The 70469-nt window shown below is 46.3% G+C and overlaps 2 protein-coding genes across 3 annotated transcripts in view; both read left to right on the plus strand.

Moving 5' to 3' along the window:
• The first annotated feature begins 13495 nt into the window (after positions 1-13495).
• WLS (Wnt ligand secretion mediator) lies at positions 13496-57927 on the plus strand. Of its 2 annotated transcripts, XM_049808460.1 has the most exons (13): positions 13496-13679; positions 14885-15051; positions 36201-36473; positions 45747-45871; positions 47025-47186; positions 48145-48281; positions 48650-48818; positions 48992-49089; positions 49445-49508; positions 50360-50503; positions 52162-52245; positions 53755-53908; positions 54450-57927. In XM_049808460.1, the coding sequence occupies exons 3-13, from the start codon at positions 36284-36286 to the stop codon at positions 54557-54559; spliced, it is 1437 nt and encodes a 478-aa protein (XP_049664417.1). In that variant the 5' UTR covers positions 13496-13679; positions 14885-15051; positions 36201-36283; the 3' UTR covers positions 54560-57927. The 2 variants fall into 2 exon arrangements, with proteins under 2 accessions (XP_049664417.1, XP_049664416.1); XM_049808459.1 differs by lacking the exons at positions 13496-13679; positions 14885-15051 and adding an exon at positions 19989-20257.
• A 12518-nt stretch (positions 57928-70445) lies between these two features.
• DIRAS3 (DIRAS family GTPase 3) overlaps positions 70446-70469 on the plus strand; it is a 1206-nt gene continuing 1182 nt past the window's right edge. The window contains exon 1 of the mRNA XM_049808076.1: positions 70446-70469. This exon is cut by the window's right edge and continues 62 nt beyond it. The gene's annotated coding sequence lies outside the window, so the exon portion shown is untranslated.

Consider the following 70469-nt stretch of genomic DNA (forward strand, 5'->3'; position numbering starts at 1 on the left):
TACTCCCTTGCAATGTTATACTGTGGTCTGCTGCTTTGTTAGAATTTTAGTTATTGGTAACATGTTTAGCTTAGTTTGGTGCACTACAAATTATGTGTATGCTCCATAACATTGACTGTGAAACAGTGAACAACTAACAAAGCCAGAAAAAGAATGAAAAAGAAAAATCAGAGTCAAAACACCCTGTAAAGTCTTAAGGTACATTTTAAAAGATTGATGAGTTTTCCAGCCTCCTGTGGGTTACCTCTACTATACAGGCTAGTGAATTACTTGGATCATCTTCCCCCTGATATCCTTGACTTAATTGAGCTGTAGTGTGAGAAACATTTATTCAACAACTGCAGGCGCCAACGCTGCGGGGGAGCTCTTCAGCTGGGCTGGAGAGTGAGGACTGTAAGATTCTCAGAGATTGTTCAATACAGCCGTTAAAACACAGCAATGGATAAAGCCTTCTTGAAACCTCTAAGTCACTGGATAGATCTTTTGATTCGAAATCTTTTTGAACTAGGGTCACCTATGGTTCCTTTGCAGCTCTCAGCCTCGCTGTTGCATAAAAGAGGCCTTCAAATTTCGTCCATTTTGTCTGACAAGATCCTTTTTTCAGTATTCATCCTTCATGACCACAATTCAATCATTTAAGATGACAAAAACGACCTAACAGTGGGTTCTCAATTCTAATGGAGTCATTTTTAGCTGGTATTGTTAGTAATAGAGTAAAAAAGGAGCACAGGCTTTCGAATTGGAAGCAACCTGGTACTTTTAAGAAGCTATTCTGGATAACTGAATGAGCAGTGCTAAAGAAATGGAAGGAAATTTAAATTTTGTCCTTGCAAGATACTTTAATCCAATATTTATAAGCAAGACTGTAAAATCAGGACTGTCAGAGAATGAGCTCTCTAACTGGAAGCAGAAATTCACTGGTTCCAGACCTGGCCCTGCTTTGTGACAGTAAGCACATTGCTTAATTACGTTGTCTTGGTTTTCTCTGGTTTTGACGCTGGGATGAGAAGCAGCTTTGAGTAAGGCTGAACGTACCCGTGATACAGAGAAGAGAGGGAGCAACATGTTTTCTGCTGGCAGGTGGCACCGAGCGCTTCCTGCGGCAGATGAAGCTGGGGTACTGAGTATGTAGTCCTCTGTGCACCTCCAGTAAATCCAGTCCACACTGGTGACCCGAGAATCACTGTAAACGGGGAACTTTGAAATGTTCATAGAGAGGGTATTATAGAAAGCCAAGATACCATGGCTGGGATATGCAGTTAGCAGAGTGAATTTTTCCACAGAAACCTCAAAGACATTTCCAGTTTTAATGTTTTTAGCTTTGAAAATATAATCCAACTTTCTCATTTTTAGGTCTCTGACCATTATCCCCTGGTCTCAGCAGAACAGCAGCAGAGTATTTAACAGCTTCATTAATGCCAGAGTAATAATTACATACTGCAGGAGTGGCTATCACACCAGGAATTTTTGTACCAGAACTTCAACTGCTTTCTGATTCTTCAGAACTCAAGAGCAACGTTTGTAAAGGTATAAAATTAGTGAAAAAGATTATGTAATCTGAATCTAAAACAATACTAGTATCTTAAAAAAGAGAAAATGGGAGCCTGTGAGCTGGCTGCACTGCAGAACAGGTAGCTTACTCAGTGTGGGGTTAGTTACAGCTGCTCAGAATAACAGTTTCACCCTCCACCCCTTCATGGAAAAGACTAACGCAAAAGTGCAAGCTGTTGGCTGGGCTGAGTAATTAATCCACAGAGAATGGCTTACCCAATGAGTCTGCTTTGTCTATACACGTATTTGAATTATAACAGTATTTGAAATGATGCGTTTTCATTTCTTTCCTTGCTACAACATGACCACAAGTTATCTGCTGTGAAATTTTTCAGTGCAATATTCAGAACTGTTTCATATTTATAATTGGCCAAATAATCCAGATGCCAGCTTCTGTTTTCTTTGTGATTATTTATTAATTGTGTTCATTACATTTATATGTATAAATGTAATATCTAAATATTCTCAGAGTTACCATACTAGATTTCAAAACATGCACAAAACAATAACAAAACTAAAGTAAAAAAGAATTTACAAAATCTTGCGGTATTTGCTGATTTATAAATGACAGAGATTACTAGCTATGTGTGAATCACACAGGTGGGGAAAAACAGGTCATCTGTCACGTTTCCTTCCTCTGGATCTTGAAAATAGAAACTGGAGCTGGCTCAAGGGCTCACTTAAGAAAGTGCCTTTCTCTTTTAGAGAAACTTACTTGGGGAAACATGAGACATGTGAAGCTTTGTGCATACTTACAAAGTCTTTTCATCTTAATTACGAGCACCTGAGACCTTACAACTTTTTCAAGCATCAGGATGGTACAGTGATATTATTTTATAGCAAGGCCTGTATAACTATAGTTAGAACTCACATGCACATTTTTCACATTGTCCCCAGGTACCTGGTTAATCAGTCGGATCCCTTAGTGACTCTTGTAAGCTTTGGGTTAGTTTCTGAAGCGTGACACTTCTAGAGCCTTCCCACCATTCTGCCTATGTTAGGTCTCATTTTAAAAATGACACTTTAATTTGATATTTAACTATTGTCCAGCCTGGAAAGAAGGAGGAAACCAGGGCGGAGGCTTTGGGGCAGCTGCTGAGGTCTGCAGCTGGATGGTCCACAGGGCCTTGCACCCTGGCACTTACCTATCTTCAACTTCAGATTGCCTGTCAGGTTGCAACGAAGCTGTCTTTGTGCTCCCAAGAGCTTGGCTTAAACATTATTTATGCCTTTTCTTGTAATTTGACCAATCTGCATAGAACGTGGCTAGGGAAGTCGGGGTGTGCTTTATAAATCGCCTGTAAAGCTACAGCATACGGCAGCAGCATGAAGTTTTCCTCTGCACCCACTCCCTGTCGCATACGGAGAAAAGACCAGTAAAGTGGGTAGAGCAGAAGCGAGGGGCTTTCATGCCCTGGCCCATTACATCACTTCAGCACTGCCTGCTGGTTATTTGCTCTCTATATCACTTCTCCCCAGGGGGCTCAAAGAAATCAGCAAATCTCCCCCAGCAGAGCTACGAATCCCTAGCCCAATTCATTCAGGCGCAGCAGGAAAGCCGGGGATTAATCAGAGGGAGAATGCTGTGAATTCCTGCGCGCTTTTTCTTTCCTCAGCGCAGCTGGTGGTGGGGACACTGCCAGATGAAAGCGGGGCTGTCAGCATCCATCAGCCTGGCTCCGGCGTCTGCATTCCAGGGGATGGGTTGGCCTCAGCTGGTAGCTCCGGTGCCGCTTCCCTCTGCCAGGTTAGATGCGGGAGGAATCCACATTCAAGTACACCTTGCTCTTCCAGCTTTCGATCTGTTTTTGGGAGTTACCAAATTCTCGAAGACAAAATTAGAATGGAGATATTTTTGAAGGTTAGGCCACAGCATCACAGAAACCAGGGATGAGAGAATTTATTGACAGCCCATCTTCTCGCCACTTCGGAGTTGTTCTTTTTCTGAACTTAAATTTCTGAAATGAGGTTTCTGTGATGTAACAGGGAAGCTATTCTTAAGGAGCTTTTTACAGGAAATTCTGTTTTCTCTAGGATGTCATTGTTCAGTTACGACTTATTGTTGTAGTTCTCCATGGTGGTAAAATACCCACTGATAGAGCTGAATTTTTCCTTTTTTTGATTCACAGAATCCCACTATGTGTATTAATCATCTTCTGTTCTCCAGCCCCCACAGCACTGTCTGCATGTATTACTGTTAAGTAGCTGTGCTGTGATCATACATGGGAGTCACTGGGTGGGAGCCCATGTTTTTTATTGTAGCATACTTATCAGAAGAGTGCTCCACTGCATTGCAAACAGTAAACAAGTATCAGAAATACTGTGATAAATTAATGTTAGAACAGCACAGCATGAAGCAGTGGCCCAGCAGCCTCACTGCTAGGTCTTACCATAAAATTGGGCACTCATTAGGTCTGCAGTATTATTGGAAATGTGTCCCTCCAGGTTTCCTCCCATGAAGACAGTGATCCCCAGTAATCCCCTGCTGTGCTGACCGCCAGTGATCTGCCACATCACAGTCAGCAGCCTGCAGCTGGCCAGCAGAATCGTTTTCTATACGATAATGATGGTCTGTTAAAAATGTTAAGGAAGGAGAAAAAATTGGAAACTGTTGCTTTTAAGACAATTTTAAGTTCAAGGGCCAGCCTGTGCCAAGACTAATCAGAAATGTGGCAAAAACTAATATGCAATCTTCTATGAAGGTGAAAATCTATTTATTTTAATATAATTTGTAATATTATTAATGAAATTTGTGAGTACATATGATTTGAAGTAGTAATATACTCATGTTCAAAGTCTTTATTTTGAAATTTGGGATTTGGGGATTTGTTTACATTTTAACATACAGAATTCCAAAAATCGTAATTCTCTTTCATTGCTACTTGCCATCCTGCAACTACTTTTTTTTTCTTGCTTTGATCTGAAGGGCCCTATCAGGTGCACTTCAGCACCTATCTTTGCAGAATAGAGCATTTACCACTTGGCCGTGCAAACAGTTGTGCCGGGGTGACACAGGGCTGGGGATAAGCAGTTGGAGATGGTAAAGGGTTGTACCTTAAGCCAGTGGTGCTGTTAAAAATTCATTCGTGAAACACAACTGGGGGAGGAGGGGGAGAGAGAAATGAACATGGGGATGAAAATTAATGACATGGGGGAAGAAATTCTTAAATCAGCATTGCCACTGGGAAAATTGTATTTTTATGCATTTCTACTATATCCTTAGTGTCCTCAGGCTCCTGAACTTTGGATGCGAAGAGCTGAACGGGCCTATTTGCTATTCAGTACCTTTTCGTGCTTTTCTGTGATTCTCTGAATATATTTATCTTGTACATGCATATGTAAAAATCTGTTATTTTACTTACTGTTTTCCTTTCCGACCTAAAACTTCTATTCCAACTAGTAAAGACTTGCTAGAGACTAAGTGGGCATTGTTTAAACACTTCCCGTCTAGCTCCGCTGGTATACTTCAATCTGTTTTGCTAAAGAGAAAAAAAGATTAATCATTCTTGGGTTTTTTTTTTTTAGAATACTTGATTCTGACAGTGAAGGCAATTTGTGTGGCTTAACTGTGATGCAGACACTATCCTCCTGTTGTTTGAGTCATACTATCTTATTTTATCCAAGTTCTTAGAAATAACTCTCTGAAAGGTCAATCTTAGTTTAGTAATTGGGATTTTGGGGGTTTGGTAGGAACAATCTAGTTCCAAATAATTAACCTGGACAGCATGTCATTGAAGGAAGAAAAAAATAACTCCCCCATTTCTCTGCTATCCTCTTAGATCTCCACACAGGTTACCAAGACCTAGGGTCTCGGTGTGCAGTCATACAGTGCGTCTGCTCACCTGTTTACCCATCCCAAGAGGCGAGGAACGAGCAGAACGTGTCTGAATTACTTCTGCGCAGGATAGCTGAGCTGGGGGTAATAATTTACTGCAGATACAGACCGACAATAAATTAGTACGCCCCCAAGAGTCTGGAAGAAACAGAGGAGGAGCAGTGACTCATTTCTGAGTCATAGAGCCTCCCCGGATTTATCCTGGGATGATGTACTGTATGCACCACTCCTTGATCTGGTCTGTCTCGAAAGGACAACTGAGCCCTCAACAGCCCTGAATATAATTGTGGAAAAATAAATGTTAGCTAGCAGCAATCATTCCTTGGCAGCAGCAGACTTTATTATGTTTTGTAAGATCTTCCCTGTATCAGGTCAGAATTTTGATAAGAAATGGGGAAAAAATGCAGGGCAGATTGGTTTGGCTGCTCAGTCAGTCTGCAATCAGAAGTTGTCAGATCACCCCTCTGCAACCCTTGGCACGAGTTACAGGAGCTGCTTTGGGAGTGTATTAGGGATCAGTCAGAGATCCCTATATTGTTAAAGTGGTGGGCAGCCATGCAGCAGCAGAGACAACGCTTTTTGTGCTTTTTCTTTGTCCTCGGTTTCTTCTAAAGGTTCTTTCTGCTGGGAGCATTTTCACTGCCTAGCATTGTTTGATGCCTGAGGCTGCATCGATCTCCCACCCAGCCCCGCACCCCATGGCCGCCCACCGTGGCTGTGCTCGGGGACCTGCCCTTCTTCTCAGCACCGATTCCTAACGGCAGGGGAGGATGGAGGCTTCAGACCTCTGGCAGAAACAAGGCGCCCTGTAATCAAAACCATCTGGGTTTATATGGGTCCTTTTGAATTGGGTGGAAACCACCACTTGAGAATACCAATTGTACCAGAAGCTTTCTCAGGCAAATAAAACTCGTGTAAGGGATTGGTACCAGTCCTGCGCTCAGTCGTGGGGTGTACGAGACAACAGGAGGAGAGGTATCTGGAAAGCCCTGCAGTATTCTGTGGTTGGGGCTCCAGTGTAATTACAGCAACCTCAGACCCTTGTAGGGCACAGCATATAGGAATCATAAAGCTACTTTAAAGTCATGGTCCCCGTTCTTTGCCAGAGCATAAGAATAGAGAGGCTGAAAATCTGGAGTTTAGACTTTGACAAAATCTGTTCTGAGGCGGGAGCAGTTCTAATTCCTCATAACCTTGTCAGGATTGCTTACAGCACATTTCCATCCTACAGCTGTGGCTGCATTTTGTCTTACCAGGCACCAAAGTCAAGATTTGAACCCCTGTTTATAAAGTATTTTGGTTGAAGGCACTTTAATCTCTTTGCAGCGCTGACTACTCCTAGCTGGCAGAATAGCTGTGCTAGTTGGACTGTGGACTGTTGTTAATTTTCACAGATTTTTCTTTTTACAGATCACAAGCGTTGTGTGTGATTTGATGAGCAATCTAAAAGGAGGAGGTTGTATTCCCTCTTTTTTCTACCTTTGCTTTAGTCCAAGCCTCATGGTTCCACTTCCACTCTATTATTCAAAGTAATAGCATTCATTAGACCTTTTGGTGAGCTGATTTAACTCCCCGTCTGGCAAGAAACTATTAGCTTGGCAAGATAAAAAGTGTGCTTTCTGCTTGCTTAGCAGTTGGAGGGGTCCAACAAGCATCAGAGCCAGCACATGATAAGCTTCAGGAATGCATGGCTGTGAGGAGGAGGAATGGTTCCTCCCCCTTTAAGGATCAGGGAGCTATCAGATCAGATCGCTCCATCTCCTGTAACTTCACCCTGAACCTCCCACCATGTTCCAAATTTGAACAGTCAACAGGTTAGAAAAAAGTGAACAGGCTTTCAAACTTGGACACTGGTGCAATGAGGGGACCAACAAGCTAAAAAAACCCACAGAAACCCAACTGATGGTGCAAGTCAGCCAGGAGCATTCTTAATTTCTCCTTGCCTAACAGACCTTTTTTTGGCTTATTATATCTCTTTCCTTTTGAAAGTGTCATGGATAATGTATCTATCTTAAGTAAGTTAAATGTCAGATATTTTGGCAGGGGTCTGTTTTAATGATAGTTCTGTTTTAAAGATGATGAATGTCCACTGTAAAAAATTCATTATCCTTCTTCCTGTTGACTGAAGCAGGTATTGATAACAGTCTCAGAAGATGAAGCTGTCAGTCACTAAACAGTCATAAGCATTAAAAATGTATGTAAAGAAATAAATTTCCCTTATACCTATTTCTTTTACACACATCAAATATGGGATACAATGAGAGGTTTGGATTAAAGATTAGTGCTAAGTTTGAGCTGAGAAGATCTAATGAACTACCTGTAATAAACACCATGCTGACCTATTCACCAGTAGTGAATAGACCTGGACAGAAATGCAAAATTCATTAGAAACATCATTGTACAAGAAGGAATATTTATTCCTGTGACTTTTCCATCTTTCTATCAGACGAAGTCCTGTTTCACAAGCAATTCTTGCTTCCTTCTGCATGAGCAGCAGTCTCATTGCACATCCATAGGTAGTTCTAATCAACCTAACACTATTAGGCAGTAACAAGGTCTTGGAAACAATACAAGGATGTAACTTGACATTACGTGTATATATATTCAGATAATTTTGTTAAGCACAATTCAGGAAGCCTGGCTGCTATTTTATGAAATAAGTGAATCCAAACTAAGTTGCTACACCTATAAAAATAGCCATTACAGACAGACCTCCAGATCAGAATGTTATTCACAACATTAGACTTGTGATCAATATCTGTGAGAGAGTGTTGCTAGAAATAGTCATGCCATGGTAAACCTACATGCCATTTGCTTCCTGCTAGCTCAGAACAGTTCAGGCCCCAGTCTCTGCAAAGTTTCCACCATGTTTTATCTTCAAGAACATATAGAAAAAGCAAAGCCACTCGACTCAATAGAGAAGAAGAAAATCCTCTGCATTCTTAGATTGCATAGCAGTATCAGATACTCACTGAAAGGAAATGAGTGCTAACTCTGCCTTTGCCTTATGAGGTGACATTTTCATTCCCAGAAGACTTGCATTTATGCAACTATAGATTCGCAGATTAGAAACAGGAGGAAGGCTTTGCATGTGTACGTGTTCCACAGTACCTGGGGGGGTTTATTGTAAATCAAGAAACTGGTCCTCCAGAGGCAAATCTCTTTTTGAACTCATCTGGGAAGTTTGTATCTGGATCTGATGCTGCCACCTGGTGTCTAGGTGATGCTTTAGGCTGGCCCAAACCCCCAGGTGAGGGCCATCCCCGCACACAGGGCTGTTGCTATCCCGTATCGTATAAGGGCCTGGGGTAAGAGGACCAAGGATAAAACGGGTTAAGCCTAGCTGCACCTAAGGACCAGCTGGGTTATCTCCAAATCCACAAAAAGCTGATTCCACCTACCATGCTGTCTGCAGCAGCCAGTGAGGAGGAACCTGGGTTGTGAAAGTCCTTGGCACTGGCTCAGGTTGGGGGGAACTGGGATTCTTCTCTCTGGAGCAATCTGGCAAATTCTCATTTCATCTTCCCAGCAGCAGCAGGCAGAAGAGTGGCTGTGGAGGCAGGACGATCCCCACAGAGTGGTCCAGGACTTTAGGATGGGTAAGTGCCAGAGTCAAAGCACATCTTTTAGGAAGCAGAATCGGAGGACTTCACAGTAGCTTTCCATTTACAAAATCAGCTGCACAAAATGAGCTGGACAAGAGAGACCCAGGCTCTGCAGCGGGGGATGGTTTGGCCAAGCTGGCGTGTAGGTTGACTCTGCTGCCGTTGCACTTAGCTGCCTTGCAGGGCAGCTGCCTTGGAGGGGCATTGCCTTTGATAACAGGGATTGATTAGGCAGCCCTCTTGCTTTTTCTTGTGTCCTAATGTGATATTGGTAAAAATGTTTGTGTAACCATGCTGTGAATTAAGTTAGAAGCACTAAAATAACTAACACCCACCACCCCCTGTTTATTTTTAACATGAATGAATTCCTCATCCAGTTCACCCCGCGAAAGCACTTGTATGAGAATTTGCACAGCCTCTTGATGAACCGGATGGGAAATCAATCCAGCTGGAGAAACAAAAATCTACATCCCCGTTCCAACAAAAAAATTATGGCCCAGCCAGATCCGTTCCTCAGTCTGTGCTGTGCTGTGCTGAGACAAGACAAAGTGCTGGTCTGAGTTACACTTTAAGCAATCCAGCCTTTGAATGTGAGACAGTCTAAGGCTACACCTGGAAACAATTTGTTCTCCATCTCTTTTTCTTTCTCTGTTTCTTTCTCTGCAGTATGCCTTTTTGCTTGGTTTCACTATACAGTACCACAAACAGCTATATGAGCATGGAGCAGGGATAACTCACGTGCCTGGGGCTGGGGAGAAGAAAGGCTGCCTGAGCTGATGCTGCCACCAACAGAAATGTCTTTGGAACCAGGGCCAAGTAATCAGGTAAAATGCTCTCTGCCTATGCCAAGCAGTTTCTTTTGCTATTCTCCAAATTTTTATGTCTTTGCAGAATACATAAACGTTTCAACAGTGGTCTCTCTAGCACTTATTTCCAGCACTTAATGTGAAGTTGCTGTTTCCATGCTCCTAAACCTCCTTCAATATGACTAATTCACACTGGGTGAGCTCCTGACTTGTCTAACCAGAGGCACGTAGCCCCATAGTATGAGAAACAAACTCAGACAGAGAAGTAACGGGAAGTGGTGACGGGGACAGCCGCGCTGCTCTGTGTTTGCATATCTGCAACTGAAGTTCACGTCTCCTTACTTCTCTTTTTCCCTTGTTTTCCTCCTTCCTCCTTTTCTGCAGTGGTTAACAGAAGAATTTGAGGTTTAAAAGGTGCCTGTCTCTGAACTTTCCAACAGTAACAAAAATGCAGGAGAAGTTTGGATTTTAAATTAACGTTAAATCTAAATTCAGCTGGTATATTAGAGTTCAGTATTTCCTCTACTATTTATTAATAATTTAGACACTTAGTGTATCTTCTCATCTTAAAATTCTGAACTCCTCACTGATCTACACTAGCAAACACCCCAACACATTAAGAATTTTCCCAGTTAGGATGAGTAACTGAGGAGCTGAATTCATCAACATTGCGTGGTCTGTGACAGCTTGGAGATAAAATTCCTGAGCCCCTGTTACTTCATTGACTTTCTGCAAAAAGCCTTCCTTTTATATTTTTAGAGCTTAGAGGATGGCATGTGCATAGCAAGTTACATCTAAATAGCACACTCTCCAAAAAGTTTGCTATTTTCTTAATGTTCATGAATATTTCAGGAACTCGTGCTAAGAGGTTTCAGTGCATTCCAGGACAATGATTTCAGGTTTCTGTTTTGCCTTAAGAGGAAACGTGGCTTACTGTGACACATTCTACATGGTTTGCATTATTCTTTTAGACAGGGTTTATTGCTGTTACAGAATCAGATGTCCTGAAAATATACTACTTTTTTTTTTTTTTTTTGTAAGCAGGAGTATGTGTTCTTCCAACTTTCTCCCTGGTTTTCCATTCTTATCATTGGTCCTTGAAATGAGATGGGCATCATTTTTGGCTCTTGTGAGAGTAGAGTTCTCTCTAGAAATTCATTCATTCTCTTAAGTCATGAGCAAGACTGGAGTTAAGGAATAAGAGTTTAATTTTCTCACCCTTTCAGCTCATTGTTTTCCATTGCTTGAACTGGTGAATATACTTGGATGAAAATTTGCAGTGACAGCAATGCACAGGATAACCAAATTAGCCTTTTCCAGCTGAAATATCTGTGATTCTATTGTAAAATAACTACAGTGATTGGCATCAGCACATGTTATAGCATCTGGGAAACGTTAGCTTAATCTCAGTACAAGTTACATTTCAATATGTAAATGTACAATTTCATTAGTAATTTTTGCTTATATTGATGCATTTTTGATATACCATAAGACCTCTTAAAAATAATACTCTGTTTAACAAATGCATTTGCTGCCTACCAGGTGTACGTTCTCAGACAACTGAAGGAGCGCTTAAATAACATATAAAATCCATGTCAGAGTTCAAGATACGTGCTTATACCGATTGCTTTTACTTTAAAGAAATGCCTGATAGCATGCTAAGGAAATTATTGTAATTTAAAAAACCAGAATGTGAGAGAAGCCAATATTAAAAAGTATCTGGGTCATTCCTTCTCATGGTTAGAGCAGAGAACTCAAAGAATGCTGAGAGACAAGCTCTAGCTAATCTCTCTATCGTAATGTAACATGAACTTGCCTTACAGCTGGTTTAGGTGGGTTTGCACAAAAATACAGAGCTGTTAATTGGGGCAGCTGAGATGCAGTCATTTTGTCAACTTTGCATTTGGGAGCAGAAAGGCAGAGGGCTAACTAATAACCCAAATTGCTGTATACGAATGTGAATCGTTGCATTAAGATAAGAGACAACAGATTATTTTTCCCTTAAGTTAGCCATCTCTTGCATTAACTATTTTAGACTCTGAGTAAAATGAGGATGGCAAGATTCAGTAATACAAAGTCCTTTGACCACATTAAATGTTTCTGTTATTTAGCTCAGTTAAATGATGCTAGGACACAGAGACAGCAATTTACTACTCCAGCTACAGGGCACTTCCCTGCTCAGGGACATAGAGCTGTAACTCCTAATTACAGGTGGATTAATCGGTGACAACTGAGGCAACTGTTACTGCTGGCTGCCCTTTTCTGCCTAGGATCACCTCCTCACAGGTTTGGGATCTTTCTGTGCTTCTTGGCCAGCTCCACTTACAGCCCAATATAGTGATGTAATTTGAAATAAGTGACGGTTAACATAAATATGCTGGGTTGTGAACTGGGACAGCTGAGGAGTGGAAGGTTCCTTTACTATGATGTATATCTACAGGGATGGAAACCTCCAAGGACCACAGCTCACAGCAATAATTGCTTTAGCCACCCCACCTCCAATCATTTGCTCTTGGAATAAGAGCCTGCACTTGGGCTCAGATGGAAAATAAGATTAACAAGAAAACCACTTTTCTTTCTAAATTTTTCCCCTGTATGATACACACACTTTTATAAGAGGACAAAACCCCCTATCTTGCTAACTCTAATTCAGTCCCTAGTCTGTGGGGCAGCTTGCCTTGATTACATTGTACTAAATTACTCATCTTGGATATATGCTTCTCTTTATTTTCTCTGCCAAGAGCAAAAATATGATATTATTTGGCAAGAGGAATGTGTATCTAAAACGTCAAATTACAGCTCATAACTATTACGGGATAGTTTTGGCGATAGCCCTTTGTGATTGTTCCAAAACAGATGTCTCTTTCTAGGAGATCCTTAGAACTAATACATGCTTTATGTTTGGTTTGAGGTGGTATTTTGAGAATGTCGCACAAGGACACTAGCTGGGTGCATATATTGCTTTAGTTTAACTTTAAAATTCTACTTTCTCAAGACTTCCAAGTCTTCAAATTGCATTAACTCATTCTGCACGTACACACAGTGCAAACTTGGAGAATTGCAGATCCTTTTTTACAATGACCAATATAGCCAACCTACAAAACTGCATGTTATTTAACATAACTGAAGAATAAAATGATAAAGCTAGTTCATATTTACCAACTTTTTCATCTGATGTTACAAGACTGTTACCACTGGAACTCAATTAAATCTCTCATGCCTCTGTCATCTTAATTAACTAATATCAGCTCTTACTAAAATTGAATTAAAGCATGTTGCTTGGTGTTAGAGTTCTGCAGCAGGTACCACCATTACCAATGCACAGCCCATGTGCGTTTGTTCACTTCTCATGGGACTATGAAAAATGGCTTTGGTTTAAATTTATGTGCATCTGCTAATTTGGTCTCCAGTGCTAAACTTAGAATGGATGGGATTCATGGGAGTATAAAGGCTTAACAGAGAAATGGTAAGAGGCTGTCAAAAAAACCCTCTGGAATTCATTCTTTGTATTCTGAACACTGATAGGAGCAATTGAACCATGATGATTTTACTATAAACAATTGTATAATTCAGCTAGCAGAAGGAATTTACTTTTGCTAATCTTATTGTCCTAAGATAGCATACTGGACATAATTTTAAATATTAAAGTATCCATATCTATTAGTAATACAACTTTCTTTGCTTGCTTTTGAGGAGGTTACAAACCTGGCGAAAGGCAGTCTCCCAGGATTGATGTACACTTGAAGCTGTTCCAATGTTTCATGCTCCTGCATGTGCTGCCTACTCAGATATACAATTCCTTGGGGGCCCTTAATCCAACTGTGCCATGTTTGAGCTGCTATCTGTGATGCCCATCGCTGGAGTGGATGAAAACACAGACATGTAGGTAGAGAAATGCCGGACTGCAAAGGTCTTTGTGAAGGAAAACCATGATATTATGGTAGATGCCAGAAGTGGCAAGTTTTGGATAGGGTTTGATACGGAGGTTCAACACAAGGCAGGAAGCCCTATGAGAGGTGGAGTGACCGTGGTAAAAGCCATCGCAGAAGTTTGATGCAAGGTAGGAGATGCAGTGTGAGGGATGGTGGCTGAGGAAAGGCCCAGCTATAGAGAGAGTCCTAAGACAAAATAAAAGAGCAGAGCTCCAAGCTTGCATTTTCAAGAGGACTGAGAAGAGGCAAGAACTGGCAAAATGGTCCATGGGAAAGTTGTGAGAGGCTGCACACAACCTTGGCCAATGATGCATGGTCCACTACACACTGATCACACAAATTTGCGCTTGTCAAAAATATCAGGGATTCCATTTGAATTGGTACAACAAATTTAGACCAGGCCAGCATGGTATATTGTCATCCCTCAACTGTGGATTAGCAAAACCTTCCGAGTGACCTGAGTTATGTGGCTTTTGAGCTGTGGCTTTTCTAAATGGATTTTGTAGAGGTGGGAGGTAGTCATGTGGGGATGGGGGTTGTTAGGAGTGGTTTTGATGAGCAAAGTCTTTTGGGCCTCCAGGTGATTACTTAATCAATCAATTAGAAGTATTCAGGTAGAGCTGTACTTACTGCCAGATGATTGTGATGTTACAGAAGAGGTTTGAATGGAAGAACTTGGAAATTTAGTGATAGACTAATGATAAATCTTCTCTAGACTTGTTCAGATATCCCATTGCAGAAACTCTGCCTCTTGATGATTGGATTAATGGCTGAAAGAGACAGCTTGGCAGACTTGAATAAAAGTCTTTCCACAGATTTGCTTTGGAGGGCTTGAGCCTTGTAACCACACGGTAACTGTAAAGACTATAAATAAAATTTTAAAATCTAGTTCAGACAGTCTTTAATAAATTATTTTACTGCACTGTTATTGGCCCTTCCTTCAGGATATCACAAGTCTGCACTTTCAGTTCAGCAAGCTAAAATGTGCTCTCTGTCAAATTATCAGCTTGGTTTTGTCTCACATACTTAATGGAAGCCTTGATGCCCCTATTGAAGCTTCATCCTAATGTGAGGAAGGCTTTGTCATCTGACTGAAAGCATATCAGAGAAGAGCCATCAGAAAAGTTATCTGTGACTGTTCTCAATGTTTTTCAGATGCTGGTCCACACCCAATGAATTACGGCTTTTCTTGCCCATTTCCTTACGGAGACAGGCAGGACTTGGTGAGGAAGCAGAGGACAGAGGGACAGCTGAGTGGAGCCGGTTGCTCTGAAGGACCTAAGCTGGCCATTGCCACCCACCCAGTGCTGCTGAGGAGTCCAGTAAGTACAAACCAGCTGGGAGTGGGCGTTTTGGGGTGTACTCTGTAGGTCTTCTGTTCTCAGCTATTTGTGGTCATTGTGGGCTTTAAGATTAAAATCCAGGTGGCTGGGTAATTCCCTTGCTAAGTTCCTGTTCCTTTCTTTCTTGCCATATTGTCATCAAAGAAATGACACGAGGAGTCCATGACTCCTGGCAGAGATAGAGCTTTGGATTGCACATGTAAAGCCTGAAGAACAGCATGGGATCTTAGATCTAGCAGGCTGGGTGACACTTAACTAAGAGGTGTCATGCAGGAGAAAAAAAAAAGAAGCCTAGCTCTGAGTTCCCAGATGTATAAACAGTGGCAAAACTCAACTTTCCTGGTTCCTAATAAGTGGATGAGTGTTTAGCCTTGAACTACAATGGGGCTTGGAAATCACTTAAAATATTTACATTATAGAGTGGGGCTTGCTTAAGATGAAATATTGCATACCTGTCGATTTTCTTCCTAATCCTAACCGCAGTGGGTAGTTATGAGTTGTAGATCTCTGTCTACTGACCAATCTCAACCCCCACACATTTTTGTGTGTGTGTGTGCGCCACACAAGGCTTTTCTTACAAAGATAAAATGTTCCCCACCATCTGTGTGTGCACTAGAAATAACAGAAAACGCCCTTTTCCTGTTCTATGAGAAAATTTTCCATGTTATCAGTATTTGTAAAAGACCAAAACCAGAAAGTTACCTATGAAAGCAGTTAGGAGTACTGAGGAGTAAGCAGTGTTTCTGAACGCTTTTAATTGTCTTTCCCCCGTAGCAGCAAACTACACATTATTTACTATTAGGGGTAACTTTGTAATGTGTTAGGTGTATCCCAAACAAAACAAGAAACTGCAGTCATAGCATCAAGCAACGCCAATACCCACACTGGAAAATATAGCCTACAAACTGGAGACCAGAGCCAAAGCTTAATCCCCACAGGTCTGTTGTTGTTATGTTGCAGGCTATATTGTAAATAAAGTGGGCAAGTACAAACTAGAGTTCAAAAGATTATATCTGGTGGTAGATGACCATGATTTAATCAGCTTTTTGTCCACCACTGTACTTTGTATTTTACATATGGGATCCGAGTCCACTGTTGTGCTGGTGTAAACAACAATGCTGCTATTATTAACAAAAAAACCCCAGACTTGCCTCTGTAGAGCAAAAATGAAGCAGCTCAATACTGAACTTCTATGCAGCAACTTAAGTCCAAATAACTGTGGTGGGGGTTTTGATTTTGGGGTGGTTTGGGTTTGGGTTTGTTGGGGTTTTTTTAGCTTTCTAAAGCTAGAAATTATTGCTATGATCATGCCATTTGGCTTCCTAATCCAGATCATAGATGTTCCTCTGTCAAGCCTTTATGTTGTATTTGTAGTGTATGTCCCTCTCTTACAGTTGTGTTTGGAAAATACCTCTTATTTCTAGCATTTTTTTTTTCAAATTATTTCTCTTAAGCATCCAATTGACATGAGACAACAGAGGAGAAAAAATAGTGAAACTTTCAGAGGGTTTGACCTCTGTGCAAACTGAGCATCCAAAGGAAGTTTTCTCAGAACTTTTGCAGTAACTTGTAGCACCAAAAACTAGGAGCTTGTGGAAATCCCACTGAGCCCTTACCTATATCTTTTGGCAGCTAAACCACTTTGAAAATCTGGGCTCTAGGCCCAACCCTGCAAAGAGTTCTCTGTGGAACGACTCCTCCTCCTGCCTGGGGCGGACTGTAGGATAGCTATTTTAATAGCTGAGGCTTTCAAAACAGCCTAAAGCAGTCAGGAAAAAATAATGTAATAAGCGGCAAGTAGATGAATTCCCAGATGATTGATTCTGGAGACCTTACAGAGATAGAAATTGTGGTTTGTAAACAGCTGAAAGATGGCTAGAGATGTGTTTTCTAACACACTGTGGGCCAGTTTCTCTCTTGTGAGATTTTGTGCATGGTCACTTTCTGGCAAAAGAGAGGTCCCAGCTCACTATGGTATGTGCTCTATACGCCCTTTGGATGCATGTCAAAAGTCACACGTGATTAATATCTCTAAACATTGCAGTATTAAAGATGTAGGAATGTGGTAGAGATGGAAAGTGCCTTATAAATGTGAAGTATTGTTTCCTGTGTTTTTATTATTTTACTTTTTTCACTCAACATTTTTTGTCTTATGGTATTCTTTTTCTTTATTTTCTTATTCTTTTTTCTTAGCTCTACCTTTCAGGTTTTTTTTCCCAGAAATAAATTGCTTGGAACAAACGGGACATTTAACAGAAGATTGCACCATGTAACTTTTGTAGAGTCATTAAGGCAGATTGGATTTAGTGGCATTCGTGGCTCCAGAGGTGATCAGTCATATACATCCTTGTGTTTGGGTAGCTGTGGGACCTCAAAGGGCAGCCTGGACTTGCCAAGATTCTCTCCTAGTCAGTGGTGATTGCAGACTGTAAGGGAACGAACGAAATTCAAAAGCTTTTGCCATTTCCAACAGGGAAAATAGCAGAAGTCATCACTCAGAATCAACATTAAGTGTTAGATAGTCATCCGAAAAATTAGTATTAGGTATTTCAAAATAAGCCTTTTTAATAGCAATTGTTCTATGTGGGTTTGTTTTGGTTTTTTTTTAAATTTCAGTATGAAGTATTTGGTATTTTAAGTCTTTAATTGTCTTGGCAAAAAGTCACTAACAGGCTTTGATTTTTGGAAGCATGTCTGTGTGAATGATCCTAGTGGGTTCATAATGGGTACGAAGGACTTGTCCATTAAGAGCTATTTTTAACAATGAAGTCATAACTGTAATGTAAAAGGAAAGCTAAAGCTAAACTAAAGAAAAAAAAAAAAAGTTAAACTTGCAATATCCTAAAAGAATAAACTGTCCCACAGTCACAAAATATCTAAAGTTATCCCTGACACCTATATTCCAACTTACATTACTAGCCTGATGGTTGGAAGAAGAGAATTTGTTAGCTCTGCAAATCAAGAAAAGATGACAGAAGTAAAATGCAAAAGTAGCACATGAGGTTGGTTTCATTTATTTTTTCAAGACCAACTTTGGAAGCCAAAGACTTAGTGCTAGAAAACCAGCATAAGCATTTGGGGATCACTGCTGCAATCCTTTTCAGGTGGATTCTGTTGTATCCAGGATCTTGACTGTAGTATCACATCCTTACTACATCATCCAAAATACTTCACTATTATGGTTGGTTGGCCTCCAGCATTACATCTTTGCGTGTCTCTGCCACCCTGGGGGTCCTGCGCGTTAAATGCTCCTTTGAACATGCTGAACCTCGGAGGGCCAGGTTCTTAGACTCGGGAGAGGAATTTGCCCACTTTGCTGGGGAAGACTTGAGTTGCCAGCTGCAGTCCTTTTTGTGGTCATGGAAAGGGCGCAAAGGCAGCGAGTTAGTGGCGGTGACTGAGGCCTGATCCGGGGCAGGGGCGCGTACTCTCCCCCTTTCTGAAGGGGACCTCTTCCTAAACATCTATCAAAAAAACACCGAATGCACGGCAGTTGTTGCGCTCACCTCCTTGCATTGGCTATACGTTGTGTGGGCAAGGGCTGGTAAGGTCTTTCCTTAACGAGTCAAACCCTGTGCCCTCTGCTTCTCTACTGTTCCCTGAATTTCTAGATTCGTTTTTGATGCTGCTTACCTGTATCGTTGTAACGCGCAAAGCTCCCGTTAGGCCAGGCAAGGCAAATCGGTGTGCAGATGCTCTCTGTATCCCGAACAAACCGAACAAGTTGCTGGAATCCCGGTGGGTTCGGCTATAGGGCCACCACATGGCATTGCCAACACTTTGGCCATCTTACTGTGATTTCTGTCGGGTTTTTTGCATTGGCTTCTTCTAAACTTTTTTTCTTGTTCCTGTTTGCTTCAGATTGTTACTGGTTCGTGCCCCTAAATATTTGACCCGTCTTTCGTTTTGACAGTTCCTGCGGGCATTTTTGTCACCATTTGTTTCCTTTCACGGCTTACTTGTCCTCGAGGAGTGTTTTCACCGGCGCGCCGTCCAGTTTCGGTTGCACGCGGCGGTATTGCGCAGCGAAGGGGACGTGTCTAACGGGACAGCGTAGCACGGATCCTCGTGGTATCCCGTGCGGGTTGGGAAGGCACTAACGCTAAAACCCAGAGATGGTGGCAGGGGTTAGCGAGCTCGTTCTGGGTCACGTACGAGCAGACGGACCGCCTCGGAGCGGGAGTCCAGCGGCTTCCAGGGAGCGGGACTGGTCCCGCAGCATCCCGGCCCTGCCTCGTCTGGGACGTGGGGAGGGCAACTGGGAGAACCGCCGGGCGTGAAGCTACGGAGGGGAACGGGAGCAAGGGCTGAGGGAAGGACAAAGCATTGCCTGGGAGCCGCGGGGACGTCAGAAGATGGGAGAAAACGTCATAGCGCAGTTGAGCCGAGCTGGAAGCCCAGCCCGCCCGCCGATGCCGGGGGAGGCTGAGCCGCCCGCTCCGCGCGTCCTGCCGAAACGTTTCCTTGATACCAGGCAGGCGGTGCCTTCATCTTCCTCGGGGCCGGGGCGAAGCGGGGGGACGACAAGGCAGCCGCGCCGTTCACCTGCAGCGCCGGTAAAGGCAGGCGGCTGCATCCCCCCCCCCAAGGCCGCCTCCAGGCTGCTGCCTGCCTTGAGGGGTGGGTGGGAGAACGACACACACACACACGCGGGGCAGCCGGGCCGGTCGGCTGCGGCCCCTTCTGGAGAAAACACGGAGGAGGAGTGAGGGGGGGGACACGCACACGGCCACGACACACCCGACCGGGGCCGGGCCCGGCGGCGGGGCTGAAGGACCGGGGAGGGGCGGCGGAGGCGGCGTCATGTGACCCGCTGCCAGCTCCTTTAAAGCAGCCACATGCAACCGAGCAGCGGCCACAATCACGGCTGGCGGCGGCGGGAGCAGGGCGAGAGGGAGGGAAGGAGGGAGGGAGGGAGGGGGGGGGGACCGGTTCAAGAAAGCCGGTTCCCGGCCGGGCAATCAGTGCGGAACCTCGGGCGGTCCGTCAGCCCGTTCAACCGCCTAAGTCCGGGCTTACTGCTGCCCCCCCGCCCCAAATCGGGGAGCGGGGGGGGGTGGTTTTAAGCGTCGGGCGAAGATGGCTGGGGCCATCATCGAGAACATGAGCACCAAAAAGCTGTGCATCGTCGGGGGGATCTTGCTGGTTTTCCAAGTCATCGCCTTTCTGGTGGGAGGTCTGATCGGTGAGTGCCGAAGGTGCAAACTTTCTCTTCCTCCTCTCCTCGCCCGTGTTGTTTAGCTACTTGTTACAGTATCGCTGACTCGCTCCTATGATCTAATTAGCCCTGCTATTGTAGTTAAGAAAACACGGCTCCCTGGGCCTCTTTGTGCACATTTCACTCTAGTGCCTGCGAGAAAAGAAGGGGCAGAGAAAAGTTTTTTTGGCCTGGTTTCAGTCCGTACTTAAAGAAAGAGGAAGGGGGGGGGGGGGGGGGGAAATCGTCAGTATGGCGACTGATCGCGCCGGGAAGCCTTGCATCGCAAAGTTGGGGTTTTAAAAAATGTGGTTTATTTTGTAAAAAAAAAAAAAAAAAAAAAGAAAGAAAGAAAGAAAAATCTTCCTCCGCTCTTTTCGTACCTCTGCCCCTCCCCGTTTCTCGGCCTCCGAACCGACCGCAGGAGGAAACCTCACCGCTTGCCAGAATGATAACAACAAAAAAATAAAATAAAAAAAATAAAATAAAAGGAAAATTAATGGGCGCTGCCCCGGGAGAGGACAGGACCGCGTTTACCTTCTCTGGGGTGCGGTGGGGAGCCTTTGGGTGGCTGCCCCCCCCCACCCCCTCGCCGGCAGCCGCTCCCCCCGCGCCGCCGCACTCGTGCTTTTGTCCGGGGTCGTTTCTCCCGGGGGGGACGGGACACACGCACACACGCTCCCCCCACCCGCCCCGATCCGCTTCCAGGAGGCGCTTGAAACCGCGCGGGGTCGGCTTGGGTTGGTTTCGGCTCACGGAAAACCCCCGTGGGTTAAGCCCGAGCCCTCCCCCCCCCCCCCGAGCCCCTCCACGGGGGACGGACACGTCCCCCCACCCGCGTTGAAAGCTTTCCTGGTGGTATCCAGCCTCCCCCGAGCCGGCGGGTCAGCCCGAGTTTTTCGCACGCAAACCTCCTCGCCTAAAACTTTGAAGCCCAGGTTGTGTTTATTTCTGTATTAGCAGGCGGGGAGCGTTCCCAAATCCTGGGGGAAAAGGGCTGGCGTGGATGGAGCCTTCGGCAAGAAACTCGCGGTCGGGGTTCGCCAGCCCTCTGCCGCCGACGGCTTTGATTTTTGCCTGGGGAAGGAGCTGGGGGATGGAAGGAGAAAGATGGAGGAGAGCAGGGTTTGGGGGCAGTCCCGGGATTTTTTTTTAATTATTATTTATTTAATTTTTTTTTTTTTTTTTACTAGAAAGCAGCTGAGTTATGAACCGGCTCCTTGTAACGATCGTCGTGTATCTCTGGCTACTTTGGCCATTTCCAGCGTGGAGATGTTGGGGAAGGGCTGTGCTGCCCTGCGGAGGAATTCCTGACCCAAACCCTCCCTGCTCTCCCCTTCTGTAGCTTCTTGGGCTGCCTCGCCCAAGGGTTTCTTCCCCTTTCCTTGGGTGCAGGCGCCTATTTGGGGCCGTGGGGATTTTCAGTAACGACTGTGGATAAGTGAAGTCCCATTGCTCCCAAAGGGCATCGGGAAAATTTGTTGCACGTTTTCTTTGGGAGAAAAAAGTTGGACTGTTCTGGCCGTAGTCTTTATTTGTGAGGTATTGAAGAAACATCTACAGCCATTCCTCAGAAAGCAGATTCAGTGTTGCCGATACACATTAGTGCTTTGCATTTATAGCCTCTCTAATTATCTGTTCTTAAGAGCCATAAGAATTCTGCTAAACATAATTTTTGAAAACTTTAGTTTCCCTCATTCTCTTGCTTCAGTTCCTCGTCTTTGCTTAATCACAAAGTAGTCGGTGGCAAACATTGGATTAAACCCCATTTTTTCTAGTCTTGTGGGTCTGAACCAACACTGAATATTATTAGGATTGCCTTTTTTTCCTTCCTTCCTTCCTTCCTTTTTTTTTTTCTTTTTGAAGAGCTGGTTCAAGAGCAGGTTACTGAACCCAACGCTGATTCATTAGATAAAATGCCTTGGCCTGTGTTGTGCAGAGAAGCCAGATGCGGCGTTCATCTTAAAAGTGTTTTTCTAGTAGCTTCTCGCTTTTAAGTTTAAAAAAAGTAAGTTGCTTGTAGAAAAGGAAGGGTGTTGATCAGAAAGCCCCGTTTCCGTTGTCATCTGGGGACAGGCATGACGAACAGACATATTTCTGTTCAGCTTCATAGGGAATTATCAGGAATGTTTTTGTTCAGGTTTGTAGGGATTTGGAGATGAAAGAACTTAGATGCTGTTAATTCAGTCTTCCATCTTGCCTGTTGCCTGCTTCACCGGCTGCTGCTGCCCGGCACCCACAGCGGGGGCCCTGATCCTGGGTGGGGGGGCCCCATCCTGGGTGGGGGGCACAAGCTGATGCTGGGGCCGGAAAGCCACGGGGGGCAGGCCGCAGTGAGCAGCTCTTCTGCCAACAGAGACAGCGACTCGGGGCTACATCTTGCACAAACTCAGGGTAACTTTGTACTGCTGGAGTAAGCGTGTCTTCTAACCAGGGGCAAGTCCTAGGGGGTTATTGTGGGCAAACTTTCTTTAATTGCTGGAAAACCCCACTTCTGATCTTGGAGCAGATAAAACTGCACTAATGAATCATACCAGTATTTACCGCTTCTGATGCATCAGAGGCTCTTCCCTTAGTGGCTGTGGGGCAGCTGTGCTGATTGATGAGCTCCAACAGCTCCCAGCCAGCCCTCCTGGGAGCTGGAAGCCCAAATGTATATGATGCTTGTGAAACAACTCTCACGTGTAACCTTAGTGTGGTCCCCAACATCTGGCACAGTGACAGACACGCAGGGCACCGCAACCTGGGGCTCCGCGTGACACTCCTCCCAGGAATTAGCCCTGAACCGTGCCTCGCCGTTGGGGTCCCCGTGCACCTGGAAACTTGGAGCCAGTGGCTTGCAGTTGATCCCTTGGACCCCATTTGGCACCCGCGGCTTGGGGTCCTGGCCCCTTTAGTTAGTCCCTGGCATGTGGCACGCATCTGGTGAGAAACGGGTGCGTGGCTGGCGTTCTTCTGCAACGTGGCTGGGAGCGAAGTGGTGCTAGGAGTGCTCAAACTGCCGATAGCTCTGGCAGCAATGACACGGGACTGCTGTTCTTCAGAGAGGTGTGACACGAGGTGGGATGGGAGCTGAGGTGTCACTGAAATAGCGTTCCTGGTCTGGTTTGATCCAGCACACCAAACAGACACCAAGAATCTAGTTATTTTAGTTTATTCAGGTCTAGACAAACCAAAATATGTACACAAGTGGAACACGGCTACAAAGCTAAACCAGCCTTTCCTTTAGCAGTCAGTTAGGTCATATTTCAAAACAATGACTAAGTGCTCTATTTTAACAGATTACTTGTGCAAGTCCAAAATACACAAATGCAACGCATTGGTACCTGATACAACAATGACGACAAAGCTTCATTTTTCTGAAATTGGGGTTTTCTGCCAGTGGTGGTTCTCTCGCTAGTTTTCGAACGGTCAACTGCGTAATGTCTGAGTTTTAATATGGCTTGCACATTTCCAGCAGCTCTTCTGTTTAGAAGCAGGTGTCTTATCAGCTCTCACGTGGGTTTTGCTTAGAACTGTATGTTGGCAAAGCTTGAGATGTACATGTATGGGAGTCATTCCCTTACTGGGGTGAAGCTCCTGTGGCAGTCTAAGGGAGCTTTGCAAGGCTAGGGAGTGAGAAAACGCCTCAAAAGAGAATTTTACTGAGCCATTTCTTTGCTGTCATGCTACGGTAATGGACTGTTGGCTCCAGACAACTGGGTCTGTCACTGCTTCAAACCGTCCTGTTTTCAAACCCTGCAGAATTTCTGGTGTCTGCTCCATTCCATGGCAAACATCTTGTTTAAAGGTTACACTTCTGGACTTGTGTGTGTTATGCGTTCAGTTAGTAGGTATTGGTACTAGATAAAACATGATCCATAAAATTAGTCATAATAAAACCTTGTCTTCACTACCCCGCTATGAGTAATAGCATACATATATTAGAGGGGAATGGGATCAAACAGGAATGTTTCCTGTTGTCATTCAAGGCAGCATTAATGTTTGTGAGAAATTAGGCTAACGCTAATTTACAGTCAAGCCAGCATTCCCAGGAGCCCCTGCATACTATGCATATGTATGCTTTGCCTCTTCGAGATACATACTGTGTAGGTTTAGCCAGATACCTGGCCTCCTGGCTGTCTCCAGGGGTGCCCCCAGGCTCGTCCGGGCTTTGAGTTGTGCTAACCAGCACATGGAGCCAGGTTAGCTGGTGACGGCCTTGGACAAACCTTCCCACAGCTGGACCAGCTGCAGCATCCATCTGGCCATGCTAGTTACTGGGAATTTTGACCAGGGTGTTCCAACAGAGGTCACACCACAACTGCCAAAGGTGAGCTTTGTGTCCGCTCCTTCTGACTGCTGGCCAGGTGGTAGAAACTGTGTGTGTATGGAAGTCTGACTTGACTCTAGTGTGGTTTTAATGCCTCTTGGTTTTCTTTAAACCAAAGCTTTTGATTACAAATTACCTTCCTCTTTATGCCATGAGGGCAGCTATTGATGGTGTCCCTCTTTGTAATTTCCTTTGAATCCTGGAATGCTTTTAAATATACAGGATTTTAAAAAGGAAAAAAAAAGGAAAGAAAGAAAATGGACTTTACTGCTCAAATCTGTCCAGAGTTCACAGAGATAGCAGGAAATTTTGTGTTAATCAAGTCTCAAAAGTGTGGAGTGCTTTTTGTAATGCTCCATGGCTCTGCAGCTCCCATAGAGTACTGGAGAATGCCGAGCCTCCTGGGTGCTGCTGGCACCCGGGCAGTGTTTTGTGCATCTCGGTGGGCTTTGTGCCACTGCCTCATCACCGCTAAAGCTGGGTGGACGTACGAACCTGCAGCCTCTGACGCTGGCATGTTCGCTGGTTTGTTTTTAAGCTAGCTTGTGCTTTGCTGAATGGTCTGTTCTGTTCTAAGGGCCTGGGGTCAAGAAATTACCCCACCTTCCCTGCGGCTTTCTCTCGCTATTGCTTGCAAAGCAATGTGCATCTTGCCCCTGGTTTTCCAGTATCGCGGGAGGCTGTAGCAAAGAGCAAAGCTGCTGGGCAGGCTGAAATGGAGGGCACAGGAGGAAATGGGACAACAGAGCTCTGGGCAGCAATATCCCTGCTTCAAAACTGTGACTTTTGTTCCTATAGACAAGTTATTGAAAAGTTGTCTTTTCAATAACTTAATTTCTGTGAGTTACTTCTAGGACTACAAGGGTGCCTTGTCCCAAGTCACAGATTATCTTGGTTTCCGTTCAAATGAGCTGACTGAATGCAGCAGAACCTCCCTGGAGTGAAGACAAAGTCCAGGAGCAGGCATACATACAGTTAAGTACTGAAAGTCCGGTGCCCAACCGTACACTTTACAAATTTAACTGATTGGAAAAGTGGAGGTATTTATTTAGCACATGAGTCTTCTGGGATGAGGGGGATGCATTTAAGAAGGTGCAGGTTCACTGCTCCCTTGCCTCAGCTTAAGGTTGAAAAAACAGAATTGTTTTGACTGGAGCAAATAAAACTCTTACTTGTGTGTCTCGCCCAGAGAGATAATGAGTCATGTGTATAAATGGCTGAGCAGCTATCAACAATTCCAGTTCATTATCTAAATGTCTGATTTGGCTCCTGAGCAGTGAGTTTCCAGGATTTAATTTTCTTTCCTAGGATTTCATTACCTTCTTAGGGCTGAACTGATCTTTTGACAGCAAAGATGCTCTGATTTCTAAGGTATGTGGATGCAGCCTGCTAGGGAAGAGTGTCTGTGGGCTCCAGGACAAAGACCATTTTTATGTGCCTGACTTTCTTTCATCGCTGGCCTCTCCAGAAGATGGCCAGGCTGTGCTGAATAGGTTGGTGCGGTACCGTGGACATGAATGCCAATAGACTCCTCTGTATAGACACATTCCTTTAGTGCTGCAGCCTTGGCAGAAGCGCTGGGAGCCGATGAAAAAGCAGACATGAAAGGTCATGTCTATTTAGTTTAGGTCTGCTCAATTCTTCTTTTTAAGAGCTGTAACTGTAGCTGAATGGGCAAATGTGCCAGAAATTGAGAGTTCCCAGGCAGAAACGTCCGTGCTGGGGGCCCGAGGAGTGGGCAGCGAGGCTGTAAATCCTTTGAGGCACTAGTTTTTTTGCTCTTCTCACAGTTGCATCACTTCCAAACTACAGTTAACTTGGGAGAGATGCATCAGGGAAACTCTGTGTCTTGTAGTTTACGGAAAAAGGACGCTCCTCTTGCTGCTCCTCTTTTCTTTTGGGTTGATACTAACTAAACAGGCTTGGTTTTAAACATGACCTGACCACTAAACCAAGCGGTGGTCCTGCCACCTCTCTGCTCTTTGCAAGGGGTAACGATTAAACAGGAAGTCTTTTCGTTAGTAAATAACATTTACGGTCTTTGAAGTCAAGTTATAACTCTCTGATAGCCTCGGAAAGCCTTTGAAGGGCGCAAGGTGTCCATCTGCTCCAGGACTGCCTGCTGCTGGCCCCAGCCTGGGGAAGTGCCCCAGGATCTGATCCCTCCTATTCAAATGCAGATGAAATTCTTTACATATCTGAGTATTGGCAGTTTCAAGGTATCTCCTTATCTGTAGTGTGCGACTTGGGGAATTTCAGGCTGTCGCTCAGGAGAAAAGCTGCCAGATAACGTCAGGTCATACTGCTATTTTAGAGCTCTGTTTGCAGGGATTTAATACCTTGGCTGGGCGTAGCAGGAAATGCATTTCATCTGAGTCGAAAATTGACAAAGGACGACTTGGAAGAAGATCAAACTGTCTGTGGCAATTAGTAAATCAGTTCTACCTTCTTTCCCCCCCCCCCCCCCTTCTAAATAAAATATTTTTGAATATATATTTCTGCATTTATGGAACTCCTACTGCTAGTGCTCTCTTTGTTTGCATTTGTTGCTGTTGTTGCATATGTATATGAATCTTGGGGGTCATTCATTTAGTTCTCCCAGCAAATATACTTGTAGTCTATCTAGTGCCTCATAAGATTTCCTTGCTTTGTGACTTGCCTGGGGCTGAGGGAATAATCCCTTATCTCTGAGAGCAAGACTGTTCCCCAGCAGCCCTTTGGTTGCTGTTTGGTGGCAGCAGCCTCGCAGGGTGCTTGGACTCCTGTTCCCGCAGCGGGGATCCTGGCTGCACTTTCAGTTTTAAAGGCTCTTGGCACAGCTGCTCCTGTGGCTCTTTGAGAACTGGCTTATTGAAGAAAATCTCCAGTTTGTGCTGCTCTAAAGAGGCCGTGCTGCACAGACAACTTTTCTGCTAACATGGCCCAAAGCTGCGAAAGTAGCATTGAAGAACAAACCTTGAGCAAAAAAATCCAGCCACCCTTCCAACATGAATACACACACGTCTCTCTAGCTACTGCATGGTTACAGGAAGCTAAGAAAGCATAGAAATTCCACAAAACCACAGCAAGACTGTTGTGCTGGCTGTAGTGCTTGCGTAGGGACCTCCAAATCCTGGCCACTCACTTCCCACCCCAGTCTATTAAGACGGTAGGTTTGAGTTTGGCAGAGGTCTGGGCTGCTGTCTGTGGCACCAAATATCACCTTCCAGCCAGCCGTACTCCAAACTGGGATTTCCAGACAAGGCGGAAAAGCCAGTGCTGCCCAAGCCAGCGCTGTCACTAGAGGAGGTCGGTGCGCAGCTTACTCTCCACATCCAAAGCAAGAGATCTGGGTGCAGAACGCGAACTTGGGTCAGGAATCTGCCAAACTAGGCTTTGGTGGTTTGGACAGGGTCGTTTTTATGGTCTGAAACAAAAAAAAGACAGAGAAACCTGTAGTATTGAAAAATCTATTGGAGACGACAAACAAGGGTGTTCAGCTACAGCAGTATGTCTGGCAACTCCCACTGTAAATAAGGATGGAAATGGTGCCCTGGGGCTTTAAAGGACTATGGCCTTGTGAAAGCTTGAAGTCAAACGGTAAGAAAGAAATACCTTTCCTAAGGGAAGTGGGCTTCTAGTAGGTAGTGGGTTTTTTTTGTTTGGGTTTTTTTTTTTTGAAGATTAATTAGATGATTTAAATGTACAGCAATTCTGCATATAAAAGCTGCTGCAGTGTTCAGAAAAAGGCTTTCATGTAGCTTGCAAAATAGCAACTAGTAATAAAAAATAGTAATTTAAAGACTGCGTTAGTGGTCACTGTCATTACCATATTAAACTGGTAGCATCAAGGTCAGGGAAGAGGGTGGTAGAAAAGAAAACTTTCATGCTGCAATAAATACATATTTATAAATAATATGTATATATAATGTTATTCAGGTTCTCACTGTTCTAGTTGGAAAAGCTCAGTCTGTCCGATGATAAATTAGCTTGTTTATTCCTATCCTGCTGTTGGTTAGTGTAATGAAGCAGAAGTCCATTGTGTGTGCTCATTGGGTAGTGATGGCTCTGCACAGAAGGGGGTAATTGAGTAGAAAAGCAGAATGCTCCTGGTGCATGGGAGAAGTTAACACCACATGAGGTCAGTAGGATTCAAGCTTTAATCAATGTAGACACAATGCAATTGAGATTTTCTAAAGGGCTTGTTTATAGTGTGAGAGCAAGGGTCAGTAGTTAATTTGAAATGCTGTAGGTGTTCTAGATGAGAAGGTACAAAATATATATCATATTCATGGGGGAGCAGAGAGGGGATGTTATTCTTGTAACTGGGCTGAATGCCTTGTTTGCAAGAGTATGGAGGAGGGAAGAAGGAAGGAATTATTTGAGGGTTTATTGCAGGAGTTTTTAAAGATCTACTTAATTTATTGAAATTAATAAACTGAGTGATGGTGGCTCTTATGCAAATCTAGGCATAGGTAATATTGTAAAATGAAAATACTGAAAAATTGAGCTCACTTATAGTAATTTTTTTTTCAACCTAAAGATTTAAGTCTAAATACAGAGAAACAGTGTTTCTTTTCTCTCTGAGGAATAGATCCTGAGGTGAGCCCTTTACAAGTAAGATCTTATTTTCTGCTGCTTTTCTCAGAAAAGAAAAGGGTGGATGAATGCTTACATGTTAATAGAGAGAGATTGCTTCAGGGACAGTATAGCTGAAACTAAAGAAAAGCTACTTATTGCTCTACCAGAGAGATGTTAAAGCTGTCAAGCCTTGAACTGGGGCTTTGAGAATTAAAATAATAATAATTAAAAAAAAAAAAAAAAAAGGAGTTTTGCAGCTGCTCGATGCTATTTGCTAACATTTTCCAGGGTGAGTCCAGTGGACTACGAATGGTGCTGGAGTTTGGCTAAATGAATTTTCTGTGTTCCATTTCCCCTCGCCCATCCCCACCATGCTTTGCAGGAGAGGTAAGCCCAAGAGATAGGTAGGAACAGGTTTTGCTTGTGGCACAAAGATGTGAAAGGGTTTTTATTAAAGAGTGATAGCTGTTTGGAGAAAGTAGGCTTTCTTCTGTCCTTCTTAAAGATCTAATGGGTTTAACGTCAGTTTTTTTCTCTTAGAAGTTTGAAAGCGAAATGTCATTTTTCCCCATGCTTGAAGATTCTTTAAGGTCCATGGCCACCAGAAGGCCTCCTTCCTCTACAGTTATTTATTCTTGGCTTCGTATTCTCCGTCAACTGAGCTTTGGGCCCTGAATTTTCTGTAGGGTCAGGCAAGCATCAGCTGTAAATACACCCAACAGCAGAAGGAAGTAAGTTGGGTGGAGGAGAGCAGAAACGTCTGTGAGGGTGAGGGAAGAGCAAAACCCGGGACACGGCACGCAGGAGAACTGGGAGCTCTAGGGAAAACCAACTGTGACTCTTCTAGTCGAAAAGCGAACTGTGTTGGCGGCCATGTTGTGTCCATACGATGTGCTCCATGGTGGACGCTCTCATGCAATCACCAAATATTGTAAATGCGGTTGCTGCTTGGCATGCAGAGGCTTCACCCTTGCAGGCGAGAGCAGAATTTCCCAGTGCCTCTCTTGATCCAGTGTAGGGTTTCGCAGAATGGTAAGACCTAGTTAGTCTGATCTCCTGGGTTGTAGAAACAGCATTAAAAACTGTTTTGAGGAATGAAATGTGGCCATTTGTTCTAGGGCAAAGATTCAGGCATTCAGAGAAGAGAGACAGTAGCAACTAAAAATCTGAAGAAGTGGAATATATACTCATTGGGATTTGTGTGTACACGTGATGCAGCTGGCAGTAATCTCTATCACACGTGAACTCAACTTTGCTTAATATTTAGTCTGTATGCGGAGTGATAAAAATGGGAACGAGGGGACAGCAAAAGCAGTGCATCAGCATCCCAGGAGCAGTAACCACCTTCAAGACCCGGTGGGATAAGGCCTGAGCACCCTGCTCTGACCTCCTGCCTGACCCTGCCACGAGCAGGAGGTTGGACAAGAGACCTCCCGAGGTCCCATCCCAGCCAGAATAACTCTGGATCCTCAGCATCAAAAAGCGCTCTTCCCTTTGAACGGGTTCATTTTTCATATGCTGGCCAAGGAAGCATAATTCTGTAATATGAAGCTGTAGCTTTTGTTTGAAAAATTATGCTAACAAAATCAAGGTTGGGATGCTGTAATTAATAATTATGCTTGTATTGACTGGGGGGATGAGTGTTTACTTTCCTTTTTAAGCAACCAAACTAGGAGGGTTAAGTTTGAGTAAAACTGTTGCTGAAAAAAACCCCAAACACGAAAATACTCTGTTTGTTTAATTTAGTTGGCCACAGTGTTGCACTGATCTTGAAGGGTTTGAAAACTTTCCCTTCTGAGGATATCTAGAAGCCAAACTTGGGAGCATGGCAGTAACCAGGATCTAACCCAGTGGCTCAAGAAAGCACATCACCAGTGACAGACAGGCCTGGATCCCCCCGGGTCCCTTCCAAGTACCCCGCTATTTACCACTTTGCTGGGTATTTGGGGCAGGATGCTCGGTTTCTTCAGCAAATACTGTAGGGTTTTACTATGGAGAATATCAGGGGGCAGAAGCAGCGTTGGATGGCTCAGGGTGTCCCAGCTGTGTGATGAATCACTTCAGCTCTTTGCTTCCGCTCATACTGTGTTTAGTCTACGTGAAGTGAAAGAATTCGGTTCTGGTTGAGATGTAGGAGAGAAATCCTCTCCATCTTGGCAATGAGGATGGTCACCAGTGCTGAGAAACCAAATCATGACATCTTTTGCTGAATGAGGTCGTAAGATCTTTGACCTCTCTGGCCAGTAGATACAAGGTATGCTGAGATGTCTCCTTCAAATCCTCTTATTTGGAGTTATTCTGTAACACCGTCATCTTCGGGTGAATCACCACTACCAGTTCAACACAAGACTGAGTAGTTTTGGATCATTCAAAACTAAAAGCAATTCAGCTTCTGTCCGTCCCCCCCACGTTAAACATCTCTCTTACTTTTAACTGCTGCTGTGTCTTGGGGACGTAGCTTGAGAAAATCCATACGCCTGAGTCAATGTACCATTGTCTATATGGTACTTTCAGTATGAAAAGTCACTGAAAATTACACGCAAGAGTTGCTTCAATCTGTAAGACGTAGCTGAAGTAGCTCTGAAGGTTCACCAGAAGCCCTCCCTGGGAAGTGCTGCCCACGCTGCTGAAGGCACCTGGCTCTTTGGGGGGGCTCGCAGCTGAAGCTGCTGCAAGGGGCTGTGCCTCCTTGGCAGGGAGCGGCAGGGTCTGCTGTGACCCCCTGTAATTTGGGAGATCCTTGGGACTTTTGCAGTGAGCCAGGCACCTCCGAAGCCTCTGTTGGAGGAGGTGCAGCAGGCAGCTTCCCCGTTCCCCAGCAGCATATGGACCACATACCTTTAAGAGAAATGTATTTCGTAGCATATATGCAAACAAGCTTCAAAGAGGCTAAACTGTCTTCGTTCCCCAAACTGGTATGAAAACCAGGGAACTGCAACAGAGAGGTTGCTCAGACCGTGTTGGTTTTATTTTCATGTCTGGGCTTGCCTGGGGTTTTAAGGAAGATTTAATGAAGATTTGTCCCATCGGAGCAAAGGAGGGCTCCGGTGGCGACAGTCACCTCCTGCCCGCTTCCCTCGGGCGCAGGCACGCCAGCTCCTTGGAGATCGTGGCTGTTGCCCTGAAAGCATTCGCTGTGAATCATCCTGTCTCTAAACTTGTCTGTGGGTAGTTTTTTCTCTCGAGCAGGGGGGGTTAGAAGCATCCACTGGCAGTGCTAGCAGCTCCGGCAGCCTCGTGCCTATGGCTTTCAGCATCCAGCACCGCAGGGCTGTCGCCCCTTGGCACGGGGGGGTCTCTGCCCAATTGCCTGCTTATGGTCCCTGGGGCCAGGGCTCCTTCACGGGGGTCCCCGGGCAGCCCCAACCCAAGCTCGCAGGGCTGGCTCCTGTTTGAGCTGGCTGCCAGAGAGCCATGCTGCTGACCAGCTTCTGCAAAACCCTCCTGAGCAAAGCCCTGCTCCTTGGTTATTCCGCTAGCCCCTCCAAATGGTACCTGTGTTACTGCAGGGCTTCTCGTCACAGCGAGCAGGCTGGAACATGGGCTGGGGCTTAGCCGCTGTATTATGCACAAACGGCTATTTAATTATTTACAGGCTGACATATATCATTTAATATATAAAGCTGAAGCATCTACCAGCCCACAGGCAGAATGGCTGAGAGCAGCCTGCTTGGCACCAGGTTTTAACTGAAATCCCTCGATGCTAGCTTTGTTTTGCATAGCACTTTGTAATACTGTTAGTTGACTTGGCTGCAGTTTCACAAAGCATTTTTTTCCACTTGGTTCAACACTCCCTTGAATTTAATGGGACTGGAGCCAAACAAGTAATGGAAGCCAAGTGCCGACATTCGTTTGGTGTGCAGTTCCTGACAAGGAATATATATATAGTAATTGTCTCTTGCTCCTCAAAGCTGTAACTTTGGCAGTGGGGATACTTGAGTGAGCATGCCAAGTATTTAAAATCATAATCAGTCAGTGATGAAAACATGTATTTATGGCTATAATGGGGTGCATCAAAGCAAGAAACATTCGTCTTCTCTGTAGAAGTAACAATGTCTCTTAATTCAGAAATGCCTACTTTTAAATCACACAAAGATTTGTCGAAGTTAAAAAGCTCTAAGAGCTTGGCCTGAGTGACTTATTTCCCAACAATATTCCTAATATTCACTTAGAGCTGCAGTTTTAGCCACGGTTACCAGGTTCTGCATCGAGGCGTGAGAAAGGAATGTTGCACCGTTTTATGCACTTACGGCACATCGTTAAAGTGTTCTGTAATCCTGGACTTGCAGCTAGATTTTTTTTGTTTGTTTGTTGAATGCTTTATTTCATTCTATTTTGCTGTTTCTTTCTGCCATATCAGTCATTTGTTCTTTTGGGGGGCTGCTGTAATGTATGAGCTTTCTGTGGTTCCTGGAGGACTGCTGGATGCAGCGAGGGTTTTGAGATGCAGCAGTGCTACGTATCTGTGATGCACTTAGGCTGGGGACTGATAGCGAGGGCAGGTATGAATCTGGGAGTATTCCTGCTTAAGCAAATCCCTTTCCTTTCAGCCCACCCTTTGTGCCAGCATCACTGCTACTTTTCAGCTAGAAGAAACTTATTGCTGTCCAAAAATTGAAAAAATGCAGTTTATAAACAACTGCTTTTTAATAACTTCCTCCCGACTCGCACGTTGAGTCATCTCTCCCTTGCCTGTAGGAAGGAGTGCGGATGTCGTCTTTCTAACGAGGTGGCACGTTAGGGAAGATGCTACGCAGGGTTCCTGGCTTGGATCCCAAAAAGCAATAGAGCTGCTGTTGTGATGCTGCGTCCAAATTACAAGGGAGCCAGGTCTGAATCATCTGGGTGTAGCGCGTGCGGATGTCAGCGTGCTGAGCCAGGGGAACCCTGAGCTGGCTCTGCCCCGACGGGGCTGGGGGTGGCTAGGTGGGTGTTGCTCAGTTTTGGTTTGTTTTTCTCATTGAAATACTTGGAAGTTTGTAGGTAGGGTGCTATTGTTTGCTGCTGGAGTTTTTTTGGTGGGAAGTCCTGGACCATCTGTCAGAACGAGGATGGTGATGATGTGAAAATAGCCTTCTGCCGGAGCCCGCAGGCTGGCCAGCTTATCCCCAATTTTATGTGACCACCTCAGCATCTTTTCTCTGGAGACTTTGACATGAAGTCATTGGTTATTCTATATGCCTGGATATCTGTTATTCTATGTGCTACTTCTGTTTTAATTCATAGTATAGGAACATTTCAATGCTTGTCACTTGCATTAGAGCATTTTTACATTAGGTTAAATTTGCACTTAAATTTTTCAATTTCAAACCTTTTTTATTTTTAAAAGGACTGGATAGCTTGGGGTTTTTCATAAATGTCACATCACAAACTTGTATTATGTAACTTTAATTTCTTCAAATTCTGGTGAAAACAGACATCAAGAAAACTCTTTTAACAGCTTAAAAAGAAAGAGTTAACCTGCGCCATCTGTCTCCCAAAACCTGTGAAGCTGGAAGGAATTCTTTACAGCATGTCCAATGGTACCTTCCTGGTAATACTTCAGAAAAGAGAACAGTTCTGGTTTAATTGCAGTGAAATGTATTGGGTGTCAAAATGTGTTGAGCTGGCTGTTGTGCAAAAAAATTACTTTTTTCTATGACAAAAGGAGAATAGATTCATAAGGGACAGGGGAATTATCAACCTCCTGGTCACTGGGCTTTCTGACCTGCAGAAGCCTCTCGGATCATATGGGGGAGACGAGGAACTGGAGCAGCTCCAGCTCCGCTCGTCTCTGCGGTTTGCCAGTTCTGTGATGCATTCAAACAGCATTAAAATATTTATTTCCCAAATGATACTGGAAACAGGGCAGAACTGCTGTCATAAGAAGTCTTTGCATTGCAGAACTATGTTGGAAATGTGTTTGAGTTTTTAAAAGCCTTTTCTTTCTCTCAGATTTGGAGGTGTTATGCTGAAATTCTGGCTGAAGGTGGAATGTATTTCTTTTCTGCTTTCATCCCTGTTTGTACTTCAGAGCTGGACTGTTTCCTCATCGACATAAAGCCAGAGCAGTACACTCCTTCATAGTTTTAATTGTCTGATCTGGGATGTTGTACATTTTCCTGATACGATGAAAATGGGTATCTTGTGCACATGCACAAAGCCTCATTGCTTGCTGTGGTGCAGAGTTTGGGGAGCATTTCAGAGCCAAGATCTCTGTTCAGCTTCTTTTCTCCCAATATCTCAAAAAAAAATGTGGGGCTAGGAGAAAAAGGGAGACAAATCTTTGGTGGTAACAGTCATTAGTTCACACCTGACTTACAGCAAAAGGAAGAAATACCTTAATGCAAAACGTTTCTCTGCAGTTAGTGGGAGTGGGTGGGCAAGGATCTTTGGAGCATCACGGAAGTGGCCAGCTTATCCCGTGTTTTCCATGCTGGGAGTCTTGGCGAGGCTGAGATGGCTCCTGCAGCAAGTTTGCAGACAGCAGATGGTTGGTCATGGCCCTGGGCTGGGTTAGATGCAACATGGTGCTGCTCTCTCCCATTACCAAGGATTCTTAAAAAAGAATTGTGTGGTTCAGCAGTGAGAAAAGCCTTCCTGCCCAAGGAAACATGTGGCTGTGCGTGGTTCAAATCACTGTGGTAAGTCCTGCCTGGCTCTGCAGGACCACGAGGTTTAGGATTAGTTCATATGTCTAGGTTTGTGATATGGGCACATGCTTTGCATGTGGATTTGCTTGAGTGAGCAAACTAGAAGGGTGTACACGCCCTCTGAAAAAGCTGCCAGTCACTTTCAGTATGATTTTGGTGTAACTGAGGTATCTGAGACTGAACCGGCAGATTCCATCTGCTTCAGCTAATCCTAATTTGATCCCACTACAAAGTCAGTAATATGTCTGTAGATGTAGTAAACTTAATTACTTAACTGCAAGATCAAGGAGCTGTGAAGGAGAATCATTTGATGCATTTGTTTTAAATTGCCTTCAAATAGTTGAATGGGGACCTGCATATTTTGGTGGGGAAACCACTATATAAGATATCTAAAGATGCTAAAAATGTGGTTCTCTTCCACTTACAGCTCCCAGCCCCACTACAGCTGTTCCTTACACGTCAGTGAAGTGCATTGATGTAAGAAAAAACCACCACAAAACCAAGTGGCTGATGCCCTGGGGACCCAACCCCTGCGAGAAGCTCAAAGACTTCGATGAGGCAGTGAGCAGGCAGATTGAAGCCAACGATATCGTGTTTGCCGTGCACATTCCCCTCCCCAAAAAGGAGATGAGCCCCTGGTTCCAGTTCATGCTTTTCATCATGCAGCTGGACATCGCATTCAAGATGGACAACGACCTAAGTAAGTCCCTCTCCATCATTGTTAGATGCTGACTGTGGTCTGATTTCCCCATGTGTTTCTCTTAAAGTCACTTTTATCTTGTGCCATATGTTAACTGCTGCAGTGCCTCCATACAGCGAGGTGATAAAGGAGCATGTTCTAAAGGTGAGAATTGGTAATGAGACATTTCAATATGTATTTTTGCAGGGAGAGCTGTTCACGCTGCACTAGTAAGTAGCTAAGCAGATGACAAGCAGGTTCCCTCTTAAAGTACATAGACCGTCAACAACTACACTGGTTTAAATCCAGCAATTCACTTTCACGGCATATGCTCCTGGCTTTAGTATAGTTTTTCAAAATATTCCAGGATGTCGAGTGCGCAGCAACAGTTTGCAGTCGATAATACTGCCCAACCCTTTCAGCTGTTTCTTTTCTCATGCTTCTCTGCGTTCTCATCCCATCCCTTGTGCTGGCTCTGTGCACGTGCCTGGCCGTGAGCTGCACCGTGCAGCCTCCTCAGGGAAATTTGGGGTTAGCTGGAGGGTCTCTCCAACCGGTTAGGAGGTTGAGCTGGTCACTGCTGTGCAAGGTGGTGCCAGGGCCACTGCTGAAGATCTGCTGGAGCAGGCGAGGAGTGGGGATGTCCCTTCTGCCAGAGCAGCAGCATCGCCTCATCGTGCTCTAGATTGGGTCTCTCACTCTGGGTGGAGGTGGTGAAAAGCCGTGTCGGGGGGTGGGGTGGGTGTTTTTTTTATTTTTATAAATTTCCACCCCCCCAAATCCTTTGTGTCAAGACTTGAACTGGTTACTGGTTTCCCAGTGCTGAAGCCTTTAAGCCATGCTATTCTGCTCTGTGTTTGCCAAGCACTTTTGCATGGTGAGTTTCTAAACTGCAAGCCAAAGTAGTTAGTAAATGAAATTATTGATCCATAAGTTTACATGAGGAGCTCATGAGAAGGAATGCTCATGTCAGAGGTTTTAAACACACACTCTCCGTCGGGCACCAGTTGCAGAAGAGTTGATGTTTATTTACTGAGCCTTTGTCGTAATAATAACTTTAACTTCTTCAGTCTGAGGTTGGTTGTTGGTGAACTGAAATAGTTGCCCTGACTTCCATCAATGGTTGTGAGATACATTTTTTGCTAGGCTTTGGTACATGCAGGTGGAAAGTACCTTCTGGCCTTGAAACTACAGTGGTCCAAATTAACTGGAAAACTGTACAGGTAGACGAACTGTGGAGGAAGCTGTCTTACTGGAATTCACTCTTAGTACATGGAAGAAGATAAAATATGAGGGAGGAAACAAAAAACCAACCAAACAAAAAAACCCCCCACAAACTCAAAAATAACCCTGCAAAAAAATCTGCAAAATAATATTGGGAGCTGCAAGGGCAAGACTGATCTGCCCCTTACTGAAAGAGTTGTGCATCTGTTTACACGTTTAAAAGTGTTTGGGAAAAATCCCTCTCTCTAACACCTATAACTTAATAACAAATAAACAATTTACTTTTCAAACTGGTCTGAACTGGGGCTTCTGTAGCTTTTTCTCTGGCTGCAGCCTGTCTCTTGGCTCTGGCTCTAGGGTTCACGTAACCGTGTAGTGGGTGGATCAGTTCAGGGAGCAAATCCGTTTTAGAAACTGGCTGCTGGCTTGGGGATGTGGACTAGCAAATGCGCGTGCTGGTGCAGGGGGAGCTGGCAGCTTGCACCCTAGGGACTGCAGCCAGGTCACTGTAGATCTGATGAAGTTTTCATGATTGCTTTAAGTTTCCTTTACTGCCTTGCCTGCTCAGCGTTGACCTGTTCCTTCCTAGCTATTTAATGTATCATCATTAAGATAAGTTAAAAGTGAGATTGTATAAAGCTTACATATGTATTCTTATCCCTATAATTATCTCTGAAACACAGAGAGAGTAGCTTTGTAACTTTATTAATGCCTCAACTTCTTAGACTTCAATAGACGATTGCGTTTAGAGAAATAATGCTTTGTTCCGAGGCTTTTAAAGTCAAACCACTGAGCTGGAGTGAGTAACTGGCTGGGCACCTGGGAGCAGGTTGCTAAAATGCTAAACAAGCTTTTGACAGTAATTTCTGCTGTAAGCGCAGAGAGCCTTTTCTTCAGGTGATTATTTGTGCTGTTCAGTGACCAAGTCCTTCAAAGGTGGGAACTTTTTTTGAGATTTAAAAGCAGAAGAGCTTGTCTTGGGCCACCCTCTGGGTAATAACCGCTTCTGCAGCTGGGAAAGACTCAGTTTCTGGGCCTTATAAGTTCAGTAGCTGCTGGTGGGTTTTGTTTATAAGAAGCATTTGGAGATGAGGGAGACATTAAAACTTCTTATGGTGTGAACTGAACTTGGCACATCTTGAAGGTCTTCTTTCGTTGACTGAAGAAAGTATTTTAAAACGCTGTTTTCCTACACTTTATGCGAAGCTGAAGGCAGATGTAAATTAAGTGTAAAATCTAAGAAACTAGTGAGTAACACATCTCTTGCTTGCTAGAGTGTGTTGTAACAGATTAAATAAAAATAAAAATAAATCTTGTTAAGCCAAAATAATTGCTTGTGTGTCTCTGTATCTTCCTGCTAACTTTGCGTTACTGTTAAGAGCTTCATTGATCAGGTAGTTGGAATCAGCTCCTCAAAAGAGGCAATGCTGAAGATGTGAAATAACCTTGTTTCTTCTTTTAAATCAACAATTCAAGTTTCTTCTCTCTTAAGCTTTGAGAGACCTCAAAGCCAGCAGTCATCCTGCTGTAGTTAATGCCAGCAGGGGCTGGTGCCAAACCAGGGACGGCTCCTGGAAGGCATTGCAGCTATTAGAGCCTTGGCCAGTCACCGTCATAATGACCATCTTGAAGCAGCCTCAGATCATCTAGGAAAGCAGCACTGCCTGGTAACTGCAAATGCTCTTATCTGCCTGAAGACACTGGCTGCCTGTCTCCCTGGGGAAACATCCTGGTCTCCACTGGCTCCTGAAACCCCACAGTGTGGTCTGAAGACGTTAAAGTCAACACGCAGCTGAGCACAGTCCTGGGCTTGGCCACGCTCCCCTTCTTGGTCTTCACCGGGGATGCTGCTGAGCCACATCTCCAACTGTCGCCGGCTTTTCTCTGCAAAGGCACGTGGTCGTCCTCTTCCTCTGCAACCCCTAAGCAAGGCCAATGCACAGAACAAAAACTTTCATCCACTGCGAGTCTGTGGGCTTGGGTTTTCCCAGGGTGGAGGGAAAGGCCAGCCCCGGCAAAGTGCCCCAGGGAGCGAAAGGCCCCGTAGGATCTTCATCCTTCAGAGGAGGAACCAGCCGTGGGTTCTTGCTCTGGACTTTCAAAATGCAGATGTTGTTTTCAAAATGCAGATATTTAGAATCTGAGCTACTTCCCTCATGATCATCCTTCACAGAAAGCTGGGAGAGACTCAGACTTGCTGTTTCTCTGAGGAAAAGACTATTCCTGTGCCCAAGCCATCCTTGTCCTTTCTTGATGCATTGTGCGTTCAATTATTAAAAAACCCTTTCCTGAGCAGGGAAAGGCGGCAGATAGAGAAACGAGATGAAGTTACCTTAAAACCACCCGTACCTCAATCACAAAAGCTGCAATGGGAAATCTTAGTACTGCTCGCGAGGATGGCAACAGCTGCTAGCGAGCCCTGCTCCTGCTGTGGTGCAAAATGCCCTGTTTGCAGGGATTCCGGGAAGCCCTCCGGCGCTCGCCCAACGGCTGGCACAGGGCAGTGGCGGGAGCCCCGGTGTGCAGCCATCCATCCCTGCCATCTGTCTGCGGTGCCGCCGGCCGCGTCCCCGGGGGAGCAGCGGCCGTCCTCTGGTTTCCAACCGTAAGAAATCTCCTGTGCGCAAAAGGCTGCTTTTGAAGCTGAAGTTTTCCTTCGTGACTGCGCAATCGGGTCCGGTTCCCATCGCCAGCTCTGAGGAACGCCGGGCGCTTTCAGGGGAGGGATGAAAGCTGTTGAGCTTGTTGAGGACCGCTCTCCAAAACAGCATCTGCTCTGGAAAAGACTGTCCCTGCTCCCAGACAGGACGGGGTGGCCACACTGGCTCCTGGAGCTGCCTCTCCTTCCCCCCCACAGAGCAGCTCTGCGGCCATCCACCACCGATGGGGTTGCTGGTAGCGAGTGTGCAAATCCCCTTTCCTCAGCTAGTTAGGCGGTCATCTCTGTTCCCTGCACATCAGGCTCACTTTAAAAATTCATTCCTGCTTTGCTTTAGTCGTTGCTTGTTGGCACATCTTGCTGCTGCGCTTTCATGGGCAGAATACCTCAGAGAAGGGTGGGAGGTTGTGCTGTGAGCTTGGAGGGGATTTCTCTTTTTTTTTTTTTCTTTTCTTTATATTTTATTTATTTTTTGGGCTGGTCTGCTGCCATGGGTCTGGGCCATTTGCATTTGGCAAGCTTCAGTGTTCTTAACAGGGAACATCAGTCCTTCTCTCTGAGCTGCTTTGCAGCACGACCTTCTACGTGCCAAGAAATAATTTGCTGGTATCCGTCCCTAGCTGGAGCAGGGACCTGGAGGCTGCTCGCTCCCCGACTGCCACAGGCTTCAGGAGCCCCCAGAGCTGCACTCTTGGCTTTCCTGCCTCAGTTTCACCTTGTGCAAAAGTAAACCTGAAATTGCTTAATATTGAATTGACATCTAGGAATGCAGTATCCCTGGGGAGTACAAACTGACGGTTGCACTATGTTGGATGTTAGATAATGATGCCTCTGTTTATCAGGTGGTGTAACAGTATGGAGGGGCCTTTACAAATTTTCAGTCTAAAACCCCTGTTTTCTTCTCATATCTACTGGACTTAAAATGTTAGTAAGTGAGAATAACTTCTGGTTTCTTTGCAGTTGCAAAGCAGTTGTGTACAGTCATATGCCTAAGCGCTGCAGACTGAATTCATCCAATTCTGGTCTCTTTGGTAGGTTTTGTAATTTCAGATTGCTGTTGAAGCATGGAAGTGTAATGCAAATAATTCTAGCATTTCTTCTATTTGCTTGCATATGCTTCTTTCCAGACAGCTGTATTAGTATGCAGCTGGCACAGAGCCATCTTCTGAAACAACTCCTCTATTTTTAGACTATTGTAATGTGAGTGAAGATATCCTCTGCTAATATCGCACTACAAAGTGAATCACGGAAAATATCTCGGGCACCGAATGTCTGGCAGTAAAACGCCAATGTGAAAAAATATATTGGCGGTGCTCAGAACATGACAGGTACTGGGTAGTCCCTTGCTGTAGAGGGGGGTGACAGCTCTGACCTACTTCAAAGCATCTCATAGCCCTGCAAATGGAGAGTCGCTGAGAAAGCTCAAGGCTGGGAACCCCAGCAAGAGCGTGTCTTCTTGTTGGTCATCCCCGGAACACATAATCATATAAACAAACCTGTCTTATTTCTGTAGGGTTTTTAATATAATCCTATGGTACTGGTGAGGTTGTCACTCAACGCTTGAGCTGCTAATACCAGAGGGGATTTACCAGGCTCCAAATTATCTAGGCGTTATCTACAAGATCTGTGAAGGCAAGGTTAATCTGGAGCATGCCGTGAAGAGATGTTCTGACATGGTCCTTGCGAGATGAAGTTTCCTGGCATGGGTAATTTCATCTCTTGGTACTGAATAAGACAGAAATCTCTACCTACTTATTTCTACCTTTTATTGTTGGGAAATTCTGGAGAATCTTGATTAACATGTGCACAGGAGCTGAGTAATTGCTTTCCTCGAACATGTTAGCATCTGGGAAGCTGAGCACAGGTTTGCAGTAGCTTTTTCTCTTCCTTCCTTGCCTGTATTCTTTCTCTTCTGCTATGGCTCAGCTTTGAATAATTAAAATACTCTGCTCTCTCTCAGCACTTCCAGAAGTAAAAACTGGCTCGACTGTCAGTCTCTTGCCTCCTGTTCACTCCTCCCATCTGCTGTTTTGATGGTAAATAACGCTGCTTTGAAACACCTTTCTTTTATCCCGAAGCCAAGCATGGTGGAACATCAGCTACTGCTTCTCTTCCCCCTTCCCCTCATGCACATATGCCTGCACAGGCACGTAGCCTGCCCTTAGTATTCAGAGGACTTCAGGAGCGTTAGTGCCGTGCACAAAAAGGGCACACACCCCCCACACCCCCCAAATTGTCTATCCACCATCTGACATTTTGGTATTAATGTGAATAAGTCATGAATCTTCTTAAAATTCAGTTCTTTGCCAAACAGTGTGTCACTGTCCTTATTTGTTCCTCTTGGACGGTGGAGACTGCTAACAAAAGGCTGAGAGTGGACTGGCGTAGGACTATGTCTGCTGTGCTGAAATACATATCTCTATATATATGTGTGCGTGTGTATGTATAGAGACATATTTATGTATTTTACGTTGACGGGCTTGAAGGGTCTTTGTACAAAAACTCTTTTCTAATGGGAGATGTTGCCCCGATGCAGAGACTGCTAGAAATACAGAGGGAGATTCGAATCCACTGGTCTGGAAAAGCACACACTAGTATATCTCCTGCCTTCTGGTTTTCATACTCGATGGCAGCAGCAACATTTGGACTGCAAAGATGAAATAATGAAAGCTGTTTTTGTTGGATTTAATCCCAAGCATTCCAGTTGGTTTTATGGCTTCTGAAATGAAGTTTGTAGTTCTTTTTAGCCAGGCCAAGTTTAACCTTATGATCCCATTTATCTGTTTTGCTGGTCTTCTAAATAGCGGATCTGAGATGGCAAATTCATGTTTCATGGAAACCTAACTAATGGCTGCTGCGGAAAGGAACTTGATATCAATCTGGATGGTATAGATCACATGTGCAAAAAAAAATGCTCAGAAAAATCTTGATGCATCCACATCAGATGCATAACAGAGCCACCTCCAAACCCTGTATAAATAGCAAGTCTAAACCACAGATACCATCCACGCCCCTTCCCATCATTTTGGATGAGTATGCCACCACATATTCCCAACAAAAATATAACTGAAAAAGATGACAAACATACGGGGGGCACAGCGCTTGAAAGACTCATGCTTACTTGTAGACGTGAAACAGCCTCCCTTCAGAATTATGAAGACCAGATTTTTTTTCGGAGCTGAACTTCAAAGCTCATCAAGTATTGATGTGTCTTTGCAGCCCGTTCCCCAGTGTGGGCTGTTGCTGAGAGAGCAGGCAGCCCTGTTGTCATACAGAGGGCTCCTGGTGAAAAGCGATGGGCGTTGACATCGTGTATGCCTTCCGCATCCTTACAGGACGGAGCACGTACAGTGTCCGCCTATACAGTGACGCAGCCCTGATGGAATGTGTGCGTGTGTCAGCTTAGATCTGCAGAGGCATTTCTGAGCTCGGGAGCGTGTCACAGCACACTGCCAGGGAGCTTGCAAGCGTGAGCTGTTTGCAGCGAGAGCGCAGTGCTTTGACACTGGCACAAGTGGTTCTGTAGCCATCTTCCAACGCTTCTCCAGGGCGGATGGTTCTGTAGTCATCTTCCAACGCTTCTCCACGGTGGATGGTTCTGTAGCCATCTTCCAACGCTTCTCCACGGTGGATGGTTCTGTAGCCATCTTCCAACGCTTCTCCACGGTGGATGGTTCTGTAGCCATCTTCTAAAGCTTCTCTGCAGCAGATAGTTCTGTAGCTGTCTTCCAACACTTCTACATGGCAGATGGTTCTGTAGCCATCTTCCAGTGCTTTTCCAGCAGCTGTGGCTCTCAGAGTTTGGTGATCTATGAAAAGAGGCGAGGTTGTAGCATGCAGAGGCTCATTTCAGAATGTGTCCCTCTTTCAGAGCCTTCTCTTGGATCTGTGCCTGGTAAATAGCAGGATTTTACATCTGGTAGAGCTGGTACAGACTTGCCTTGGGTTTCCAAAGCATGTTTATGTGTTGCTGCTTGGCAGACTTCAACTGTAACTCTCGTTTTCATGAACATGCTCAGTTGTGGCACCTAAATAAGTCTGTTCCAGCCCCATTTCCTTCTTGCAGCGATGACCTCTTGGCAGCATCAAGAGCGTATTTAAAAGCAGTTACGCCCCATATTCTTACTGTGATATTGTCCAGGAGAGGACAAGCTGTTTCCACGCAAATTTCATGTGGTGACCTTACCTGGGCATATAAACTCTGTGTGTGTTTACTGATGTGCAAGTTGGTGCATCTGTAAAGGCAGAAACAAGTCAGTGCTGGTGTGGGGCGTGGGCATGGAGGGGAGGGCTTCAAAAGGCTTATGTGGAATGACTTAAGCTAAATAACACACATAGAAAACATCAACTCCATCATGTGCGGTCATTTCTGAGTTTTTTTTCCAGCAAGGCCAGCATAGCTAAACTTCAATTTTTTAATTTTCTTTTTAAAGGACCCTTGTGTAGTGTTTTCTTATTACTCTGGGAACCCTGGCTTATCTTTGAAGAGCAGAAGATCCTAGTTGTGAGCAATTTTGAAGCAATTTGTACTTTTGGTGATGCGTTTTGACTTTTCCCAGCAGTGCCTTTCCCTGCTTCCTCCCTTCCTGTCCCACCCAAAGGCCTCTGTGACCCTTTTTCTTTCATTTAACATCTCTCAGGTAGAATACATCTTTGTTAAGGGGGGTATATTCTAGACCTTTTTATTCAAGATGTTGGGCTTCGGTGTTTACAGATGGTGAACCTACAGCCACGAGAAACCTAAGGTCACGTTGATAGATGACTTCTGCTATCATGCCTAAATGAACGAAATGCACCATTAGTTGCATGATTTCTCCTTTATACAGTTCATCTAACTATACACAATTGTATACTTCATCTTTTTTGTGGTTTTCTGTAACTAAACACTATTTCAATGTTGATTTAAAGCAAATCCTATGATGCAATATAGTTGTTTCCTGAAGCGGAAACACCCTTTGCACACGCTTCTGTTACCTGCAGAAGGTCTACGTAGAAGCCTGTCTTATTGTCCCTCCGCCAACACACGGTGAAGGGGCTGCTGGATTGCTTCTTGGCTTACTGTGTCTCTGCAGCTGTCTAGGTTCCAGTTTTATACACAAGTTATTGTTTCTAATCCTATATGAATAAATAATGCTCTTCACCCACAGCTGTAACATAAACTGTAAGCCATGGTATGTTAGAAAGATATCAGACTTTTAAGACCAGTAAAAATTCTTTCTTTTCTAGTAGAGAGGAGATAAATGTTTTGAAAAAGGTAATTTGATCTGTATTGTTTGGAATGCAAAAATTTCCATTTCCCTCCGTAGCTGTGTGCCTCTCAAAGGTCCTTTCAGTGTCTAGATGCTCTCCCACCCTTCTGATGTTCTGTACCATTCCTCTCTAACAAGCCTGATGTCTCCTTACTCTTGCAGAAGAAAACGCAGAAATTACCCTGGATGTGTCACTAGCATATCGCGATGATGCGTTTGATGATTGGGAAGAAATAGCACATGCAATAGAGATCAGGAAGCTGAAATGCACCTTTGGCTCACCAAAAGTAAGGTGTTTTGTTGACACTGGAGGTGGGGGAGGTGTGGGGGGAATTGTCCTCTTGCTTTCCTTCGTGGTGCTTCCTAGAAGCTCTGAGTTGTTCAATCATAACTTTAAAACACGTCAGGTTTCTCTTGGCTCAAACTCTTTGAAAACCTGATGAGCTCCACATGCAGTTGGTTCTGTTTGGTGATACAAGAGAAGGGGATGAAGTCGGAGGTAGAGTTAAAAATGTAAGGCAGAAAAGGTGTGAGGTGTTGCAGAGCTGTTGTCTAGAACTCGCATGCTTTGAGATTTGTATACCCCAAACCATCCTAGAGAACTTGGACCTTTCCATCTTGCGCTTCTGTGATGGACAAAACCTTGTTCTTCAGGAGTGGCAAGGAAATAGCCCACCAGGGACACTGCAGCATTCAAAGGACCTGGAAAGGTGGGGCAAGAGTTTCTTAAAATAACTTTTTAATGCCTCAAGCTACAAAGCTTAGAAGCAGAGAGCACAGCTAGCAGTTGAGAACAGATCATCTTGTTTAAATAAAGATATTTCTTTTTGTGCTGCAAACTGTAATTCATGTGCTTAAATTAATCTGGTATCTCTTTACCATGCCATATTTTTCAGCTCTGTGTCTTGTTCTCCTGTTTCACAGTCACTTTCAATAATCCACTTATGTCTCCAGTAGCACCTGTACCCTTCCATAAATATATGCAGTAAATACATATGCGGTCCTGAGGGCACTATTGCTGGTAAAACAGGACTTAAGAAACTCCACGTAAAGACACGTGTGAAGGGGTTGCATATTTTGTTTTGGCTCAAGTTGTGCTTGCTGAGGGAGGAAGCTTGGATCCCAAAGTAGTATTTCCTCTTGAAAGGCTCCCTTGACTTTAAGTGCATGTAAGAGCCTGAGAACGTGAACCTGCTTGAGTTCAAACACTGTTGACTCAATGACCCAAAACAGTTAGAAACTTGAGCAAAAATGTCCCCAAACCTCTGATGTTCTCCAGACTTGCACAGACTCTCCCCAGGCGAAGGTTGGAATTAGCAAACAGGCTCTCGGTACTAGCAATGGCCCCAGTGTTAGGGATTTTGCAGACCCTCACCGTGGAGGGTGTGCTGGTCCCTCTGAGGCTGACTGCCGTTTTGCTGCTCTGTGCCTTTTTGCTAGACCCTGGAGTCCGAAGGCCGTCACTACGACTGTGACTTCCTTCCCTTCATGGAGATTGGCAGCGTGGCCCACAAATACTACCTCATTAACATCCGTCTCCCTGTGAACGAGAGGAAAGGCATTAATGTGGGCATTGGCGAAATCAAGGATATCCGCCTCGTGGTAAGTGTCTGTCTTGCTTCTCTCCATGATGTTTGCCCAGGGCCTGCCGCAGCTCCTTTCTTATCTCCTCTTGGATCCTACTCTTCATTGCACGTAGCTCCTACCTGCAAATGTGACTTTCTTCCTTCCCAAGGGATGCCTCCTTTGACTGCTGTCTTCCGAGGAGCCCATCCCAAGCCTTGAGCAGTGCCACCCTCCTGCACTGCCCTGTGACCACATCCAGAGCCGTGCTCTTCTCTCGGCTCCGAGAGCTCTGTCCTCTCCTCCCCACTACAGTCTGGCTCAGGTGCAGACTCTTCCACCTGATTAAGCCCTGCCTTAGCCTTAGGAGATAAGGAGGAACAGAAAAGTAGGGTTCAAGGGGGCACCTGGTCTGTCTTGGAGTTGGCCCTCGCCACGCAGATGTCTGGGACCGCTGTCAGCTATCCCTGCTCCTGCCCTCCCTTGAGGCTTGGTGGCCATGGGTGCTCCCAGCTGGAAAACCTCCCACCACTGTTCCTCTCAGCAGAAGCAGCGAGCCAGCCAGCTGTGGTGGCTGCAGACAGTGGTGGGAGGGCGTGCGTCTGGAGAAACGCATTCATTTGGCCGATGCTTTTCCACCAGTGGTGACTTAGCTTCATGAGTATCTTGTTACTTGTCTGAGAGCAATTCTGCCAGCTTTTTCCACGCTGTGTCAGAGTGCCCCTCTCTCGGCTGCTCTCCACCTCACAGTGGAAGCTGTGTGTTGATATTTGTTTTCAGGACTTCTGAAGCCTGCTCAGATGGCCTGGGTGCTTAGTAGGCACCTGCTCCCTTTCCTGTGTTGGAGAAACCGCATCTTTCAAAGAGTACTTACATCTACCTGTGCTTACACGTACTGCCACGTATCTGCCTCTCCTGTCAGCTCCTGTAAGGAGAAGCACAGCATAATAATGTTAAACCCTGTACAGCTGTTGCATTCCACCTTGGTTTTCCTTAGGGCATCCATCAAAATGGAGGCTTTACGAAAGTGTGGTTTGCCATGAAGACCTTCCTCACCCCCAGCATTTTAATTATCATGGTCTGGTACTGGAGACGGATCACGCTGATGACACGCGCTCCTGTCCTGCTGGAGAAGTGAGTAGCGGCTCACGTGCTGGGTAAGGTGACCCTCAACCAAGAGGACCCTGACCGAGGTGGTCGCTGCTCCCAGGCAGAGCCTGTGTTTGGGGAGACAGGGATGGTGTCTTCTCTGTCCCCTCCCTCCGCTCAGGCACACTGGGAGCAGGAGAGCCCCATAGCTTCTCTTTCCCATTAAACCCACATAGAATGAGTAGCTGTATTTGCCCACCCCATAGGGTTTGCTGGGAGGAGGTGGCACCTCACCGCCACTGCCCAAACAATGTTGGATTTTCTTCTGTTGCTCTTCGCGCACAGCTTTGGCTTTTGGGGCTTTGTATTCTTGCCTTGCAAACTGGAAAGAGATGGTGCTTCTGTCTTGCCAGGGTCATCTTTGCTCTGGGAATTTCCATGACATTCATTAACATCCCTGTGGAGTGGTTTTCCATTGGATTTGACTGGACTTGGATGTTGCTCTTTGGAGACATTCGACAAGGCATTTTCTATGCCATGCTCCTGTCCTTTTGGATCATCTTCTGCGGAGAGCATATGATGGTGGGTACAACACGGAAGGGAAGGTTGTGTCCAGCCCCACTTGCAGAGATACCTGGCAACTCCCTTGTGGAGAGTTGGAAACAATGCTGTGGGGACCCACACCCGGTAAGAGGACTTCAGGCTAACTTGCTTCTCCTTTTTCTCCTTCTCCCACCTCTTGACCCTCTGATTAGGACCAGAATGAGCGGAATCGTCTCTCAGGGTACTGGAAGCAGGTTGGACCCATAGCCGTTGGCTCCTTCTGCCTTTTCATCTTCGACATGTGCGAGAGGTAGGTGCAGCGCTGCTCTCCAGCCTGTGCGTGCTGCTCCTGGGGCAAGCCTTCCCCGAGCAGCGAGCAGAGGCTCCTGGCCACCTCCCACAGCAGGGACCAGCAGTTTAACCCCCGTGGCTGGAAGCACTGCCCCATCTCATGAAGCGAGGAGAAGCTCCTGTGAGTGCACTGAGGCATGCTGGCATTTCCCAGCAGCGTATCTTGTCCCGTAGGGTCATAAAGAAATGCTTCCCACCTCTTCTCCTTCTCACCCACATGGGAAAGCAGCATGGCTGGCTCTTTCCAGGCTGCGGAGCAGATGTGGGGCTCTCTGAGCTCGTTGGCAGCTTTGTGTTTTCTCTCCTCTTTGCAGGGGAGTGCAGCTGAAGAACCCCTTCTACAGCATCTGGACCACCGAAGTTGGCACAGAGCTGGCTGTATCCTTCTACCTAGCTCAGGGCAGGCTCGGTCTGTGTCGGTAGGAGAGGGAGGCGTTTCCCTCCTGCCAGATACCTGTGGGTTGCAGGGGAAACCCTCCTCCTTTTGGCAGGCTGGGTCTGTGGGGGGGTGCTCAGGCTCTGTGGGAGGTGCTGGTGATGTTTGGAAGAAGCAGTTCTGGCAGGTTTGGTGCTGGATACCGGTGTGGACTGGTGCTGTGCTCGGGGAAGTCACGGGAGAACTGAGCCTCTCCTCAAGATGTCTGAGATTTGGGGGAAAGCATGGGGGATTTAGGTCCTGGGTGTCATCACAATAAGCCCAGAGCCCGTCCTGCTCCAGCAGCGCCTGCTCTGCTTTCCCCCTGACCCCAGCTGCGGTGGCATCTGCTCCAGGGCCCTCTGTTTGCTCTGATTCCTCAGGCACACGTGGCCGAGGCATTCCATGAACTGCCCTTTCAGGTCCCGCTGGAAGGGCTTGCTTTCACTGCCATTAATTTGGATTACTGGGCTGAGATAAGCTGATGCGATTAGTCCCCCTTCCGCAGCATCCAGCCCTCTTGCAGGAGCCTCTCTGAAGATCACACTGGTTGGTGATGGCTTCCCAAATGTCCTCTGCAGATTTTGAATGGGCAGGCGTTTTGGCGGGTTATCCCTCCTCGCTGCCGTGCCGAGTGCTGGGGGACATCGGAGCCCGTGCTCCCCACTCACTCGTGGGCAGGCTGCCGTCCTGAGTGAATGCTGCCTGCTGGAAGTTTAGTTATGATCTTTGGGATGATATTAAAATAAGTGAATTGCCTGTTTGCTATTATTTGTTTAGCTCATACCGTTTTCTCTTAACCTGCGCTGCTCAGATGGCCTTTATTATAGTTGCCGGAATCTGCTTGTGTCTCTATTTTCTCTTCCTGTGTTTTATGGTCTTTCAAGTGTTCAGAAACATTAGTGGAAAGCAGTCAAGCCTCCCAGCCATGAGCAAGGCTCGCCGCCTTCATTACGAGGTAATGCCCCTCCTTGTTCCACAGATTCTTTATTTTTAAAATGCATTTTTGACCTTAGAGTCTATACTGAGACCTTCCCTACCCATATAGTCCTGAAGTGGAAGGTCTGATCTTTATTGGCTTTCTTGTGTTGCTCAAATCCCCTAACTGCCTTTTTGTTTGACTGTTGTGAAGTTTCTTGTTCATTTGGGTCTTTAGTCCTGATAAAGTATTTTAAACTCTCAGGAGGGTATGTAAGCTAGCTCTCCTTTCTTACGAGTAGTTGCCATCTCCCAGCTTACTCACAGTATTAGAAGATGGAAGAAAATTGCCCAAATTACCATTTAAATTACTATGGGGTGTAAGCCCATCAGCTCCCCATACCTCTGTTTCTCCTCCTGTAATATTAATTATTGTGTTTAATTGAAAGTGTTGTGAAGACTACCCTGTTTTTCCATGGTGTGAATTCAGATTTTTGGGGTTGTGTTTTCCTAACCAAGTTGCGGAAGAAAAACTGTCCCACTAGGATCAAAATGGACACGTTCAGCACATTATCCCCATTTTTTGTATGCTGTTTCTGTCCTAGCTGTCTTTAGCTGCTGCAAAACACAAGGAGCTCACTTTAAGTGCTTAAGCTGAGAGCGCCTGTTGTTTCCATGGGCGCGTAAATATTTATCACCAGTGTTGTTCTGTTAAATGATGGTCACTTCTGATTTAAACAAGTCCGTTATCACCCATCAGGAATTCACATTAAAAAAATAGAAAACTGGACTTGAGAGAATTTGAAGAAGATATTGAACTTTTTTTTTTTCCATCTTTCCCTTGAGCAAGAGGCACAGGACTTCAGCTCGTATTGTAGAGCTGCAGCCGTGCTCTACGTACAAACATCTGGCAAGCATGAATCTGATCTGGAAGAGTTAAATTAATAGTCATTTGTTGTTGCAATGTGGCATAGTAATTACGCAGACACTGACATTTCCACCGAAACTCCAGAAACAGGTTAAAAAAAACAACACACGCACAAAAAGAAAACCAAAAGAATTTGTAAGTAAAAATGTAAAACTAGTGAAAGCAAGTACAGTATGCAGTCAGATTCCCAACCAAGTGATCCTGAGCCTTAGTTTGTCTTATAATCTACATTCTTCTGTAATAGCCAGCATAGTTTTGACAAGCGTTGAGAATCGCTGCAGTTTCCTCCCAGACAGACCGTGGAGGTGAGGATTAGTCTGGTACAGTACCCACGCTGTAGAAACACCAACTCGTCTTGCTAAGCCATGCAAGCTCTCCACAAATGTTTGTTTTACAAAAGCTATGAGCTATCAGGCTGGCTCCTAGTGAAACCCATGGCTTACACTGACCTGCCTCCTTTTCCATGTTAACTCTTGGTAAATCAGTCACAAAAGCAAGTGTAATGGAAAGCCGGAGCTGCCCAGACATGCACACCCCGCTCGGAGCATCCGGCAGGAATGCAGACGTGTGGGGAGCGGAGAATATGGGCTGTCGTGAACACGGCACAGAGGAGTGGGTGGAGGTTGTTTTGCTTTGGGGTTTCGTGGGTTGGACCCTTTTTTTTCTTTGCCTTTTTTTTTTTTTTTATACTTGTGTCTTGTATACGCTAAAAACAAAAATGGGTTTTGTGGATTCTGTTAATGTGACCAGTGACATTTCTCTCTAAGCAGGGGCTGATTTTTAGGTTCAAGTTCCTGATGCTCATTACCCTGGCTTGTGCAGCGATGACAGTCATCTTCTTCATCGTGAGCCAGGTGAGTGATGAAACTCAGCTCTGTCTGAGAATGTCAGCCTCCGATTCCCTAGCTGCTAACAACATCAGCTCACTTGCTGTTCAGATGAGGCATGCCTGTTATAAGCAGATTTGGTAATAAGTTGCTTTTTAAGAAGTTGTTTTTGTTTATTTGAAGCACTGCCATGAAATTGGTCAGGCTGAAGCCATCACAAAGGCCTTTGGCTCACGGTAAGGTTTGGGGCTGTGCTGTTTGAAATATCAGCCAACATGGGTTAGTCATTTCTGAGAACTCAGCAAGAGGAAAAATATTCTGTTCACATTGAAAGAATCCGGTGGCTTTGTATGCCCACAGAGAAATAACAGAATTCAATCTTCCCTGGGTTGACTTTGCAACCCTGCTGTTTCCAACAGTATCGATACCTATTTATTCTGAGCTACGATGCAATCTCTCTGTACAAATGAGCTTATATCGCTACTTAAATGTACTTTGGTGGTTTACTCCAAGTGACTTTTAAGATTGCGTCTGTTTCAAAGATGTCATATATGGTTGTTCCTAAGCATAGGCAGCCTGTAGCTTCAGGAGAGCCGTGGGTACAGCCTCACAAGTCCAGAACTACAGAATTACAGGTGCAGGAGCCGTTTCTTCCTCACTGCACCACTTATGCTTTGGGGTACTTGGTGCATCCCAATGCAAAATACAGCAGCAGATGATTTTGCTCCTAAAAATCTGTCTGATTGAAGCAGTGGTTCAAGAAATGTCACATGGCAATTTGATTCTTCGTTGAGTGCTGATGACCGAAACTGTCACTGCGTAGGGGCATAATGCAAACAGTCTTGTCCAGCTACTCTTTTCAAGCTAGTTTAGCTTTCGTCTTTCCCCCTTAGGTCTTTTTCTTTAATGGAAAGCCAACATTTCAGTGTGAACAGTCTGCATATCTTCAAGTAGTATTAATATTGATGATTCAAGTAATATTAATATTGATGTTATTTTCATAAATCTTGACAAATCTCTGTGTGTCCAAGGCTGATGCTGTCAGCCTAGGCCCCTCTCGTAAGACAGAAGCAGCAAGCAGGCATTCAGCACATTAGCTCTTCGCATTATTCATGCTGGTTTTCCTTCTATAAAAGGTCTATTTATAGAAGTCTAATGTTTTCAGATGTAACTAGTTGTCTCCTAGGTACTGCCCTTCATGTGGCAATCTTCGCTGTACACATCAGTTACAGCAGGGATATATTGCAGGATGTGAGAGATTTTGTCACGTTTAAGAATGGTAAATCAAAGTTAAAGAAATCCTGATGGAATCACTTTGTAAGGATCATTTTTTTCCTGCAGGTTGAGGCTAAAGAGGAGAATCCTAGCCTGACATCTGCGTCACTGAATCTGTTATACTCCATTTACTCAATCCTGTTGAATTGACGCTTTTCTTATTGATTTAGTCCAAGTTAGTGCTTTAGGGGATCACTTCTGTATTTTTACAGAATTTGGTCTTACTGACCAGCCTGTGCGTGTCTGCTTTCTCCCTGGCAGGTGACCGAAGGCCACTGGAAGTGGGGGGACATAACGATACAAGTGAACAGTGCCTTCTTCACCGGCATCTATGGGATGTGGAACCTCTATGTTTTCGCCCTGATGTTCCTGTACGCGCCATCGCACAAGAATTACGGTGAAGACCAGTCGAATGGTAAATGCCTCTAAATGATCTGAAGGCTGTCATGGGAAGAAAGCCGTATAAAGTGGGTGATATCTTTTGTGCAGGTTTTTTTTGGCCAAAGTACACGTTCAGCACCTTGAAATGTTATGCAAACGATAGTTTGGTTTTCCTAGCAGACATTTTAATTAATGACTAGGTTAGACAGGTTTGAGTATTTAGCCAAGGCTGTCTAAAACCTTCTAGATGTTTTTTGTACTTTTTAGCAGTGCCCAGTTGTAATTGTGTAGCTCAAATGGAGGGATGAGGAAAGGAGAAAATAGAAATCTGGGCAAGTGGAGAATGGCAGTGCTATTGGATTCCTTTATCAGTAGTCTTCAGTAGCACAGAAATTGTCCATTGCTGATACGGTTGTATTTAAATAACTGTAAATAAAAACATTTATAGAAATGTTGCATAGTCCATAGGTCAGGTAGCTCCTGAAAGCCTGGAGGGAATAAAACAGATCGTTTGCTTTCGAATTGTCAAATATTTTATTGTGAGACCGGGCTAACGAAATAACTTTGTTTCTCAGGAGACCTGGGAGTAAACAGTGGGGAAGAGCTTCAGCTCACCACCACCATCACCCATGTGGATGGGCCCACGGAGGTTTATAAGCTGGCTCGCAAGGAGGCTCAGGAGTAACGCTGGGAAGGCCTCAGCTGGGACCCAGACTGGGGTGGAGAGCAGAGGACAACACAATGCCCTCCGGCAGCAGACCTCTCTCGCCTAACTTGCTTCTCGAGCACCCCGTACCTAGTGTATTTTCACAGAACAGTGACACCGAGCAGAACATTTGTAAACTCTTTAATATGGTGTAGTTATTTCTGGGGGGAGGGATATGTATATTGTGTTACACTCAAGCACGTAAAAACCTGCTAGAAAAGCATTAAGGTTGCAAAGTCGCACGTTCAGAAGTTAGGAAGGGGCAGAGCTGACATTGGGCAGTTTTTATTTGGCTACTGTGTGCCTGTGCATAAAGGTGGTGCAGGGAGCTCAGTCGGGGAGCATGTATTCAGTACTTTGAGTTTGCTTTTGGTGTGCAACTTTTAAACAAGGTGTTGGGGTGGGGGGGCGTGGAACTAAAGCCTCATTGTAAAAACATTTAATTCTACCATCTATAATTGTATTGAACCTTGTTTGAGGTCTTCAGTACAGCCCTGCACCTCCGCAGCAAACGTTTGTCACTTGAGTGAAACACAGCTGTAGACTGTAATATATAAGATTTTAGTAGAAGCAGCAATATGCTTTCTCGGTAGGTTTTACAGCTGTTTGTTAAATGTAGGGGAATGTAAAAACTGGATGTCTGAGCTGACTTGAAGGAGAAAGGAGTGCTCCTCTCCCGAGTTCCCAAAGGTCCCACAGCCAACTCTTGCCTGTTCTCAGCCCCTTGGGCTTCCCTTACTTTGGTTGTCCTCCTCCATCTTAGCTTTTTGTTACGGCTCATTCATTTTTATGCTGCTTACGTGCCATGGGAGAAGAGAAGGGCCACAGGAGGGATGGTGCGTTCTTGGTTCCCGTGCCTGTGAGCTAGGCAGAGGACGCTGGGCAATCCCTCTCCTCCTTGCACTGCCAGGATGGAGCATGCTTGGCAGAGATGGATTCTTCCAGGGATTATCGGACTTGAAAAAAATCCGCTTGTCATGCACTAATGTGGGTATTTGCTTTTCAGAGCAAAAGCAGACGATGAGGTCGCTTACCCCCATGCTGCGCCTGGGAAGGTCTGGCTGTGAGACTGTTGGCAGTACGAGGGGAGTGGGAACTGATCTGGGGTGGAGGCATAAACTGGACTGTGCTGGGGACCAGTTAAGAGAAGTGTTAATGGTGTGCGCGAGAAGAAGCATGGCCAGAAGCGTCTGTGCTGCTCAGAGCACACCTTCTTCCAGAGCCTGGAGGATCTGGGGGGCCTTGTCACCTGGCACTAGTAAATGTCTGTGTTAACTGCTAGTAACACATAACTGAACCTCCCCACCCCAGTTTTGTCCCTAAAAAATAAGAATCTGCTACTGCTGTCTGGTCAGAGATTAGGGAGAGAGGGGAAGCTTCCAAAGCCGCTGACAGGCAGTCGTCATGGGTACTGGTAGAAACACTGTCCTGGAAAAGGCGACACATTGTCCTTGGATTCTTAAAACTTCTGAAATGACACATCAATTGTTAGACTATTAAGACTGCGGAATGAAAGTATAATTGGGAAGTACCAGAAGTGAGATCACCTATGAAGCATTAATCCATCTCTAGCCAATGTATGCATTACGACTTGCGATTAAAGCCCGTTGCGTGCTGGCTTTACTGTCACGCGCTGGTTTGTCCGTGAGGCTGGGGCTCTGGGCAGGAGTTGAGGCTGTGCAGCTAGGGCTCTGGTTTGCACCGGGAGGTGTTGGTTCATCACAATTCCCACCCCAGCAAGCAGCTCGTACTCGGTAACGCCCATCCCTGGCTGCCCTGGGCACCCCTGCTCACCCACCCCACTGTTTGCACGGGGCTGCAGCTCCGGGGCGGGGGGGGCTGTTCCGTTCAGCTCTAACCATCCCTGTTACCGTTTCAAGCATGTTAGTAACCAAATACAGCACCAACTTTCCTTGCCTTTTGCTTTCGCTTACCCGTGTTTCTTGAGACAAGTAAATACTTTAGCTGAGGTGACGCATTCAGATAATTCCTCCTTATTTTCCCAGTCCACCAGGGAACAGGGCCAGAAGGCTAGCGACTGCCCCTCGGCCACGTGCGGGGCTGGCCAGGCACCCCATCTTCTCACCAGTCTTCCCCCAGAAGGGATTTCTCACGGGGACCTGCTGGCTGTGCCAAACAAATCGCACCAGGCAGTGCTGGGCTCTTGCAATCCCCTAAGAGCAGCACGCTGTAAAATAGCATTTAAAATACCATTTATTAGAGCTCAACACTATGAAGAAAGAGAAGGTAGCATAGATAATCCTGCATCCTTTTGGTTGCTGGGAACCCCAGGTTGGGCTCCATCAAACGGGTCTCCGATCAGGGTGCGGCACACCAGGCAGACCCCATCTGCAGAACAGCTGCTCTGTTTTTGTTAATTGGAGCTACTATAGGATTTTCTTAAAAGAAAGGAATTCTGTTCATTGTTCTGTTTGCCTCACTGGGGTCCCCAGCTCGCCCTGCCCTGGCAGCATCTCAGCCAGGACGCAGGGCCAGAGCCGAGGAATGCTGAATGCATTGCTCCGGATAAAGTCCCTCGAGTGCTGCTACGTCTGAGCGTGTGAAGTCACTGTAGCACAGAAAAAGTGCTGAACACTACTTAAGGAGGTAGCTTTGGGTGATTTTGGATACTTGAACTGGAACACTAATAATTTTTTATAAGTTGAGGAGGGTTTTTTTAAAGTGGAATGACAGTGCTCCTGTACTGAAAGGAAATGTGGTTTAAAAGAAAAAAAATTTAAAAGGAGGGGGCACACTTATTGTATGTGGAATAAGTGCTGGGACCGCACCTTCAACATTGATGGAAAAATGTAACTGGTAAGCAATTTACATAAGAAAAATAAGTTCTAGGAAGTCCAAGCAATGTTCCTACTTGCAGTAGTTGTTCATTTACAAAGTGAATTAAATTAACGCACATCATTGTAACTCCGGCATGTTCCTGGCCGAGTGCTCGACTTTGCAACTTTAACATCCTTTTTTACGTTGGGTTCTTACGTGATATTTATGTTGTTCCGATAGATGTGTCCATGGTTTCTTTTACAGCTTAGTATAGCATTGCATTTTGTAAAGGCTCCTTACAAATGGGGAATTGCAGCTTTAAAACCAAATTGTGTGTCAAACACTAACAATTTGTTTACGGGGCGCGTGTATGTGTGTGTGCGTGTGTGTGTGTGGTTTTTTTATTTCTTAATTCCTAAGCCCTACTCATATGTCTCAGAAATAGTCCCTGGGTCTTATTAAAATATATCCTTTTTTGTTTAGGTTGAGTTCAGTTTTTACAGAATGCTTTAAGCAACCTGGAAAACATGTAGTTTTGTTAATTTAAATAAAATATACAATATTGTGGATTTGTCGTCAGCCTGGTTCACTGACTGAGAAATCATAGCTCTTCTGCTGTCATCTTGTTTGCTTTTATTTAGTCTTTTTCTTCAGGCAGTTGCAAGTTGCACAACGTTGCTGGGGCAAACAGTTGACTCACTTGGACAATTTTCTCCCGCATCTCTCTCCAAATGCTTTGCAGTGCAGCAACGCGGTGCTTCGATGCTAATGGCTTTTTGACCTTTAAAACCTTTGCTTTAGGACCAATTGTTAGCAGAGCCGTTTCTGCCTTGTCTCTGGAGCGTGGGTTGCACCTCCTGCCACAGTTACAGCTGCCCTCGCCCACGGGACCAGGGTGTTGAGACCCCCCCAGGCAGCTGAAGTCTGCTCCCACAGCCGGGCATGACCTTCGTGCCCTTCGGGGTCTGTCCCTTGGACCTGCTTGTCCCTGTTTGCCAGCCCCGGAGCTGTCACAGCTTTGCTGTGAACTTTGCATGTTGGCTATTACCCCGCTGCAATGTCAATTTGGGTGTCCTGCATCCGTTGCCGTATTTGAAGGCGCTGCCTCCCACTGCTCTCCACTCTGTCTTTCTGTCTATAATCCAGGAAAAAAAAAAAAAAAAGAAAAAAAAGGTTTCCCAGGACTTGCGCTTAAGGAGTAATGGAAAATTTGATGACAACAGGTTAAGTTCAATATCAACAGCTTGAAGTTCCCATTGCAATAGGGGCTGCCTTGATAAAATGGCACATGAGAGGGGAACTGGGCTGCTGAGTTTTAGGCAGAGCCCGTGGTTCCGTTTCTGCTGCAGCCTGCATTGGCTACAGCATGTCTGCCACGGCGAGGCACTGGGACGGCTCAGAGACAAACTAGAGGCAGTACAGCACTTTCAGGACCTAATGAATTTCAAAAGAGCAAATTCATGAATTTTAAATAACTGTAAGAGCACTGCCACCCTCCCACATGGCTTCTCTTCCCAGGTTTCTTACTGAGGCTCTTTGTTGGCTGGGGCCCTGGCAGGCCTTTGCTGCCCTCTGCTGCCAGCAGAACACGGCTTTCAGCCGGATTTAAAAAGAAAAAATAAATCCTTCACCTCTAAAAAAGTGGGAAATTTGCTTATACGTAGAAGTTCTGCAAGGTGCTGCTGAGGGACCGAGCTGTCCCAAGAGCTTCATGCTTCTGCACCGCCAGGCAGGCACATGGTGAGAACTGGAGAGGAATGGGAAAAACTACCCAAGAGTTTCTTTAAAAGGTTATCTGGTGTTGCTATGAGCAGCTTAGTAGAAGAAAAATGGGTTATGAGAGACTTCTGTGGGTGAGCTGGGGACTCCAGGTTTTTTAGGTCAGCAAATGGTCTTTGGTTGGAACAGTTTGACTGCTTTTCTTATTAGACTGCTTGCTTTCTGCATTTTCTTAAAAGTCTGGGACCAGAGTCCCTTTCTGCTCTAAAACTGGTTTGTGACTGAAGGAGCAAAGCGAGGACACAGCCTCCTTTGCCGTTCCTTGCTCTGGTGCAAGGTGAGGCGTAAGCGTGCAGCGCTGGGCTGACCTGCCTTCGAACAGAAACTTCAGCATGGGGTGATGGCGATGCCCGGAGCTCCCTTTGCTCCCTCGCTCCTGGGGGACCTGTGGACAGCAAAGGAGCCACGAGAAGTCTGTGCTGTGATATTTGCAATGATGTTCTGGGAGGCACTGGGGGAACTGGGCTTGTAGCCTGATGCCCATCCCTCTGTAAGGGCACGTTAGATCTAGGAAAGGCTCAGGGAAGGGTGACAAAAATGATTGAAAGTTACATGGCTGTGTCTCACTGCGTGCCTGCTGGCCACAAGCTCCAGCAGCAAGGCTTGCGGGATGGATCTGGCCCATGTTTCCCAGCTTAAACATGGAAGCTGCAACTTGTGACCAAGCGGGTTTGAGTGTCCCAGCAGCGGCTGACATTGTCCCCAGGTCTAATGGTGCTGTCAGCACCGGCTGGGGAGAGGGAGGTGCTGGTATTTTCTCTTTGTCCTTTTTAAACCTGCTCCCAGGGGTCCCCAGACAATTAGTATGTTGTGGGACACTGAAACATGTCCTCTCTCCCACCACAAATCCTGGAGCCCAAGGCTATTGTGTGGGATTTCATTACAATGAAAATAAAGGGTTGGCTGTATTGCTGAGGAAAGAATTGCAGGAGACTGAGCTGCAGGAGACGAGATGTACAGAGCTGGGGACTGCTGCCCACATCTGCTCCGGTTCTTGTTATAAATGACTGTCACACCTACTCTCAAAGATGAGACAAAGTCAATGCATTTTTACTGAGGTAAAATAAGCAGCAACAGATTTATTTTTTTGAAGGATTTTGCTCTGTGGTTGGCACACAGACGTATGTCTGCTCTCCTACTTAGCACCTGACATTACACTGTACATGAGCCAATGGCTCTTTGAGTTTTTCCCTTGTCGGAGGCTATTATAGGAGATCAATACGAACTTCAGGCTTTAGATCTAGCGTTTTAAATAAAATATAGGATCTTACAATATCTGTAATTGCTGGCACCTTCTGCTTCTCCATCTCTGACATGTGCAAGAGGTAAGTCTGGAGCTGGTGCTGCGCAGGGCGAGCCTTCCCCGAGCAGGGGCAGAGGCTCAGCCGCCCGTCCTGCTCCAGCAGCGCCTGCTCTGCTTTCCCCCTGACCCCAGCTGCGGTGGCATCTGCTCCAGGGCCCTCTGTTTGCTCCGATTCCTCGGGCACACGTGGCCGAGGCATTCCATGAACTGCCCTTTCAGGTCCCGCTGGAAGGGCTTGCTTTCACTGCCATTAATTTGGATTACTGGGCTGAGATAAGCTGATGCGATTAGTCCCCCTTCCGCAGCATCCAGCCCTCTTGCAGGAGCCTCTCTGAAGATCACACTGGTTGGTGATGGCTTCCCAAATGTCCTCTGCAGATTTTGAATGGGCAGGCGTTTTGGCGGGTTATCCCTCCTCGCTGCCGTGCCAGGGGACATCGGAGCCCGTGCTTCCCACTCACTCGTGGGCAGCCTGCAGGTCAGGTGTTTGTTTCTGACTCAGCTGAGCTGATGTGTGATGGCTCCATGCAGTGAATTCCTTGCTGAGATGGTTTAAAGATTGTCCTATCCTTTGGCTGTTTCATTATCTCGAGTCAAGCAAAGTTTATATCCTTTATAATAGCAGGCATTTGTGTTTTCTTCTATTTTTTTCATCCTTGTTTCATTGTGCTTAAAGCCCTCCAGAGTTTCCAGAGGAAGGGCAGTCTTCCAGGTAGAGATGAGGCTCGCTCATGAGATGGATGTTATGTCTCAAAAATAGATAAGCCACTCTGGAACATTTTCTAAGAAATATTTTACAGGCTGAACTGCCCTCCCAAGTATTGGCATTGCTGGGAAGAGACATCCTTTCTGATAAGCAATATGCACCAATGACACACATCCTCTGGTTTAATAATAATTTATGTAATTGCAGAGGAAAATCCTTTTTCTGCCTTCAGCTGCTGTCTCGTATCTCTCCACAGGAATCAGTGACATTCAAAGCAATATTAAGAAGACGGCTGTACTGGCCGTGAATATCAAGCTCTGCCTCCCACAAGAAAAGGAAAGCCTTGGTGGGCTCCAGAGGAAAAGCCGTGGAAATGGAGCACAGCGAGGACAAAGCAAGGCAAGTACCTGTCCCCGAGCCCCGGGGTGCCACGCTCATTGCTGTGCCCCAGGTCACTTGGACATCCCCTAGTAAGATCCTGAGGACCTTTGGGAGCTGTTGGTGCTGTGCCGTGCCTCAGTGGTACCCAGAAGCTGGACATTTTTTACTTAGAAGGTCAAAACTGGAGTTCACAGAACTTCCTCTGCAGTGATACGGCAAGTAAAATACATTGGTTTCTAATTCAGAATTGCCTGAAGCACCTGTTTTCTGGCTCGGTTTCAGCCTGGCTGCTGCTCACTGTTGCGGTCTGGATAAGGACAGGTTCTGTGGGAATCCGTACAGGAGCTGAGAGCTGTCAAACCTCAAACAAAACCCGTTTCTGGGGTGCCCCATCTGTGCTCAGGAGCAGGCACCCCTTGCTCATCCTCCCTGCCAGGACCAAGCGCAAGGGAGACAGCGGCGGGGGCTGTACGTGGAGGCCTAAAGCAAGGCTCCCCCCTCCATCCCAAAAGCGGTGACCTGCATGATTTCAGCCATGTGGCTCCAGGACGAAGTTAAGAGCAGAGCCTGCAGACTCTCTCCTCTCCCAAGGAAACCAATGAAGTTTGGTGGGGCGTCCCCTTTGCTTGCTAAGCAATGGGAAAGGGGGATTTACCACCCTGAACGTGGATAGAAAAGCAGTGAGGAGTGCTGCCTGGGCTTGGTAACCCACGAAATTATGTTCTTGTGCAATCCCTGCAAGTTCCAAAGGAGTCCTGACATCACAGAAACAATCTCTGGCAAAATCACTACGGTAAAGGGGGTGTGATCGTCTTCACCTGTCCTTTCTGCAGGTCCCCACTGCTGTCCTGCACCAGCTCGCAGCTCTGGGAATTCCCCAGGCGGTTTTCCAGGGCAGCAGCAGGAGCCGGCAAAGCAGCACACGGTGCCTCTTCCCTTGCTCCCTCTGCGCTCTGCCTTCCGGAGGGGGTCTCGCAAACAGCTGATTTCCATTTAAAATTTCTCTTGTTGCTGTCAGCTCCAGCCAAAGCAAATCCTGGCCGACAGCGGGGCACTGAGCCAGCATCTCGTGGCCATGTCCCTCTTCGGTCGGTCTGTCCCACCCAAGACAGAGGGCACAGGACAAGTCTCTCTCCTTTCCACCCTTTCTCCAAGGAGGCTGGAGACCTTCCCACTCTTGCCTCTGCTAAGTTGACTCACAGCTTCTTTCCTACTGTTCTTACCGGAGAAATCACGAATCCTTTCCCGGACACAGGAGCCTGCTAACTTTTCGTATCATCTTACTTATCAAATATCTCTTGGAAAGAGCCGTCTTCCAGCTCCTGCTGGTCTGGGCTCGGTTCTGCACCCACCTAGGTTGCACTTAGCTGAGCCCTGCTCAGCTGCCTAATGTGGGTAAAACGCAGCCGGCCAGCGGCCGAGAGACCTGCCAAAAAAGGATGAGATCCCAGGCTGAACCACCTAATTGGATTCAGATGGGCAGAGGCTGAGGAATGGTAAATCCATCCCAAACCTTGGGAGGCCTGGAAAATATGTTGTCTGAAAATGAGATATCTGCCTTTTAGCAAACGTGGCTAACTAAGATAGTGAATAAGGGACTAATTACTAGTTAGCATTTCATTGTGGCTAATAAATACCTCGTAAACACCAGAAACAATGTTTTATAAATCAGCTCTGGAAATCCCCATTAATGACAGGATTCAGGTAAAGTGAATGACTTGTAGGTTATTAGGTTTGCCACAAGCGAGTCATCCTGCCTGGAGAGACAAGAACCGTAAAAGCAGACGCATGAGGGACAGGAATCGGTTTCCAGCAAAGGGAAGGTGAGAGGTGATTAAATCTGAGCTCATCGCAGCAGACAGAGGTATGTCGGACTCAGCATCTGCTGCAGACAGCCGCTCCTGGGTTTGCCAGCACTCAAAACTGCAGCAAAGGAGGGTGAAAAAGGGGAAACTGTTTCAAGAGGACACAAACGTCATCTGGATTAAAGAGGGCTGGTGACAACATTTGCCATGGCCTAGCCGTCCTTTCACCTGGGATGCTGCTTGCAGGCACTCATGCCGTAGCCTGAAGGACTCGGGGAAGTGAAGCCTTTGCACAGGGAAAGTCTCTGCTCTTGGAGAGAAATCTTTTAATTTCCTCAAATAAATCCCTGCAGGAGATTAAATGCACAGGATACTTTCACTGCCAAATGCATGTAGTCATAACAGCCCAGGTACCATTGTAGCACCCTGTGGATTTAGGAATCCCCAAGGACATGGTCCTGGAAAGCTGGATAAGCTGCAGTGCTCTGATTTCACAGGCTTGCGCAGGTTTGGACACAGGCACTAGGTGCGGGTCTTGCTTAAATGGTTTTGATGGAAAACTACATGCAAAGAGTGGCACAGAGAGGTTTGAGTTCTCTTAGCTGCCCAAGAGAAAGAGCACCTTCGGCCTGTCGATGCACGGTGGATCCTGCACTGGGGATGGGAACGTGAGGCAGGGATTCAGGAAACAGCACTACGGCTGCCCCAAAAATCAGATGGCAAATGTGGTCAGCTCGGGAGTCAGCATTCCCCAGCAAGTACTTCAGGAACAGCGTTTGTGTGGCAGCAGGTGGAAATACGGACTTTAAAGGACAGGATGGAGAGAGTCAGGAGAGAAATGGGCACGGGTCAGCTGATGGTGCCAGTTACCTCGAAATGGGATGTTTTAGGCCACCGAGCAGGACTACTGCTGTCCTCTGCGCTCCGGCGGGCACCCTGCCACCGCAGCAACGTCCCTCCTGACACTTCCCCACGTGAGGCATTTCGTTTTGCTCATAGTCTAACACACGTAATCTTACGTGGTTACCCAGCGGGCAACCCCTTGTATTTACACCTACGGAGCTGAGCACAGGTTTATTGAGATGACTAATTAACAGGAGAAAATCTCCTGAATAGCATTAGCTCCCCACACAGTTGTGATTCAGCAGCTGTGACTACAGCACTAGTAACTCTCTAATGTAATAGAAGTACAGTTTATTAGAACTAATTTTTATCCCTTTGTATTAAGCACGAAGCAATGTTGATTAGTGTACTGTTAAAGAGATCTGGTTTATTCCCTTATTTTCATTTTCTTTATTATTATTTGATTTATATCATTATATCATTATTTCAGACAGGAACTTTCAAAGTAGCTCAGTGCAGCTGGGCACCTTACTGGCTTTAGAGGCTTCTTTTGAAGGACTCAGTTATAGTTCCCCTTACTTTTGGATGGATTTGATCCAAGTTTTATCCTGGGTGTTTCCAAGTACCTTGCAAAAATCAGGTGTTCTGGTTATATGCTGTGCAGCTGAGACGGGAATCAGCCCTAACCTTTATCAGCAGCTGACTTTGAGGCAGCTTGCTTCTGCATCTAAAACAGGCAGCCCAGTAGTTGAGCATCTAGCTTTTATTTTCCCCTAGTAAATAACGCAGTGAATGATGACAGGACTTGACAGGGCCTTATGTTAAGACTGAAGCTCCTTGAGAAAATCCTCTGGGCTTTTTGTGTTAGACAAAAATCCAGAGCAGTATGAAATAGGTCCAAAGACCCTTTTTTTTTTTTTTTTCTTTTTTTCTTTTTTTTTTGGTCTGGGGGGTAGGAGGCAAGCATTACAAGGCTGTTCGGTAAGGATAGAAGTGGATTTAAAATAGATGGGAGAATACCATGGAGTCAGTGATGCAGCGAGCATCAGAGAAATAAGAAATGATAACCTGGAAAACCACAAATGGTTTTGGAAGAATGTGCTTGGGGAAGGACTGAGAAGTGTTTCCTCCACAAGTGTTCCCTAGCAGGTTAGGTGCTGCTGTACCTCCCAAAGTGAGATTTGGCTACAGGCAGAAATTACTTAATTGCTTAACTAAGAGACAGCAACACAAATAGGAATGATATCACTGCAGTAGCCTTCCGCACAGCAGATGTAGGCTTGGTAACAGATGCTACTATACTGGGGATGGGCCAGCCAGTAGATTTTTCCATGAAAGTGTCCATGGAGAGCAGGAAAGAACTGGGGCCACCAGAAGTCAAGATGTGACCAGGTTGTATATAATCCAGTTATGGCCCCAAGCATAAATGGTTCATGAACTGCATTAATGTTTAGCAGGATAAAAAAGTACAGCGGTAAGGCAAGAGATGTGACATCAGGAAAACACAGAAGCAAAATGAGCGCAGACAGGATGGGAGAAACATGCAGGGAAGCTTCTCAATGCCTTCAGGACCGTTCCACTGTTTTTTTTTTTCCTCAAGGAAAGGAGAGACTACCTGGAAAGGGAAGCATTGCCTCTTCACCCATCAGAAATCCGCCTGCTAATACACGAGCAGCGGTCTCAGAGCCTGACACAAGGGCATGCCTGTGCCGACAGATTCTGGACCCATCAGGTCCTACTCCAAGGGTGACGTGGGATGGCACAGCCCTGCTGTGGGTGGCTAATTAGCAGTACCAATGTGTCTCTATCTTATCTGCAGATGCTCAGTTGTTATTCTTTAGTTTCTCAGCAGCACCTGAGCCGTGGGGGGGATTGCAGCTGCTGCTAACTGATGGGGAAGTGTGTCACAGCACTAATCACCTCCTCATGCAAAGCCAGTTCAGTTCCTGGCGCAGATCTGCTCTTCCCGAGTTGCTGCTCAGAACAAAGACGGGCACACGTCCAATAAGGCGGGCACTGGTGTGGGCAAAGACTTCCTCCAGCATCAGGAAGAATGAAAACCATTCACAGGCCTCCCATTGCGCACGCAGGCACGCTCGCACCAACGCATTTCTCCACGAGACGCAGTGGTGTGTACCCTGCCCAGCTCCCCTCGGCTGCAGGAGCCTGCCTTTGTGGCACAGCCTCTTCAGCATCCCTTCAGACAAGGACGAGGTACCAAAATGAAACCTGCCCAAATTTTCTGAACAGCGTGATCACTTTCTCTTTCTGCCCAGCCAGACCCTGGTGCCAGCTGAGCAGCTGCAGAAATGGTTTCAAGCAGGGAACAGGGGCCATTTTCTCCCTCAAAGGTCTGTTGCTTCATCCTGTCCTGTCCCTGAGTGAACAACCACAACTGCTGCCTCAACACCCAATAATTCCCGTGCAGCACGGTGCAAGGGCTGGTGCTGGTCGCTGCCCTGCAGAAAGGGAAGGTGTTAGCTCTGGGAAACACTCCAGTGTTTTGCAGTAGGTTGGCATTAAGACCCAAGCTCCCGCCGGCTGCCATCCCTCATGCCAAGGAAGAGGTTGCAGAGCCTGCCGCTGGCTATCCACTCCGCCAGGTCCAAAGCTTTATTGTAAGGCCAGGTCCTCAACGGGCATAAACTGGCAGAAGTCTGTTGTCTACAGTGAACACGGGAATAAACTACCACGGTGAAGTAGGGTAAGGTTTCTGGGGAGGGGCGAAAAGGTGGGATATTGCCTTCAAGAGGCTTTTGCACAGCCAGTTGGCCCTGAGCAAAATCAGTCTGTTCATAAATACCAGCAAAAGGGGTTTTGCCTGGCCTGCTCCCAGTGGCACAGGCAAAGCTGGGGCCGGTGGGTCAGGTGTGTTGAACACTTGCAGAAACTGGATTTGGGGATAGGGGAAAACTAATTTTAGCAATGGAAATTGTGCTTTTGTCAACATTTTCTCCTTTTTGGGCACACTCCCTCTGTTCCAGGATTCATCTGAGACCACCTGTAAGCATATTGCTCTCCAGCTCCCGCACCAGTGCAAGCAGGAGATTTACAGAGCTTGTAACTTGCCAGGTACCTGCAATTGCATTCTCAAGGTCATCCTCTCTCGTGGAGGGCTTCCCTCCCTCTCCCACCGCACTGTGCACGGCACGCCTTGCGGCTGCCAGCCCTCCAAAGGCAACTCTGGCACCGGAGAAGCTGCAGGGAAGCAGGGAGCCTCGGGGCGAGACTGCTGGGGAGCAGCCAAGGGAACAAGCCTTGGACTTCGAAAGATGCCACTCAGCTTTGGTCTGAGCGGGGAATGGCACAGCTCCTTGCCTACGTCCCCGCTGGGGGAAACAGACTCCCACCACTGCCGAATTGTTCTCTGTAATTATTCTACAACCTGCATCAGTATACAGGCCACGTGTGTCTTTCTTCTTTTAGTTACTGTGTTAATTTCATGACTCTCTAAGTCATCAGCAGGATTCAAATCCAGGCTACCTTAACCTCCTCCACTTGGGTTTTATGGCTGCTTCTGGCTGCTCCGGATCCTGTTAAGAGTCAAGGTGGCAGAGCAACGTCCCACCGGGGAGCGATCCTTCACTTCCCCAGCTCCAAGCTTTCTAGGAAGGGCTGTGACAAATGCCCCCCAAAGAGATTTAACTCTTCGGCTTACAGACCTGAGCCTGCCCCAGCCAGAAGCTTGCATACTCATCCTAGGCTGCAAGCAGCAGCGTCGCCCTTCTGTGACTAGGATGTAATTATGGCTTTTGAAACCACGGGTTATTAAGCACCATGTGTTGGGATAAGCAGTTATTTCTTAGAGAGTTTGGCCTGTGAAAGAGGCAATCACCGCCGATCTGGATGGGGAGCGCAGGACTGGAGGGAGCAAGCTTGCTGTCCAAGATGTGCCAGCAAAGGGCCACGCAGAAGCGCGTGTGGTTGGGGTGGATGGGAGGCCAGGTGGTCTGCAGGAGAAGCTGAGGAGAAGAACCACATTCCTGTAGACTTTCAGAATTCATTTGCCCCTTTCAGAGCTGTTATTCCCCAAACCAGGCCCTGTGGCCCAAAGAATCAGGGGAAACATTTATGGCATCATCTTTAACCACATTTTCAGTTACAACTTCTGCGAGGGAGGGAAGGAGCTCTGGACCGTCCCCTCCTGAGGTGGGCAGCACAGGGAGGTCCTGAGGCAGGTGTACTTTGGCCACGGAGTTTGTCCTGCTGTAGTTTAACTGTAACAACAACAATAAAACAGTAAAGCTTTGCAAAAGGGTTTCTTAAACACGCCCGTCTTGGGCGGCACAGGAGTTACAGGCGAGATAGAAAGACCCTGAAGGTGCCCCTTGGCCAAGGGTACCCCCATTTTCGACTCTCCCGGTCAGAGCTGAGTTCTTAACAGGAACGTTTGCCCCCTCACTCTCTTCCTGCTCAATATCCCGGCAGTGGAGCATGACAAATGCCCTTCATCACATTAAAATTGGCAAATTCCTCGGCTCCCAGCCTGGGCTGCAGCTTCCTCAGGGCCTGGCCTTGTCCGAGCACTGATGACTCCCTGATGGCCGCCCAGGGACCCGTGGCTTTTTGCAGGCTTACACATGGGAAGCTCTGGTCCAAGCCTGAGGTCACGGTCAGGGAAAAAAAAGCCCATTCTAGAGAAAAAAAGAGAAGAATTCTCATCCAGGCAATGGAACACCCCCTTCCCGGTCACAGCCAGACAGCGCGGTGGGTTTAATTGTCACGGTGGGAGATGTTGCTGTTAGTCCAAGCCCAGACTGGCTGTCCTTAGGAATTAGGGCTAAATAAATCGCGCCTCTCAACCTGACAAACGTTGACCCTCTGCTCCAAGGCTGGTGCCCTCCCGCTCTCTGCGGCTGGGAAGGAGAGCCGACCCCTGCCAGCCTGCCCAGCGCAGGCAGACGAGCACTGCGGTGCTCCTGTGGGGGTCTGCCGTCGCCAGCCGGCCAATTAAGATGTCTATATGAACCCGCTAATGAGCCAGGCTTGGGCTCTGGGGTGGAGGTCGGTGCGGTCCCCCTCTGGGTGCAGGTGGGTGGCTCTGGAAAAAGCAGGTTCGGGGTCTGACTGGGGGCTGGCTGCCCTCGGCTCCCTCCATGGGGGCGCGGCAGCCATTTTGGGGTGTGAGGGAATGCGCGGGCAGCGCCTCGGCGGGGGCTCCGCGGGCGGGAAGCCCCTACGGGAGAGGGACGGCGGGGAAGGGGAAGGGGCTGCGTTCCGCCGCTTCCCGCCGCGGGGCCGTGAGGCGGCAGCCGAGCTCCGGGCGCCCTCTCCCGCCCGCCATGGCGGCGCCGGCGGCGGCCAAGGAGGCGGCTCCGGCGGAGCGGGGCGAGGAGGCGCCGAGGCGGGACGGGGCCTGAGGGAAGCGGGAGCGGCGGCGGCGGGCTCGGTTCTCTCGGCCCCGGGCCGTTTTGGAGACGCAGCAGCGGGGACGTGGGCGCCTTCTCCGGTCTGCCTTAAGAGAGAGCGTGCGGAGAGACGGTGTTTGGGGGGGTGGGGGTGGGGATCTCTCATAAATGAAGAGCAATAAAACCTGTGATTGTGAAATACAGCTCTTTCTTTTATTTGCCAGTGCGAGGGAGCCACATCAAAGTAGTGGGCCACAGCCCGAGAGGTTCGGTGGCTTCTCCGGCGGAGGGCGGCAGGAACACCTCGGGTCATCCCCGCCGCTTGAACGGCTGCGGCAAGCTGGCCCGTGTTTTCAGTGCTAAAACAAAATTCAGCCTTAAATGTGAGCCGGGGAACCTGCGGGCTGGTCCTGTCAGCGCCTGGAGGGGGGTCTGCGGTGGCGGGAAGGAGCCTCCCGTTCCTTTGTGCGTGGAATGAAGAGGGGTGGGACGCCGAAACTTGGCTCCGGCGTCTTTAACCGCCAGGTCGAGGTGTTTTGTGTCGATGGTTTGTTTGGTTTTTAAGGGGAAGGTTGGATTTTTACGGTGGTTTTTGGTTGGTGGGGTTTTTTTTGAGGCGCAGCGGTAGTAGGCAGGTCCCCCTGCCCGGGGCCCCCGGCACCGCTCTGCCGCCCGGCCGCTGCCGCGGGGCTCTGCCCGGGGAAGGACGGTACGGCCCGCTGCGGTAGCTGCCATCCATCGGCAGGGACCGCCGCAGCGGCCGGCTTTCCCAACCCGGCAGGCGAGCGGGTGGATGGAGCGTAGAGGAACAGGGAGAAAGCCCTGGGACGGCTGCCTGCCCGCAGGTCGCAGGGAAAGAGGAGGAGGAGGAGGGAGGAAGGTGGAGGGGGGTGGGCAGGCAGGGAGCCGAGCCTCCCCGCAGCGGCGGGGCTCCGGCCGGAGCTGG

This window comes from Accipiter gentilis, chromosome 8 (genome assembly GCF_929443795.1).
Source record: "Accipiter gentilis chromosome 8, bAccGen1.1, whole genome shotgun sequence".
Taxonomy (NCBI): Eukaryota; Metazoa; Chordata; class Aves; order Accipitriformes; family Accipitridae; genus Astur; species Astur gentilis.

What these genes read in the sequence shown, in the direction of transcription:
- WLS (XM_049808459.1), top strand. Translation starts at nt 20,152, where the DNA reads ATGGCTGGGGCCATCATCGAGAACATGAGCACCAAAAAGCTGTGCATC. An exon ending in ATCTTCGACATGTGCGAGAG is followed by an intron (nt 49,090 to 49,444) that starts GTAGGTGCAGCG and finishes TCCTCTTTGCAG; the next exon opens with GGGAGTGCAGCTGAAGAACC. An exon ending in CTCGCCGCCTTCATTACGAG is followed by an intron (nt 50,504 to 52,161) that starts GTAATGCCCCTC and finishes CTCTCTAAGCAG; the next exon opens with GGGCTGATTTTTAGGTTCAA.